Source organism: Furipterus horrens, unplaced genomic scaffold (assembly GCF_987537825.1).
Source record: "Furipterus horrens unplaced genomic scaffold, mFurHor1.1.pri manual_scaffold_5, whole genome shotgun sequence".
In the NCBI taxonomy this organism is placed as follows: domain Eukaryota; kingdom Metazoa; phylum Chordata; class Mammalia; order Chiroptera; family Furipteridae; genus Furipterus; species Furipterus horrens.
The window spans coordinates 108,786,643-108,857,976 of NW_028327175.1; the positions used below are offsets into that span (position 1 = coordinate 108,786,643).

The 71,334-nt window shown below is 46.2% G+C and overlaps 1 protein-coding gene across 3 annotated transcripts; it reads left to right on the forward strand.

Annotated features, from left to right (window-relative positions):
• The first annotated feature begins 10,002 nt into the window (after nt 1-10,002).
• On the forward strand, nt 10,003-49,370 carry LITAF (lipopolysaccharide induced TNF factor). Of its 3 annotated transcripts, none has more exons than XM_090277009.1 (4): nt 10,003-10,338; nt 37,912-38,136; nt 44,691-44,847; nt 46,438-49,370. In XM_090277009.1, the coding sequence occupies exons 2-4, from the start codon at nt 37,917-37,919 to the stop codon at nt 46,544-46,546; spliced, it is 486 nt and encodes a 161-aa protein (XP_090133135.1). In that variant the 5' UTR covers nt 10,003-10,338; nt 37,912-37,916; the 3' UTR covers nt 46,547-49,370. The 3 variants fall into 3 exon arrangements, with proteins under 3 accessions (XP_090133135.1, XP_090133133.1, XP_090133136.1); XM_090277007.1 differs by lacking the exon at nt 10,003-10,338 and adding an exon at nt 19,892-19,970; XM_090277010.1 differs by lacking the exon at nt 10,003-10,338 and adding an exon at nt 19,892-19,970 and having other exon boundaries at nt 37,912-38,079.
• The last annotated feature ends 21,964 nt before the right edge of the window (nt 49,371-71,334 follow it).

Below are 71,334 nucleotides of genomic sequence, written 5' to 3' on the forward strand. Positions count from 1 at the left end.
CCCACAGAGCAGTGATGTTCATCTCTATCACTGCTCCCGTCCTAGGGGTGAGGAAACTGAGGTTCAGTGAGTGAAGTGGCTTTGCCCGGAGTCATCCAGCATCAGGCAGCACGTGTCAAGGTGAGGCCTGCTCTCTGAGTCCAGATCTTGGTTTCCAGGATGCCCTTTCTGTTCAGGCTGTTGTTCTCTGCTCCCCCGTCCCCCACTCCCCCACGCCATGTTCTGAATTCCACCAGCCTGAACTGCCCAGGGGTTACCTGCCTGCTGAGTTGGCACATGCACTCCACCTTCTTCTATCTTACTGTCCCTCTGTGACAGTGCCCTTCCCGTTCCTCCCCCAACAAACCCTGGCTTCGATCAGAGCTGCTTCCTCCTGGAAGCCTTTCCTGACTGCCCTGTCTCTCTGGGGGCTTTCCTGGGAGCCCAGCCTAAATCAGCAAGGTCACTGCCTTCCAGGAGTTGGCAGTCAGAGGGGAGATGTGAATCACTTATGCTCGTAGTGGGGCAGGTTGTCTGAAGAGGCAGAACAGCAGGGTCTGAGAGCTGAAACCTGATTGTGACTGAATTACCCAGATAATTAGGAAGAAGCAGACCAGGGGCCTGACGTCTGGCTATGTTGTATTATTTCCCCAAGTGGTGCAGGAGTTCTGGTCTCTTTGTCCTTGGGGGTATCCTTCCCTCTCTCCATACCACAGGGATAAGAAGTAGAAACAAAAAACTAGAGTCATTGACTCAGCTGACTGGCCCTCTGATGAGAAGAAGGCACCTCAGGCCTCCAGTTATGTCCCACATGGGACAACTTTTGCAGGGACCAAGTGCCCCTGTCCCTCTCCAGGGAACAGGAATCTGTTTCTGTGATGGGGAGGGAACCCACAAGTCTTCAGGAGCCCAATGCCTCTGGTCTAGCAGAGTGGAATTGTGCCTAAAGGGCTAATTCCTTAAGTGAGTCATTTCAGCCCCTCCTCACCTGCCCACTGCCCTGCCCAGGGGCACAGACAAACAGAGAAGGGGAGGGCAGGAGTCGGGGAGTTGGTGGCCAGTTCTGAGCTGGGGACGGCGGCCAGGGGTGGGGGCTGGTGCTCAGGATCCAGGCCTGTCCTGCCTGGGTCTTGGGTAACTTTCTGTCCAGGTTCCCTGTGCAAAGGAGTGTCCTGCCAGCTGGGTTGGCTACACGCCCAGAGGCCATGTGCATTTTGCTCTGGCTGCAGGTGGCCACACAAAAGGTCAGCCAGCTGTTCCCATGGAAACCACCTGGGAGTTGCCTAAGGCCCTTCCTTCCTCCTTCTCTGCCTGCCTCCCAGAAAGCCCAGAACAGCCAGGAGGGGCCAGAACACCACCCTTCCAGGCTAAACTCCCCACCCCATCTCAGATGAAAGAGAGGACACTGGTGCCTGGACCACCAAGGTTGCCAGGAGTCACAGTGTCCCTGTCTTAGTAAACCGCCTGGCCTAACTTCCTGGAAAGGCCTGATCGTAAATCTGGGTTGAGCAAACAGGCATTGCGTAAGATTCCCCAGTTTCGGGAGTGGGCAGTGCTGTGAGATCCCCAGGCTCAATGGCTGTGTTTCCATTCTCCCCCAGGGGCACGTGGCTCTGCTGGGCTCCCACGTTCAGCTAACACTCTTAGGCCAGTGGTGGTTTCAGAGCCCCCAGGGGAGGAAGGAGGCCACTGTAATGACACGTGGGCGTTTGGAGGGGGTGCGCTCACACTTCCTATCCTGCCTACTGCTCGGCAGCCAAAAGACTTGGGGGGACTGCTCCCAATTAGATGCTAGTTTAATAGCTATTTCCAGGCAATAGTGGGTGGGAAGGAGTTTTTATAGGCATGTCCTCTGGGGGTTGGGTTGATAGATTTAGCAAATAAAAATAGAGACTCATCGTCGGCAGCCGTCCGTCTCGAGAGACGATGGTGTAGCTTCTTAAGAGTCTATCTGCACCGCCGAGAATGGCTGTGCAGTCCGACTCGGGAGTGACACGGTATCTGTCTCCTCCCGTGTTGAATCGACATCTTGCGATGACGCTGGAGTGTCCTCTCCAGTGAAGCTGAAGCTACAGAGCCTGGGCAGGGTGATATGGAGGGTCTGCTGTTGCCCATGCAGCAGACCCCCCCTCTCTTCGCAGCTGAAGGGTCCAAGGGAAAGACGGAGTCAATACAGCTTGGCTTCAGGTGCGCCGCAGGAGTTGCCGGTGTTGACTACAACGTCAAACCGCCTTAGGGACTCCGGCTCCGGATTTTCTGTCGGGGTTTACTCCCTTAGCCTTTCCCCTGAAGAGGTATGCTGCAAGGCAGCGGAGGTTTTTTGGAGTCAGAGTTTTCCTTCTCTGGAAAAAAAAAAAAAAAAAAAAAATAGAGACTACCTAGTTAAATTTAAATGTTAGCTAAACAAGAGATAATTTTTTAGTGTAAATGTGTCCCATGCAGTGCTCAGGGCATACTTATGCTAAAAAGTTATTCATTGTTTATCTGACATTCAAATGTAATCAGGAGTCCTCTATATTTTCTGGCGACCAAATCTGTGTGGTAGGACAGCTCACAGATTTTGAGGCTCCTGCCCCCTTGACTTTTCCTTCTTTTCCCTCCCTCTTAGATGTAGTGATTTGTGGGGGTGGTATCTAAATATTTCAATCAGAATTGACATGTGTAATAAGGTCTTGCAAACTGGCTACTCAATCACATCCCCCCAGCTCCAACCAAGAGTGAGTCACTGGCCTTGTGACCTAGCTGGTCCTCCTTTCGGTCCATTCCAGGCCACCTTGAGTGGTCGGGCAGGCTGCACACAGGGCGACTCCGTATGCAAGGAGAGCGCCGCGTGCTGTTGTGCGGTGCCCACTGCACAGCCTTCGGCAGTACCCTGTCCCCACGTCTGGATTTTGACACCTAGGACTTTTCTTTCTTTACTTTACTCCTCAGACTGGGCTGCCCACAGACATCGTCTCATCCCCCCAACTCCCTGGACCCAAGGAAAACTCGAGCAATTCGGAAGGCACCACAGCGCTGTTGAGAAAACAGTTGAGTGCCCTGGCTGTGCACAAAAGGGCTTTTGATTCATGGGGCCGAGTTGACATCTGCTGGAGGGGCATTCCCTTCCCACTGCCCAGTGTGCAGGTTGGGGTGCAAGGAGCAGGATGAAAGATTTCCTGCCCGCCTGCCCGCTACATCCTTTCCTGCTCCTCGCCCTGGGCACCCTTCCCCCACCCAGCACCACCCAAGCATAATTTTAGAAATGTAATAGTTGCTGCGCCGCACATTCTTGGCCTGGAGCCTGTGGGGGCAGGTCCTCACAGAATACAGACATTTCTTTCTTAGGCCATGTCAGTAGAGATCCTCTGTTTTCCCTGGGGATAGGTTTCTGAGGGGCCATTGTACACCGACTAGCTCCTCGTACACTCACTTCTTTGTGGGGTTCCCTCCACCCCAACCCACCCCGACTGCATGATTTTGCAGCGTCAGTGCCAGCTTCTCTTTGCCTTTTTGAGGTCCTCAAAGCCACCAGGAGTAGTAGGGTCTAAAGATCCGAGGGCCCTAGGTGGTTGTGGTGGCCACAAGGACCCCTTCGCAGGTCTCTGGGGTCATTTGGTGTCTAATTAAACTATAAATCATGGGCTGGCCCCTCTGGGCCTGGGGAAAGAAGACTGGCAGGACTTTAGGATCAGGAACTTGGACAATAGTCAAGGCTTTTGTTTCCTTCCCAGGCCAGGAAAGCCTGTGCAGTCTTTTCAGATTCTAAGGAATTGCCTGTTTCTGGAATGGGCATCCTCGAGGATTCTGGAGCCTGAGGGAGAAGCAGGTGGAAAGGAACCACATTCAGAGTGTAAGGTCCAGTGACTAACGCCCATGGAGCACTTGTGTGGCAGGCTCTGGACTCTGTGCTTCATCTCCTTGTCTTCAGCCCTAGCAGACAGGGGACCAGTGATGTTCCCACTTCCGGATAAGGAAACTGAGGTTCCGGGAGGTGACTTGCCCATGGACATGCAGGCAGCACTGAAGCCTGAATTCTCTGCCTTGGGAGTATCATCTCCCTCTTCCTTTTTTTTTTTAAACAACTTTATTGAATTATCATTTGTATACCATACAATTTGCCCATTTAAAGTGCACAGTTCAATTGGTGGGTTTTAGTATAGGGAGAGTTGTGCAAACATCACAGTTTTAGAACATTTTCATCATCTTGCAAAGAAACCCATGTACCCTTTAGCTATTAGCTCCCAATCCCCCTGTTTCCCCAGCCCTATGAAACCACTAATCTACTTTCTGTCTCTATGGATTTGCCCTTTCAGGGTATTTCGAAGAAATGGAACCCTACACTATGTGACCTTTCGCATCTGGCTTTTTTCACTTAGCCTCATGTTTTCAAGGCTCATCCATGTTGTAGTATGTGTCTTGTGTCAAACTTCACTCCTCTTATGACCAACTAATATTCCATTCTAGGATTACACCGCGTCTTGTTTTTCCATTCATCAGTTGATAGACATTTGAATTATTTCCATCTTTGATTATTGTGATTAATGCTATTATGAACATGTAGACATTGGTATTCTCTCAGGCGTCCCCTGGTCTTAAGCAAGCCATTCAAATGCTTCCCTATAGGCCTCTCCACTCTGGGCTTCCCTGCCTGGGACCCCCTGCCCAGTCAAATCCAACTTACTTCTCAGGTTTCAGCTTCATCCTTGACTTACAGTGACTGCTCTGTGTCCTCTTAGCCATGGCAAGAGGCAGGGAGCTCGCTCTGCACTTGCCTTCTTTGCCTTGTTGCCTTTGCTGTGTGATCTTGGGTCACTTGCTTAGCCTCTCTGGATCCAATACCTTTATTTGTGAAGTGAAGATTTAATTCTGACCCCATGGGGCTGCTGTGAGGATTGAAATGGCAAGAGCTCTGCAGTCTGGAAGCCTGGGGAAGGGTGATGTGATATTGGGCGGACATTTGTTCATCTTTCATCAGCTAGTCATTCTCACTTTGCCAAGTTCCACCCAAGTTAGTCCCTGGCTGCTGTCAATCCACTCTCATCCTGCCTTTAAGGAGCTCAAGCTAGGGCAGAGGTTCCTAACCACGGGAGAGTTTGCCCCATGGGGACATTTGTCAAAAGACATCTTTGGTTGTCACAATGGAAGTAGGTGTTATTGGTATCTGGTGGGCAGAGGCCAGGGATGCTGCTAAACACCCTACAGTGCACAGGGCAGTCTCCCACAACAAGGAATGATCCAGCTCCAAATATCAACAGTGCCAAAGTTGAGAAACCCTGATCTAATATTATTGTTATGCATTAATTTTTCATGTGTGTATATATTTATTTGTAACCTTGCCTCTTGCCAAAATGAATCAGAAGTAACTAAGATAGCGATGGGATTTTTTGAAAATGAGGAAACTGTGGTTAAAAAACAATTAGTGAGCGAGAAGGAAAATAAAACAACACCCATGTTAAAGCACCGTACTGCTTCCAGAGCTGGACTGTACCTTTGATTTGAGCTTCCTAGTGACCAGAGCAAAAATAGAAACAATCAGTTTCAAGATTCTCACCTATCTAAAGTTGAAAACAAATTAAAAGCTCTAGGGAAGTCTGGCTTTCCTGGGCCTGATGAACTCAAGGCTTTTTTCTTACAGGCCCTTATACAGGGACCACAGAGAAGTGCTGGAGACAACAGTACTGTCCTCAACAATAAGCCTACAAGGAACACAATAGTGAGAGTCACAGTCTCCAAGAGCAGCTTGACAAAGGCCGTCCTTCTTCCAGCTACTGCCCTGAGTGTGGTGGTTTACTTTCCCAATTTGATGGCAGAAAGCAGGACCCATGCAGTTCAAAAGAGAGACAGGAACACAGGCTATGGAGCCAGCCTGGATTTACTCCCAAGTAGCTGTGTGACTTTGGGCCATTCTCTAAACCTCTCTGAGCTCACTTTCCTCATCCATAAAATAGAGCAGAAACAGTACTTACCCCACAGGGCTGAGATAAGATGTACCCAAAGCTGACCCCAGGGATGGTAGAAATAAATCCTTAATCCATGTCAGCCATGAAGGGTGTGAGTAAATACTTTTGGAACACCTGCATTTCAGATTCAGCCTTTGGAGTAGGGAGCATGTGTTTGGGATCCAGTCCTGCTCTGGAAGTCAGTGAGGGGGTGAAGAATTTTTGCTGGGAGACATCCTGCAGCCAGAAATGGTCAGATTTGATTCTGCTGTGTTCCTGCTTAAAGCCTTCTCTGACTCCTAAGGGCAGCATTCAAATACTTTATCCCAGACCTTTGCAGCCCATCCCTGACTTACCACAAACCTTTCTTTTCTCCACCCACCTCCATTCTATGCCCCAGTAATTCCAAACCGCAGAAAATTGTCAACCTGCCAAGCCTTTGCCTATGCAGTGCCCTCCGCCAGGAATGCTCTCCCTTCCTATCTGCTTTTCTCATACATTGACTTGACTTGAGCATCAGCCCCTTTAAAAGGCCTTTATTGGATTTCCTACCCCCTAGGGAACGGGGGTTTCTTTGTATCCAGCTCCCTTTCCAGCTATTTCACTAAGACTGCTGTCAGAATGCATATTCATTACTCATCACTGATTCTTTCACTCGCTCATTCACTCAGTCACTCACTCACTTATTGATTCAATCACTCACTCATTAATGCACTCATTCATTCATTCACCAACTATTGTGGGCCTACGGTTTGTTAGCCAATGTTCTGGACACAGGGGATATAGCAATGAACAAAATGGACAAAAGTCTCCACCCTTGTACCTCTCTGTCTTTAGGCCTTATACCTACTAGGTGCTCAATAAATTGCCTGACACAAAGTTCTCTGACTTTATCTTTGGCTTCCCCAGCCCCATGCCCTATGTCCTAGGAACACTGCTATTTAGTCCCCTGAACATATACCAAGGCTCCCATGTCTTCACTCTTGCTGTTCCTTTTGCCTGGAGTGTCTCACAAGGTTGGCCCCGTTGTCATCCCCACTTTTCAGGGGGGTTTCAGAGACTGCCTCAGCCTGCACAGCCTGAGAGCCATTGTCAAACTCAGGTCCTTCCAGCTGCAGAGCCCATGCAGGCCAGCAGCTGGGCTCCAAGTGTTGTTTTTGCAGGGCCTGCGGCTCTAAAGGCTGGTTATATTCCTAACCCTTGTGTCAGACCTAGGGTGCAAAGCTAGAGAAGGGAGAGGATCTCGAATGATGCCATGAGGCCCCAGACTGGGATCCAGTGAGCAGTCCATCAGTGGCAGGTCCTCTTAACAGAAAGGGAAGGAGTTAAAATCCCAGCTTCACCATCTAGTGAGTTCTGTGACTGCTGAATTATTTCACCTTCCTGAGCCTCAGTTTCCTCACCTATAAAATGGGGTTTGCAATAGTCTTATTGGATTATTGTAAAGATTAAAGGATATGCCATATGTGAAAAAGCAAACCAAAACAACATAATCAAATAATTGCTAACCATTGTGATTATTGTTCATAATTATTATTTTAATAGTACTTTATTTTAATTAGAAATGTTCAAGATAAATAAGAGGACTCAACCACTAGCTTCAGGAGTTTACATTCCTCAGCCTTGACCTCACCTATTCCAGGAAGCCCTCCCTGACCACTGCACCCAGTTGTACCCAGATCCTCTATATCCTTCCCTTGTGCCCTTTTCCTATTGACTATTATAATGCATAGGATGATTTAAGGTCTGTCTCCTCACTGGACTCAAATTTGGTCTTGGCTATTACTTGTTCTCCATGGGCTGTCCCAGTAACTAACATCTAATAATAGTCCATAAATATTTGTTGTACAGCCTAACAAGGACAGGGAAGCCTGAGATGCATTTGCTCCTCCCTCTGGGACCCAGTGGAAGACATTCCTGTGGTCCTCTGGGAGGAGGGAAAGCAGGGCAGGGATTCCTCTCTAGGGCACCAATGAGGTGAGGCCCAGGGTATCCACGTGGGTGTTGGTAGAGAGGGGAGTAACCCCTGGAAACTGGAAACTGTGCCACATGCCTGCCTGTCCTCATGCTGCTGGAGTATGAGTGGGAGTGGGTGAGGCTGGCCCAGCATAGCCTGGTGGTGTGTGTGTCTGTTTCCTCACCTGCAGATTGAGGGCTGCTGTCAAGAGAAGTATAGCACCTGGCACCCCACACCCTCTTCACCTTTCCTTCAGGGGTTGCCTCCTTGCTGTATGGCCTTGGACAAGTCATTTCACCTCTCTGTGCCTCAACTGCATCCTCCTCAAAAAGGGACAATAAAAGATGTTACCTCTCGGCATGGCCATCAGGGTGAGATGAGAACGTCCACGTTGTCCAGTGTGAGAAGTACTGAAAATGTGAGTTTTTTAAAAAAAATCATTCTTTACCCTTATCAGTTCACCCAGCAAGTATTCACAGAGAACCTGCTATTTGCCTGAAGAGCTGATGGCCAGGTGCTGGAGATACAGTAAACAGGATCCTGTTTCGAACAAACCAGATTCTTTTTCAGATGTTTGTGAGACCATCAGGGAAATATAAACCCAAGCTGGATGACATGGATGAAATTCAGTAATTGTTCATTTTTTTCCTGGGACGTCATAGCTTTGTGGTTCTATTTTTTAAAGAAGAGTCCTCATCTTTTAGAGACTCAAACTGAAGTGTGTACAGATGAAATGATGTGATGGCAGGGATTTGCTCCAACATAATGCAATCCCCCAAAACAGTTTATTAAAAAATGAAAATCCAGTGGTGGAAGGCAGCATGGGCGCCATAGGTGATATCAGATGGACCACATGTAGATGATATTGAAAGTGTTTGTAATAGTCCATGATGAGTTTAACAAAAAAGCAATCCCTTAACTACACACTCTATAAGCTATGCTCTGAGGAGAAAATGAGGACCCAAAGGTGGAAGAGGAAGGCTCCGGGGGTCTGTGTCTTGATCCTAAGTAGATGCTCAGTCACAGGTTTTCAGCAGGGATGGTGGCACTGGTCTTGGGTGCAGCTGTGAAAATATGCAAGCAATGTGCATGAACCACTCAGAACACGCAAACTCACCATTAGGGCTCCCCCACCCCGCCAATTCTTCCCCTTTTTCTCACTCCTCATTTCATCGCAATTCCTTTTCCTTCTTCTCGCCCTCTCTTCCTTCTTTCTCTGTCACACGTACTCTTGCTCTCTCCCTCTGGTACTTTCCTCCTGCTCTGCTGTTTGCTGCAGAGACGTGGCTGGGAAGGGGACCACACACTGGGAGGTGGGCGGCCCCGGCAAAGTGCTTGCCAGACTGAAAAGAAATGGGGGTCTTGTCTGGAAGCAGGTAGCAGCAGCTTTTCAGATATGAGGAACCCTAGGTTTGTGGAGGGCCTTGGGGGCCCCCAAAGGCAGAGCTGACACTGAGCTTTGTCCCCACCCATCCATCTGCCCCATCTGGACAAATGATGGCCCCATCATCTCTGCACAACATATGCCCAGTGGTACGTTTACATCACCCTCTCCCCAAATTCATTTGTTGAAACCTAACCCTCAATATGATGGTATCAGGAGGTGGCGCCTTTGGGAGGTGATCAGGTCATAAGGATGGAGCCCCCATGAATGGGATTAGTGCTCTTATAAGAGACCCCACAGAAGTCCCGTACCCCTTCTGCCATATGAGGACACAGCGAGAAGACAGCTCTCTATGAAGCAGAAGGCAGGTCCTCACTAGACACCAAATCTGCCAGTGATCTTCTCAGTCTCCAGAACTGTGAGAAATAAATTTCTATTGTTTATGAACCACATAGTCTGTCATATTCTGTTAGAGCAGCCTGAATGGACTGAGACAAGCAGTTCTGGGCCACATTCTTCGTGATCACAGCCTGCTGATGAAGTCTATGGTGTATCATTCAGAAAAAATGCCATCTCCCCAGCCGCGGCTTCAAGGCCTGGCTTCCAGGTTTCCACGGTGGCAGGTGAGGAAGGACGTCCTCGCTGCCCAGCAGAGCCCTAGGCCTCTGTCACACTGTGGTGTCTCAGCTCCTCGCTGGTTCCCGGAGCAGCAGAGGAAGTCCCTTTCCTGCATTGCCCCTGCCTCCCGACATGGGTGGGGCTCTGGGGTCGCAGAAGGTTCGTGTCGCATGACTGAGATGGTGATGACTTAATCACCACAGCTGGAAGTTCCTTAAAAGGGCTTGGGTCCCTGTCCTTTCCAAAAGCAGTTTTCGCAGAGCGTTTCAGAGACCTAAAAGGTCTTTGCTTTCCTTTCCAGCAGTCACACTTCTGGGAATTTGCCCAAAGGAACTAATCCAAAAAAAAAAAAGGAAAAGAAAAGAAAAGAAAAAGGAAGAAGAAGAAGAAGAAGAAAAAGAAAAAGAAAAGGAAGACCTGGCACCCAGCATTATCTGCTGCAGCCGACGTTTATAACAGGAATTCACCGTCCGTGACAGGTATGTTGTAACTGCTTGGTGGGGCCTTAAGTAAGTTTTTATAAAAAGGAGTTATGAGAATTCTTTTTTAAATTATTTATTTATTTTTAGAGAGATGGGATGGGAGGAGAAAAAGAGAGAGAGAAACATTGATATGAGGGAGAAACATCTTGGTGCCTTTCGCACAAGTCCCACCAGGGGACCAAACCCACAACCGAGGCATGTGCCCTGACCAGGAATCAACTGGTGACTTCTGTTTGCTGATAATGCCCAACCCACTGAGCTACACCAGTCAGAGCACTTATAAGAATTCTTTATCTATATGGAAAATACGCTATAATGCTAAACTGAAAACACAACATCCATATGTGGACATACCTGGCTCAGCTGGGGGGGCCAACGACTTTCCTAAATGGTCTGTGATGTTGTTGTATTGCCTAAGTAATATGGAAAAGCTAGCTGCATGTGGCGAGGGGGGCGGTCCCCAGCCCCGGTTCCCAGCTGGCAGCTGCATCCTCAGGGCTCTGCCGCAGATCCAATGCTAAAATCCAGGGCGTCTGTTCCATTTTCAAAAATGAAGACTGACATCATAAGACATATTTCCTTTTTGGATGATCCTGTGGCTTTCTGGAGGGGATGGGAAGGACTCGGAAACAAACCAGGGAGGCCCTGGAAGCCCCCTGGGAGGCAGAGCCCTTCAGGGCAAGGATTTGGTCTTTTTCACATCAAAAACTTGTTGACAGCTCATACAGCACAGTCTCTCTCCTGGAGACTGAGGCAGAGGTGTTTATTTTTTCTAAAAGGTTTAAAAAGGTCTTTATTTTATTGCAAAAGCAATACATGCTCGTTGTTTAAAGGAACACCGCAAATAGTACCAGATTGTATAAAATAAAGCTCTTGCTCCCTTTCCTTCAGAGGGAGCCTCCCCAGATGGTTGGGGTCCTTTCTTTCTTTTAGATACTTTCCATATCAAGGGTTTTCAAACTTTATTTTTTAGCTCCAAGCCACAGTGAAAAAAATAGATTTTGCATTGTAACCCAGTACGCAGATACTGACTTATTACTAAAACGGAAGTTTTATGCAATAATCCTTATTATAAAGAACACCCTCTGGGGTTGTCTGTTCCATTCCATCCATTCCAGTCCGAAACAAAGGTGGCTGGTCTTAACCCAGTCAGATGGTTTCATATCCTGCTGCTTAGTGTGACCGTTGATGAAACAACTACTGTAGATGTTGACACATAACATTGATTGCTTGCTACTGCTTTTTAAAAAATTACTTTTCAATTACAGTTGACATACAATATTATATTACTGCATGTATAACATAGTGGTCAGACATTTATATAGCTTATGAAGTGATCACCCCGATAAGGCTCGTACCCACCTGGCACCATACGTAGTTACTACAGTATTACTGACTATATTCCCTGTGCTGTACTTTACATCCTCCGACTGTTTTTATAACTGGGAATTGGTACTTCATCTCTTTGCCCTTGAGGATTTCACAGCCTGCTTTCCATAAGTGGACATGCAGGGCTATTTCTTCCTCCTTAAGCACCAGAGGAACTTAATGAGTGGTTTTTTGCGATGTATTCATCAGCTTCCTAACAGCTATTTGTGTTGTCCCCATTTTGGACTGTCACCAGCAAGGTTCTGGGGGATCTCCCATCCATGCACAGGTACCAGGACATATGACCAGTGAAGCAAGCACCTCTTAAACATCTTGATTGCTGCTGGGAATGGCCAAGGGAGGGGAATCATTGAGGTACGCTTCTGGGGCTGTAGAAGTTCCCTTTGCTCCCCCTGCAGGGAACCCTACACCCATCCCATGATCACACAGGTCTTCATTTGTGTTTTGTTTCTCAACCTGCTTACGATGCTGGGAAATATCTATGTGTGTTTTAGAAATGAGTCAGTCCCCAGTTCACTTCTCCTTTCTCCCCATCTGCTTCCTCTTTGATCACTTGAGGGCATTGGAGGAGGGGACCCTCCTCACCCCTGATTCCAAAGCTTTTCCACACCGCTGGCCTTTCTGTTCAGAGGCCTCGGGCCAGTAAGTTCCCAGGTGGAAGGAGCTGGCTCCATGTGCGCATGCACACAAGGCAGAATGGGACCCAGAGCTGCAGTGAATTTGCTAGAATAGGCCCTTTAGTTGCAGTCCTTAGGTTCAAATCCTGCTGCAGACACTTACAGTGGCAAAACCTTGGGTCTCGGTCTTGTCATCATTCATAAAATGGGAATTATAATTCCTGGCAAAAATAATAGAATACTGGGTAAGCACACAGACTTTAGAAAAAGCCTGCTTGGATTCTGATCCTGGCTTCATCCAACTAGCTGTGTGAACTTGGGCAAGACACTTCTCTGTGTCTCTGTTTCTCTATCTGTAAGCTGGGGAGTATAGTAGTGTCTACCTCATAGGGTTCTTGTGAAGATTAAATGAGTTAATATACATGCTAGATTGATGCCTGACTAGGCACTTATTATTACTATTGCCATTATTAAGAATGATTAAGAATGATACCACTGCATTTGGAGTATAGTAAACAATTACAATGTGTTTTTTTTTTAATTATGATTTTAGGAAGAGAATATTCTTGGTTCAGAAGGTGTGAGGTCTAGCAATGAGCATTTAGTCCTAATTGTGTCTAGACAAGGAGAGAGAACTGGTCTTAGGGCCCCTTCCCCAGCAGGTTTCCCAAGTGTTTCTTCCGCAGTTCAGTGTCTCATTTCAGTGGCCCCAGGAAGGTGTGTGTGTGTTTGGGGGTGGGGAAGGTGGGCATGGAGGTGGGTAAGGGGAGACAACCTCATCTCAGAAAAGCAGGTAGGTAGAAGGAGAAGCAGCATAATTCACCTTTTTTTGTGGAAACTTGCGGGATAACAGGACCCTTGATGATGCTCCCAGGCAGGGGCCTCAGGTCAACCCTTGCTGGGAGCAGGATACAGAAAGGGGGAATTAAGTGTGTGGAGGGGGTCAGGGTTCTCCTCCGCCCCTCCACACTACCTTCTCTTTATTCATTTGTGGGCCTGTGCTGGGCATGTGGGAGAGTAGCACACAATGGTCCCTGTCCTGTGTCCTGGGGACACAGACGTGGCATAATAAACATAATGTTGTCAGTTAGAAGGTGGTAAGTGGTACAGAAGAGCAGGGGAGGTGTCAAGAGGGTGAGGGAGGGGCTGTAATTGCAGATAGGGTGATCAGTGTGGGCCTGGGTGAGAAGGTGATGTTGAAGCAAAGACTTAAAGGGGGGAGCGAGCCATGTAGATGCCCAAGGCGCCAGCGTCCAGGCAGGGGGAACAGCCAGTGCAAAGGCCTTGAGGCAGGACTGTCCTGAAACAGAGGGGAGCCTGCATGGCTAAAACAGAGTGAGCAAGGTCAAGGGTGTTTGGAGATGAAGGCAGAGAAGAAATGGGGCTTAGCTCATATAGGGCTCTGGAGGCCTTAGGTAGGGTTCTGACGCCTCTCTAGATAGTGAGGAAACTGAGTCAGGAGCTCCGGTTGGGGGTGGTTGGTGGTTTCTGTCATGAGTACATTTGCTTGGGTGGGACCATTTTCTTATCAGGGCACTGTGGCTGTTGTTAGCAGATCAAAACTGTGATTGCAGAAATACATGGGGTGTGACGTTCCTAGGCCTTGTAGATTTTTGGTTTTGGTGGAAGGGAAGCTTAAAAACAACAGCAGTACAACAACAATAACAGCTATGAATGACTGAAGGCTTACTGTGTGCCAGGCATGGTGCCATACTGCTTCCCTCCAGGAGTTCATCTCATGGCTACACTGAGAGATGGCAGGACAACTGAGAAAATGGGGGAGTCTGGCAGGAGGGCTTGGCCAAGATCCTGCCACCAGGAAGGAGCCAAGAAGGGGACTTTGTTCCAGGCCTCGGGCCAAACTCAAAGTCATCACCACTGCTCTGACCATTTCCTCAACCTGAAGGGGACTGACTGCCCACCCCCTACCCTAAGCCCTGGTCAGACCCTCTGGACATCGGGCAATTCCCACACGCTCAGCCCCTGGCCTGCACTTCTCCTGGCTGGAAGAGAAACCAGCCTTGAATCAAGTTTGGCAGCTGGTGCCAGGCAACCTAGAACTGATGGACAAACACTGGTGTTCAGGTTTGAATTCCAGGAAACACAGAAAGAGCCCAGGAATGGTGTGCCTGGGGGGGAACCCCAGACGAGGATGTCCCTTTGCAGGCTGAATGGGAAGGTGGCACCTGTGTCCGGGGCACCTGGAGAGACAGTGGTGCAAGGGTCATGTGGCCTCCATGGATGCCCTGAATGAGGGGAGGAAACTTCACAGAGACCTGGGCTGGACGGGGAAGTTGACAGACTGTTTACTTTCAGACTGGGGTTTGCTTCAATTCACACAGAACTGCTTATTTCTCTTTTGTGGGCTGGGGCTCTATAGAGACTGCATTGGAGGTTCAACAGCCTGAAAGAGGCCTGGGTGATCTAGAAGGCTCTAAGCTCCAAGAAGCTCTTCATGGCATGGTGACTAAACACAGACTTGGAGCCAGGCAACCTAGGTTCAAATGCTGCTGTACCATTACTAGCTGTGTGACCTTTGGCAACTTGCTTAACCTTTCTGGGCCTCAACTGCTACATCTGTGAAATGAAGCTATAATACTTATATCAAGAGTTTTTGGGAAACCAGTGCCTAGTGCACTATGGGATTGCTTGTAAACTAGATAGGATTCTGGGATGCATGCTCCACCCATACCACCTCCCCTGTCTCCCAGGGCTATGAAATGGACCTGAGAGAATGAAGCTCTTCTGTGCCATAAAGACATGTATTTCTTGGAGTCTACAAGAAGGAGCCAGCAATAATTGCAAAGTCATAGGCCACTCACTTATTATTGATTTATTTTCTATCTCTCATACTCCCAATCTGAACATAAACTCCAGGGAAGTCAGGACTTTGACCTTTACTTTAGTACCCTGGTCCTCACCCCTGGAATAGTCCTGGCACCCAGGACATATCAGCCAAAGGAATGAAGAGACTGTATGACAGCCTCAGGAGTAAGCCAGACCTGGTACAAATGCACCTTCCGTCGCCTTCTTGCTGTGTGACCTCAGTTTCCTCATGTATTAGACGGGAGGCTTTGGGAAGGATGAAAATGAGATAATGAATGTAAAAGTGCTTTATTCAGGGTCTGACACCCCGTTGGGGACCCAGCTAGTGTTTCCCATTGCCATCATCATTGTCATTGTTATCATCATCAGTCTATATTGGGTGGTAACTCTGTGCCCCTTGCTGACGGCTGTGGCTGGTGTAGGAATTGTTTGGTAGAAACTGAGGTGTGCAGCATGACATCTGGATGTTGTTATTCAGGAGGTCAGGCCTCTCATCCCGAGGTCACATCTTTCCTGTCGTTTATAGAACGCCCAAAGCAGGTAACCAGGTCCTCTCTCTGAGCAGGCTGGAAAAGGCCTCGCCTGGTCCTTAGTGGGCCTGGTGAAGACAGAGGAGTAGCCAGCTCCAGGTCAGCCTCCCAAACCTCCAGGGGAAAGGCTGACCAGGTAATTATGGGCTCCACTTGGGCACTGGCTGCCGGCGTTAGCCCACAGACAGACCAGGGACTGACTTGGGACTCCTGCCCTGGCTAGAAGCAGACTAGACAGGTGACATTCCTGGATAGAATAGAGGACACCGTTAAATATAAATTTTAGACGATGAGTGATTTTTTTTTTTTTTTTAAGTTTCAATATGTCCTATATAATATTGGGAATACATTACAGGTCTGCAATATTTGGGACATACTTATACTAAACAAATATTTGCTGTTTATCTAAAATTCAAATTTAGCTGGGCTCTTGTGTTTTTATTTGCTACATCTGGAACTCTACTGAGGCCTTTTTCTGCCCTTGAGCATCCAGACCCCAGCCCTGGCAAGGACAGTGAGCCAGGATCAGGGCACAGGGCAAGGGTGCAACCGTGGGCAAATCTCTCTTCCCCTGGCCTCGGTTTCCCCATCTGCAGAACTCTGCTGCACAGGGTTTTTGTGAGGATGAATTGTGTGATGTGTGGGAAATGTGTTTTGGAAATGGAAAAGGTGTTATGGAAACATGAGTTACCAGAATTCGTTATTATGAATAACACAAGCTATTTCTGGCAACTGAGTTTTTTCTTTCTTTTAATTAGTTTTTTGAAAGCAATTTGTGTTTGTTCTTGAAAATGGAGAGTAGCAAAAGGAGAAAAAAAATTTAATTTTCATTGCTCAGAGACAACCGTCTATAATGTTCTTTATCCTTTAAAAAGTATTAAGACTTTTTTCCAAGTGTGTTTTTCTTTTTAACAAAAATGTATCATATTCTAGTTTTCTTTTTTTCTTTCTTTCTTTTTTTTTTTTTTTTTTTTAAGGCAACCTGTTTTTCTCCCCTAGCTGCTGTCATTTTTTAAGTACACAGAATGAGGAAGTCTCACCCAGAGGAAATCTCTCCCTTTCTGTCTGGTCCCTGTTATTCCAGTGGTATTGGTGTATGTGTGTCTACTTCCCAGATCTTGTTCTGGGCCCTTTCAGGTTAGAACAGAGCTGCAAAGTCTTCAGTGGAAAGAGAAAACAGTCACAGATGTCATGTAAAACCGTGTGGCACCCCTTTGTTCTGTGTCTTAACAGGGCATACATGAGATGCCCGGTTTACTTTTTTAAAAAACTGAGATAAAATTCACATAATGCACAACTTAACATTTTAACCACTTTAAACTCTACCATCCAGTGGCATTTAGAACGTTCAAAATATTGTGCAACCACTGGCTGGTTTAGCTCAGTGGATTGAGCGTCGGCCTGCGAGCTAAGTGTCGCTGGTTCGATCTTCCAGTCAGGGCACATCAGAGAAGGAAAACTCTGACTCCAAAAAAACCTCCGCTGCCTTGCGGCATACCTCTTCAGGGGAAAGGCTAAGGGAGTAAACCCCGACAGAAAATCCGGAGCCGGAGTCCCTAAGGCGGTTTGACGTTGTAGTCAACACCGGCAACTCCTGCGGCGCACCTGAAGCCAAGCTGTATTGACTCCGTCTTTCCCTTGGACCCTTCAGCTGCGAAGAGAGGGGGGGTCTGCTGCATGGGCAACAGCAGACCCTCCATATTACCCTGCCCAGGCTCTGTAGCTTCAGCGTCATCACAAGATGTCGATTCAACACGGGAGGAGACAGATACCATGTCACTCCCGAGTTGGACTGCACAGCCATTCTCGGCGGTGCAGATAGACTCTTAAGAAGCTACACCATCGTCTCTCGAGACGGACGGCTGCCGAATAACTCCTGTTATCAGCTTCCAGAACATTTTTAGCACCTCCAAGAGACAAGGCCATACCCATTAGCAGCCACTCCTCACTCCTTCCAGCCCCTGGCAACCACTGATCAGCTTTCTGTCTCTGTGGAGTTGCCTATTCTCCCAACTTCACATATATGGAATCATATGACATGTGACCTTTTGTGTCTGGCTTCTTCCACTTACCATAATGTTTACAAGGTTTATCCAAGTTGTAACATGTATCAGTACTTACTTCCTTTTTATGACCAAATAATATTTCATCATATGAATGTACCACATTTTGTTTATCCATTAATCAGTTGATGGGCATTTGGGGTATTTCCACCTTTTGACTATTGTGAATAATGCTGATGAGTACATTCCTGTACAAATTTTTGTTTGAATACCTGTTTTCAATTCCTTTGTGTATATGCCTAAGGGTGAAACAGTAACTGCACCGTTTGGTATTTCCACCAGCAATGTATGAGGATTTCAGTTTCTTCACATCCTTCCCAATACTTGCTATATCCATTAAAAAATTTTTTATGATCACCATAGTGGGTATGAGGTGTTATCTCATTGTAGTTTTCATTTGCATTTTCCTGATGACTAATGATGTAGAGCATTTTTTTCATGTGCTTGTTGGCCATTTGTATAACTTCTTTGCAGAAATGTCTATTTAAGTCCTTGGCCCATTTTTAATTTAACTTAATTTTATTGTTTTGTGGTGAAATATACATAACATAAAATTTACCATTTTAACTAATTAGTGTACATTTCAGTGGTATTAAGTGCTTTCACAATGTTGGGAAACTATCACGACCATCTATCTCCAGGCCTTTTTTTTTTTTTTTTTTTTTTTAAAAAGACAATTAAAAAGAGAAAAACAGCCCTGGTTGGAGTGGCTCAGTGGATTGAGCGCCAGCCTGCGAACCAAAGGGTCTCTGGTTCAATTCCCAGTCAGGGCACATGCCAGGGTTGCCAGCCAGGCCCCCAGTTGTGGGACACGCGAGAGGCAACTGCACATTGGTATTTCTCTCCCTCACTTCCCCTCTCTCTAAAAATAAATAAATAAAATCTTTAAAAATACAAAAGTTTTAGGTTCACAGAAAACTTAAGAGGAAGGTATAGAAATTTCCCATATTCCCTACCCCACACTATAGTCTCCCGCATTATCAACATCCCCACCAGAGTGGTACATTTGTTACAACTGATGATGCTACATTGACATTGATACATCACTATCCCCCAAAGTCTCTAGTTCACCTTAGAGTTCACTCTTGGCATTATATATTCTATGGGTTTGGACTAATACAGTATATAATGACAGTACCCAACACTATTTTCACTGTCCTAAAATTCCTCTTGGTTCTGCCTATTCACCTGTCTCTGATCCCCCCACCCCCCTCCCTATACCGCCCCAATCCCCGACAACTTGATCTTTTTACTGTCTCCATAGTTTTGCATTTCACCAGAATATTTTCTTCATCCCAATGCCCATTTAAAAAACTGGGTTGATTGTGTTTTTGTTGTGTTGTAAGAGTTCTTTATAAAATCTGGATTGCAATCAAATGTATTATTTGCAAATCTTTTCTCCCTTTTTGTGGGTTGTCCTTACACACTCTTGACAGTGTCTTTAGATGCACAAAGGTTTTTAATTTTGATGAAGTTCAGTTCAAATATTTTTTTGTTGTTGCTTGTGCTTTTGGTGTTATATTTAAGAAAGAATTACCTAATCCAAGGTCATAAATATTTACACTTTTGTTTTCTTCTAAGAGTTTTATAGTTTTTCCTTTCGTTAAATTTTGTATAAGAGGTGAGACAGGGCCCCAGCTTCATTCTTGTGACCGTGGACATTCAGTTCCTCTAGCACCCTGGAAGGAATGCCAGAGATGGGGGACCTATGAGAGTACGGGGGTGGATGCTGCAAATCAGGAGGATCAGGGATGTCAGGGGCAGGAGGCAGGGACGGAGGTGCAGGAGCAGAATCCGAAAGGGGAGAAACGAGGATGGAGTAGTGGGCAGGGTGGTGCTCCGAGGTCAGTACGAGGGTCCTGGGCTGAAACTGAGGGTTCTAGGTAATGAGTAGCTCCGGGGTGTAATCCGGGCAGTGGGAAACCAGAGAGGTGGAGGGGAATGGCAGAGTCCGGAGGGTAGGTGGTCTCTCGCGGGGTCTAAGGCCTGGCCTGCCGGGCCGGGCGTGGCCCGGAGGCGGTGGCTCCGTGGGTGTCCAGGCGCGGGTCCCGGCAGCGCGCGGAGGCGGGGATAAGCCGGAAGCGCCGGCCGCACGCTCCGCCCCCGCGGGTCCGGCCCCGGCCCCAGCCCCCGCCCGCGCCGCTGGCCCGCCCGCTTGCGCTGCGGGCTCAGTCCTACCGGCTGGAGTGGCGACGCAAGCGGCGGTGAGTGGGGCGCCGAGGCAGCCGGCGCTAATGCGGGGCGCGGCGGCGGGGGCGGGACCCGAGGGGCGCCCCTGGCCCGGAGCGGGGTCCCTGTGGCGCAGCACCTGCTCGCGGCTCGGGAGCAGCTGAGGCCGGGAGACCCGGGGCATCGCGCCGGTCGTGGCGGCCGATGACCCTGGAGGGTCCCGGGGTTCGACTCGGGGTGGAGGGCGCAGGGGTCCGGCGAGAACTTTCTCGCAGGGCCGGCGCGGGCCCGTTTCCAGCCTTCCAGCGCTTGTCTCGGCTGTGGGACAGGCTGTGTTCCGATACTGCGCCCCTGGGCGAGCCGATCGCCTGGGGATCGCGCGCGGTGGGGTCGCCCGGCCCCAGCCTCAAAGCGCCCCCCTTCGGGTCCGCGGTGTCCCCTTCCCGGAAAGGACGTCCCGAGGCTTTTCAGGAACGTTGCGATTCGCTCGGTGGCTGCGATCTTAAAGTTGAGGTTTCTAGAATCATCACCAAGGAATTCAGAAACAAAACCAAAACAAACAACAAAACCCAACGAGTATCCGGACGCAGGTCCCAAAATATAGCTTATAGGGTCCATGGCATATACGTTGTTGCCCCTGCCCCAGGGGATCTACGCAGAATCCAGTACCACCCTCAGTGGGCGCCTATATGGACACCACAGGGTTTGGGGCGAAAATCGGGACACAACTGGAAGGGAGCCTTGGCCCGCCAGGCCCCCTCTCCCGGGGTCAGATTGGCACCCTGTGAGCGCAGGAATCTACCCAGACCCATGCCGGGTGCGTGCTGGTGGCACAGGCAAGGGAATATGTGGCAGAGGTGGACACTGCCCCTCCCGCCAAGCTGAAGGGTGCCTTTCCCTCAGCTTTGCAGATCAGTGTGGGCCTGGGTAGTGGGTTGGGTGTTATGCCTGGAGCTCCTCCTCATAAGGTCAGGGAGGGGAGGTGCTGGGGAAATGGTGAATCCTGGAAGGTCCATATCCAGGGATCAGGCCACTTGGACGTTCGCTAGTTTTCTGGTTGCTTCTGTGCTTTGGGATAGTGGGGCTGATGTCGTTCGTTCACTGTTGGGCTGTACTTTGGTAGTTGGGAAATCCAGTTCCTGGAAGCTACAGGGCCTTCCTGTTCAACTCATTAGGTTAGACTCTCCTATCAGACTTTCCATTCGGGATAAACCCCTCCCCTAGGCCTTGGTGCTGGTTCAGGGGCTGCCTAGGACGAAGGTTGGCCCTGCGGTTCTCCTGGGGCCCTTTTAAGGAAAACCATGGTTTGCATTAATGTGTGCCTCACTTTACTACCCCCACCTGGAGCCGTCTCAGGATGGCTCTTTTAAAATAGGACTAACCTGGATACCTGTAAAGAGAGCTTGTATCTAGGATTCTACCACTGTGTTTGGTTTTATCATAGTTGGATCAGAATCCAGTTCTACCTGGCGTAGAATAACACCCATGTTGCACTTGGTCTTCCTCTCAGACAGCCCTGCTTTGGGATCTAATGTGTAGCAGACTCTAAGAAACACGGTAGATCTAAGGGAGAGGCCCATCTTCCCTCTTTCCTATTACTTTAAGGCATTAATAATAGATGCTTTTATTCACATTTGAGAAAGTATCTTTGTTGTAATGTTTCTGTGGAATAAGTGACTTGGTGACTGATCTGAGATGGAGGATCAATTTGTAAAGTCTCCAAAATACTAGATGAAGTAATTCACTCTCTTTGGTGAGTATATTTCCCATCCTTCCTTCAGTCCTTTTTATAGACTGGCTGTGGGGAAATCAAGTGCTTTCCTTGCTCTGGAAAGGACACAGAAGAAATGGCTCCTGGTCCTGAGGGGTTTATGCTGTGGGTGGAAATTGGAAACACACAGGTGACAGAGCCATTGCTCACTAAGGCTAGGAAGGGGGTTGGGAGGAACAAAAGGGAGGTTGCTACGAGCATGGGGCCAGGTTAACCAGGGAAAGCTTAGTAGCAAACCTGAGGCCTGAGCACATTTGGCAGAGGGACATGTAGACATGGTGGGCAGCATTCCACCATTTGCAGAAGAGCCTCAGCAAAGCTTTGGAGGAGGCACAGACATTGCCAGGGTTGAGGACAGTAGAAGGGGAACCATTGAGAAAGGAGCCAGAGGTATTTCCAGCCTAAGTTAATTTTCAGGGACATAAACTGCATCCATTGTGGCCACTGACCATCCCCGCTGACGAGAGGTGTTTGTAATGCCATTCTGAGAAGAGGCTGGTGCCTATCAGGGACTTAAGATGAATCTCCCCAAAGCAGTAGTGACAGTGGAAGAAAAGAAGGTCCACGTGAGGAAGTCCTAGAGTCTTGGTACTGTGACTTGTCCTGTTTTTGCTTATGCTGAGGCAAAAAGAGCCCTATGGACGAGGTGATTCATCTCATCAGGCAAATAGACCTCCTTAACTCTGTCTTTCTTTAGTACAGATGTGTTTGTGATGTCTTTGTGGCCCATTTGGCCGCCCATGGCCTGTTCTGCACTTGAAATGTGTTTACTTACATAAAGTTGTTATTTGAGCTTAAAGTGGTACTTTCCTGAGTCCTCAAAATTTCATCTTGTTGTTTGAATCTGCATTGGCACTTTGGGCAGCTGTGATAACACTTTCATAACTAATGAAGTTGTCCCTTCAACTTATATTTCAGAAGAACGGTGTGTAATTTCATAGGGTTTAAGGCATGGACAGAATCGAGAGTATCTGTAGTGATTTCCTGCTCACCTCCTAGGAAGTAGAAGTTAATTCACCATGATCCAGAAAACCTGAGGCACTTTCTTCTTTGTCACTTTCTTCTTGAATGGTGGTGCTAACTTCAGAGAATATAGTGATGGAGAATTCAAGCTACATAGCTCATGGAGCTTTAGAATTGACAGAGTTCCTGGGATGAATTTAAGAATTTAGCATTGACTCACCTGAACCTTGAGTCCAGGGAGGTTATTCATAGATGATGCACTGATATTTTTTAATGTTATATAAAAAATAATATTACAGAAAGAGTGGGAGATAAAGAAGAAAAGGAGGCATAATTAATGAATAGCTAGCTTTTTTTTTTTTTTAATTTAAATTCAGTGGTTTGGTCTTTTGTCATGCTGCCTGTTTTTTTATGAAGTTGCAATCAGGATACACACAATTTTGTTTCTTGATACAGTCCCATTAATGTTCTCATTGCACCGTTTCTTCAAAACCCATCATTCCATGTGGAAACCAGGGATGTGGTTTCACCAGGAATCCAGAGGGAAATTGCCCTCTCTGATTCTGGGGGAGAGGCCCAACTCCCCGATGGAAGCATTTTCCATTCCACAATTCACTGTAATTTGTACTTGCGCCATGTTTGAACCTGGCTTTCAGATTGTGGTAACTTTATCTCTGACTTGTGGAATCTGTCGCCCTGCAGAAACAAACTGAATTCAGAAGATGGAATTTGAAAGCGTTTCTCTGAAATATTTCACTATGAGCTTCTGTATTTTTATGGAAGTGTACTAAATTTGAATTTGTTGTAGGGGAAAGAGGGGTCAAATAGCCTAACAACCATGGTATAATTTCTCACTTCCTTTCCCGAAGATAATAGGAGATTTCAATTCCCTCTTTTGTCTAAATTCTTCCTCCTTATTAACTTAGAGTTTAAGAAACGCCATTTATGTTGGACATTTTCTGGAGCCATATGCAGGTTAAATTCCATTACAACAAAAACAGCACTGCAGAGTTTTTGTGTGTTAAAGATGGCTAGCCAGTGGCCCTTGCTTTAAGAACTTTAAGCAATACTCAATTTAATAAATGTACAAGTCAAAGACTTCCTTAGGGCTTTTGTAATCAGGTTTCACATTATTGTAAAGAACATTTTTCTCCAGAGACCATAAAAGACCAGACATTTTGGGCCTTTCCAAGCTGGTCCTCTGCCTTGTGTACAAACTAGGCTATTTTTTTCCAGAGACCTGACAATTTGCGTGTGTGCCCTTTTGCTGAAGGAATCCCTCTTTTTCCTGGGGTCTCCTGGGGTCATTTCTGTTATGCACATATTCCAGGATGTCTCCCTGGTTTCTTTTCTGGGGCTGGAGGGTGGAGGCGGTGAGTGGAATTGAATAATCTTTCTTTTTTTCTTCCTGAAACAACTGATTTTAGAGGATTAAGTTGGTGGTGAAAACACTACTTTATATTCTCTCTGGAGACCTGGCCCTTCTTTATGTTGGTCTGATACCTAAATCTAGAAAACAGTTCTATACACAACATGAAGATGTATTTTTAGAAGAGTTTATTACTTAATATGTGGTTAAGACCACTTTGCTAGAGTTTTGAAGTATACATCTTAAGAAAAGGGGGTTCATATTTGTGGAATGTCAATGTGCCTTCAGCTAAGAGAAGTTTTGGAGATTCCTTAAAATTTAAGACCTGATCATTCACTTAAATTTGGGGATACCTTTTTCTTTTTAAACTTCCCCAATTAGAAATATTAGAAACTCCATCTTCACTTAATCTTTCATGTTTAACCAAAAGACACTTAAAAATACTTAAAAAACAAACAAACTTTTTTAATATGTGTATTTTAAAAATTGAACTTGAATGTCTTCGGGTGAGGCCTGCCTGCCCCAGTTCACCTTACAGTTTAATTTTAGATTTGCAGGAAAGTTGCAGTTAATACAGGAGTTTCCATATGCCCTTATCCAGCTCCCCTGTTGTCAACATCTTACATCGTCATCACAGTACATTTGTCAAACTAAGAAACTGACCTTGCTGCCTCACTATTCACCAAACTCCAGACCTTATTGGAGTTCAACAGGTTTTCCATTGCTGCCCATTTTCCTGCCAAGATCCCACTCAGGGCACCACATTGCATTTAATCCCCCATCTCCCAGCCTCCTCTGGTCTGTTACAGCTTCTCAGCCTCTCCTTGTTTTTGTGACTGTTTTTGAGAAGTATCAGGCAGGGATTTTGTAGAATTTTCCTCAAATTGGATTTGTCTGATTTTTTTTCATGATTACACAGGGGTGACGTGCCCTTCCTGTCACGTCATATCACATCACGTCATGTCACATCACACCACACCACACCACATCACATCAGGGGTCCATGATAGCCACATGACATTGCTAATAACATTACCCTTCATCTCTAGATGAAGGTTGGGTTTGCCAGGTTTCTCCACGGCAGAGTTACTCTCTTTCTCTTTTCATTTATTCTTTAAAAACAAGATACTAAATCCAGCTCACACCCGGGAGTGGGAGGGAAGAGATTAAGCTTTACCTCCTAGAAGGGAGAGTATCTACACATATTATTTGGAATTCTTCTGTACGGAAGGCTTGTTGTTTTTTCTTCATTTAAAAAATACACACTTCAAAAGAGCTGGCGCTGTAAATATGCCCGTTGTCGTCTGTGGTGTATATAGGTCAAACATATGCTTGCGAAGTCTCAGCTCTACAAGGAAGTAGGCTGTGTGTTTCTTTCCCAAAGTCCTGTGGGGAATCCAGAGAAACACAGCGCAGAGTCCTTGCTTGCCCTGGAGGAGTGTAATGTGGTCCAGTTTGGACAACAGAATCTGGCTTGCAGACAGGAAGTAAGTAGGATGCATGAGGAAGGCATGTGTCATCGTGGGCTGGATGGTGTGGACTAGGTCAGGGGAAGTGGGGCAGGCTGGGGCAGGCTTGCACGGAGCATGAAGGTTAACGTTTACTGCCCGTCTCACTACGTCGTGCTAAAGGTGAGACGATTGTTTTCTATAATTTTCAAGGACATGACAGTTATAGTACTTGCTGTAATCTGGAATAGTGCCAAAATTGAGCCAATATTCGCTTATTTAAGCAAATATAAGATTCCCAAGTAACACAGATGTTATTAAGGCAGGTGCCCAAGGTTGTTTACCGTACTCATAGGAGGCACCCAAGGAAACTAGTAGCTCTTACTTTACGTCAAGTCCTTTCACCCCGGGTCCTGGTTTCCCAGTCTTGAGAAGCTTTGCATCAGCAGATGGAGAGGTGGGCTTGGGGCCCAGGTTGGACTATGGGCAGCCTGGGATAGCATAGCCAACACAAGCATTTTCTTATTTACTTATGTTTGCACATTTTAAGATAGCAGAGAGAAATATGGGATCGATTTTAGAACATGGTTAGGATACATTCTGGGGAGGGATGTTGAAAGAGGCTGTCAGTCAGAGTGAAGCAACACCAGAAGTTATGAGCATGGCGTTTTCATTGTGTTTAGACATAATCTGGGAGGAGGACCCCGTTGGTTTGGGCTGTGGGCCGTGGGACCTTTGAAGTGAGTTTACAATGATGGGGGAGTTGTTGGGTGGCTTCTGCTGTGGTTGGTTTCTCCCAGTATTCTAGGTTTTGAGGCTTATTTTTAGAATCTGAACTCTCCTTGGCAGGAGTTGAATACTTCTGGGGCGGGAGGGGGGGGGCGGTTTGATATTGCTCTTAAGCTACTGGTTAATGAAACAGAATCCTTGTGTGCGGTCCTTCCCCGAAGGTCTAGCCTGGTGCCCACCTCATCCAGGCCAGGCTCTTGGTGGTGTAAATGTTCCCATAGCCCCCCCCCCCCCCCCGCCTCCTCACAGGACACAGGTGTGCCTGCGTCTGCATGCTCGGCCACACTGCCCCCCAGATCCTCACTTGCTTTAGAGCCTGGACTCAGTTTCCCCTTTGTGTTGCCCCATATCTCCTTTTGTTGGTTTACTTTGCCTCCCCAGATGGGTTCCTGAGGGCTGTTGGGGCAGGGTCCTTATCTCCCCAGTGCCTCACCTACTGTCAGCCCGCAGAGCCTGGCGTGTGGAAAATGGACAATAGCACAAAATGCCAAGAGAACTTTATTTTGGTAAATAGGATGTGGTCAGTACAAACATGGGAATTATATAGCAGGAATGCTAGAGTGCACATTTTTGCACCAAACAGAAGTGATCAGAAGCCTTAATCACTCCACAAACACTCAGGGAGGGGCTGAAGGGCTGGGTGCTGGGCAGGGACATTAGACATTGTGCCTGGGACTGAGGGCTGTGATGATTTCATCTCATCCAGAGGGAGGATATAGGAAGCGAGGCTGGGGAAGGCGGATAAGGATTTACAAAGGCGGCTTTTTTTTTCCCCCATTAAAAAAAATTAAATTCATTTTATTTAATTATAAACCTAATATAATTATACATATAAAGCTATAGCAATAAATATAAATTCATTGAGTTATACTTGGTAAATATATGTAATTTATTTAATTTTTCTTAATTTAATTTTGATTATATAATATTGCTCTGGTTCACTATGCAAAAGCTCAACAAGGGTATAAATGTGAAAAATGTTCATCCCACTGCATCTCCAGTTCACCTCCCCTGCTTACAGGCAGCCACTGTTGTCAGTTTCTTGTATATCCTTTTGGAGAGATTTCATGCATATTATATAAGGAAATATGTACGTCCTTATACACAAAGGGTGGCTTGCTATAAGCACTGTTCAGGCTTTTCATGCAATGGTATGTCTTGGGGATTACTGCATTTCTGCACGTAAAACGTCCTCATTCCCTTTTTGATGGTTGCATACCATTGCCTTGGGTGGATGGGCCATCAGTGACCTACCCAGCTTCCTGCTGATGGACGGTTAGGTGGTTTCTAGCAGCACTGCAGTGAATACCTCTGTGTGCTCATTGTTTTGTCACTGCACCCTTGCGTGGGGTTATGTCTAATGCATGTTCCTAGAGGGGGACTTGCTGGGTCAAAGGACTCGTACATGTTAAATTTTGGTAGATGCTTCCATGGTGTGTGCCTCAGTTTACCTTCCCATCAGTCCTGTGTGACATCTGCAACCAGGCCATCTCCATGACCAAGCCTTTTGCTCTTTTCCAGGGTGAAAATGACAGATCTAATGATGGGTGAAAAATATCCTGGTATCAGTTGTGAGTTTTTTTAGAAAACACAGATTTTTATTTTAGAATAGTTTTAGACATACAGAAAAGTTGCAAAGTTTGTAGAGTACTGGCCTGGCCCCCTATAAAAAGTTGTCCAGTCTGGGGTTTGTCTGATGCTTTCTCATGATGAGCCTGGGGTCAGAGGTGTGTGGGAGGAAGACTGCATTGCTGAAGTGCAGGGATGCGATGTCCGCATGACTTCTCACCGATGATGTTAAGCCTGACCATCTATCTCTGTGTTGTTTTAACTGCACCTTCCTGCTCTGGAGAGAGAGGAGCACCTTTTCATATGTGAAGATGAAGTTGTCTAGGGATGGTTTATGGTCAGCTTGATGGGTGTGGGGCTGAGGACTGAGGGGACCACAGGACCTGTTTGCAGACCCCTGAGTCCCTGAGGGACCGGTTGTAGAAGGGATGATGGGTCAGCAGCAGCCGCTGAGAGAGACTGAGGTTCAAGGCCAGGCCAAATGAGGAAGTCCTTCCAGAGGAGGTGCCTGGCAGCTTCAAGAGAGGACAGGAAACAGGGTGGGCTCGGACAGGTTGAGGCTAAGGGAGGAAGGAGGCTGATGGTGGGGGTTGAATCCATCGAGCTGAGGTAAGAGGGGCATTTTGCTTTTACGTTTTAACAAGGAGAGATTTGAACGCAGTGTGATGGGGTCTGTGCCTGGGTCTTCCCGCCTCCTGGCTGTGAAACCTCTGCCACTGTGGGCAAGTGACCCCTCCCTGGGCTTTACTCAGCTTCCCTGTAAGCACTTAGAACTAACGTGTTTATAGTACCCAAGCGCCCAGTGTTCTGGGCGCATCTGCTGGCTTCATTAGTACAGCAGTCCTCTGAGGGGTAGATACTTTCATCTGTCCATTTTCTAGATGATGAAACCGAGGCACATAGAAATGAAGCAACTCAGCCAAGTTCAACCTGCCTGGAAGTGACAGAGGTGGAATTTGAACCGAGGGATCTTGGTGCCAGAGCTTCTGCTCCTAAACATTCGACCTGCGTTAAAATTCAATTTTCTTAATATTGTTCTTGTTGTTGTTGTTTCTCAGCATTTTTCATTCCGCTTTCCATACCCTGCCTGCTCAATTCTTCTGTGTCCTTTCTTTTCTCAGAGTGATTGTTGAGTATTCAGCAGGCCAGGCCAAGGCCCATGCCATCCCAACTGTCCCTTGAGAGATGGGTGGTACCCGTCCAGTCTTGTGAATGACAGGGGGACACATGCAGGTGTTTCTGAAAATGCCACGGGTGGCGGTGTGTTGGGCACCGGGCACAGATGTCCCTCCTGTGACATCTCTGAGCTCAGTGGCGTGGCCTTGGTTTCCTCACCAGGTCATTTTCTGACTGGATTTTGCTATGAAGCCCTTGTGTCTTGCACAGTTGTCCAGGGAGAATTCTCCGTGTTGGACATTATCCGTGTCCTCTTCCTCCTTTGCTTTTGGGCTCTGACTGCCTGTTGGTTATTTCACAGGAAGGCATGGGGGTGAGAAGGAAAAATGACCCCAGATTCCATAAGTCCCTCATCTACCACTAGTATCCCTGCAGTCCCCGCCAGGTCTGAACAAGCACTGAGGATGGAGATACCTGCAGAGGTGTGAACTCTGTTCCTCCTTCCTGTCTACACAGGTCAACAGGAGTTGCCGATGTTATGGCATCTCAGGGTACAAGCGACTTAGAGCCTCCAGATTTTCTTTACAGATAGTTGTTTCTGGAGAATGGATGACACGTCATTCACGTCCAACAAGTGGCTCTAGAGCCACGCCCAGGACCAGGTAATGAACACGTAGCACCAGGTATTTCTGAGTTTAGGGTGGTGGCAGCGATCGCAAGTCCCGATCCAGATGGATGATAGTCTCAGGAAGCGCCACTTTGGTAACCCCAACCAGAACCGGGAGTGGATGCCATCAAAAACTAAGAGCCTCTGCAGAGCAAAGATACTAGCAATGTTACAACCTTGCATCCAGGAGTAAAAGTGAGGTTCAGAGACTTTTATTTCTCTCTGAGCTTATCTTGTTGGTGTTTGCACACCTCCACACTTCCCCTTTCAAGTTCTTTCCACCCACATATGGACTTTGTCCCCTTCTGCACGTCCCAGGATGCTCTGTTGAGAAACATCACTTCCCCAGGAATCCTGGAGAAAACAAGGACTCCAGACCCAATTAAGTGATTCCAGTTCTGGAGCATATTTGACCACGCTTCGGCCAAACCTTCCTGTTGCCGTGAGCTGAACTGTGAGACCATCCACGACTGAAGCTGTCACCAGATGAACATCTTCCCTTAAAAACTTTGCTTTCTCAGATTCTAAGTTGAGGCTCTTAAGGGTAAGACACTCGTTTATGTCAGCTTCCAGATCTTGATGCCATCCAAGACGGGGCTTGGTATCCTTTTTATATCCAGGGATTGTCTACAAACATTTGTTGAAGCATCAGGGTGACCAGCTTGTCCTGGTTTGCCTGGGACTTTCCCAGCTTTAGCACCGGAAGTCCCATATCTAGGAAACCCCTGGGCAAGCTGGAATGGTGGGCCACCCTATGAAGCACCCGTGATGTTTGGAACCCGGTTGTAGGTGCTAAGACGCAGATTTTAATAAATTTGAATCCTTGCTCTTATAGGGCCATAGACTGGTTGGTAAGACAGACAAGTAAAAATGCTCTGTGACAAGTATGGTGGAGGAACATTTACTATATAACAGTTAACACATACTGGGTGCTTGTGTGTCCCTCACTGTTCTGGGTGCTTTTCATAAGGACTCATTTCATCTTCCTAAGAACCTTAAGAAACTACCATTGTGCCCATTGTACAGATGGGAAAACTGAGGCACCAACGTCATGCCTGTGGGGTGTGGGGGAACCAGGATGTGACCACAGGTGGTCTGGTTCCAGACCCTGTACCCTTGATCTCTGCACTGTGTAGAGAAGTTTGGGGAGGATTTCTACCCTGGGAAGCCAGGGATTGTTTCTTGGAGGGAGTGACATTTATTCTGGGATATAATAGGTGAGGGGGATTGCAGACACATGGGGAAGGAAGGAAGGAAAAGGAGGACAGAGAGGAAAGAGCGTGTCTGGCATGGTGGAGACATCTAAGCAAAGCTGAAGCTTCATAAAAGATCTGCATTTGCAGTGGTGGTAGGAAGTGAAGTGAGAGGGCTGGGAAGAAGGGGTTCGGTGCGTCCTGGGAGCCCCCTCCACGGTGGGCAACTGGGCACCTTGATCACCGTGGTGGGGCATGTTGGGGGGTGTCAGAAAGACCCCAGTGGTCTTGATTTTAGGTAAAGGGAGTCACTGGATAGGCTGAACCGAGACCGGTGGTGAATTTAGAGGCTCAGATTGCATGCAGGCCTTGGCTTGTGACATGGAGACCAGAGGTTTCCAGCAATGCCTTTCTGTTTTTTCTTTCTGTTGAGGTAAAGTTCACATGACATAAAATACACCATTTTAAAGTGTACAATTTAGTGACATTTAGTACATTTACAGTGTTATGCAACCATCACCTCTGTCCAGTTCTAGAACATTTTTATTTCCCCCAAAGAAACTACCCATTAACATTCATTCCCCACTTCCTCCCAACACCCTCCCTCCAGCCCTGACTGCTACTGATGTGCTTTCTGTCTCAGTGGATTTACCTGTTCTGGACACTTCATACAAATGGGATCATGCAAGATGTGGGCTTTTGTGTCTGGCTTCTCTCACTTAGCATCATGTTTTCAAGGCTGATTCCAGTGATGTGTTTGAGCTGACTTATCCATGATAAAGCTGCTCGCCAGCCAGCCATCTGTAGACTTCCCAGAACTTGGATTCTTCCTTTAGAATTTAGGATTCCAGGCAGACTGCTGCCAGTCTTGGCTCCCGAAACACCGAATGAATGCGGGTGCAGGCACTGCATGTGCGAGACGACTCTCAAGCTCTTGGTGAGAGCCTGAAATAGCAGCTCTCCCTGGTATGTTTCAGGAAACTCGAAAGCTGTTTAGGCCAACTTTTTGAGGAACAGATAGTTTGCTAAAAGTGAGGTTCATTGTGGAGTTTATTCCCACGTTCCAGGGTTTTAGGATCAGTTCATCAATATCAGCTCAGGGCGTGAAGATCACTGGGCCCAAAGGCGTGGCTTCTCTCTAGGATTTCCATGGCTTTTCCCTTGTCTTTCAACACAGTGATATTAGAAAGCGGGGACTGAGCTGCTCTGAGACCCAGTTGGCTAGAGGCTTTTGGCCCCCCCCCCACCCCCCCCCCCCCCCGGTTTTGCAGCATGTGGCTAAGATATTCCAGCCTACACTATCACTTTAAATATGCAGCTTTGCACAAAATTTGCATCTTAGAAATTCTGAGATTCCCCCCTTTATTGTTTGTCTTCCCAGAATGAGAAGGAAGGCTTTGTGGACCTCTGCCTTTAGTTGATCATTAATATCCTGGCCCAATCCTTATTAAAGAAGCCGATGGATCAGATCTTTTTGAATTGCAGCGCCCACAGTGACAAAATTACTTGAATCCATTACAGACAGATCTGTTTTCTTTTGTCTTGTTTGTGTGCTGTGAAAGACTGCAGGAAATGCATCCTTTTATCTGGGCTGGGAAGAATTTATTTTCTGTTTGTTTTCCTTGGGGGCAGAATATGCAAAATGAGGCTGCTGATTGCGTCTGGATCTTTGAGCCTAGGAAGTGTTATGGTGAGGTCTAAAGTGCTCTGGATTCTGATGGGCATGGGTTCAAACCCCAGCCCTGCCACTCCATCTGTGTGACTTTGCACTAACAGCTTAACCTCTCTGGGCACCAGTTTTTTTGTTTGTAAATTAGGATGATGATAATAATTCCTGACTCAGTGGTGTGAGAACTACATGGGATGGTGCATGTAAAGGCACGAATTACAGGGCCCATTGCAACAAAGTAAGAGCCTGATATAGTTATGCTAATACAGTTGTGAATCTGGGGTGGGTGTGAAGAGCAGTAGATTCTGCTTAGGCCAGAACCTCTGGACTCAAAGATGCCAGAATAAGGTTTTAATAGCCTCCTTATCTGGTACCCCTTAGCACTCTTCAGTTTCTTACTTGGGCGAGGACTCAGCAGATTCAAGACTCAGACAGACGAGTGACTTGTGACAGGAGGAATTTGGTCAGCCCAGACAGCCCAGCCCTGCTTGGCCCCAGTGTAGCAGAGGGGCCTGTCCTCGGGCTGGTCACCCTACCCTGTCCACCTCCCGCAGTTGTGGCTTATGAGATTAAGGTGGGAGAGGGCCAGGCATACCTGCAAAAGAATGCGTAGATTTAAGGGGCACTGGGACTTGGTCAGTAAAAGGGGGAAATGTGGTTGGACAATTGCATTGATGACCGCAAGGAAAGAGGAGGCGTGTTTTAGAGATACTAGATGAATAAGTTGGTGATTTGGGAAACTCATTGGACCCACACAGGGGATTCTCATTGCAGACCCAGGGGAGTGAAAATTGGTTCTTGGGTGGGGAGGAGAGGTGAAAAAATATCTTAGATATTACAGTGGTGTGTGGCCCTCCAAAACTCAGCCCTACTCAGTGAAATCTTATTTCTTAGTATTTCAGGTCTCTTGTTAGGCAGAAATTAAATTATCTTTAAATTAATTAATTAAATTTAAAGATAATTTAATTTTTCTCCTTGGGGCAGAGGTGGGAGTGTAGTGGGGGAGGCAGCTGTAATGAAAACAAGATGGAGAAATCCTGTTCTCTACTGTTTCCATGAAGGAACTCATCCTGAGACTTGGAACAAGGCACATTTTCGGTGAGGGACCCCAAAATTTCCAATTGGCATATTTACTGATGAGAAATTGGGGGCCAGGATTATGCACCTGGTCACTAGCCAATTTTCGATGCCAAACCCAGTGCTTCTTGGGTGAGAAACGGAGCTCCCTGGGTTGGAAATGCCTCCTTTTCCTTTCCGATGAGAGGCAGCCACACTCGTAGACACACCGCTGGGCCCAGAGCAGCGCAGATACGGCGGGGCCGCCATCCTGAGGGGGCTGCGGGGCCGTGCGTGTCACCCGCTGCCAGTGGCCTGACCACATTTCCCATATCTAAAATATGGGTTTGGCATGCCTCTCTGGTTTGGAAGTAATTAATAAAACAGCCATTCTGAGGTGGTGAAAACAGAAATCTCCAACCTTGAGTGTTTTCTTGATTTCAAATGCGGGCCCATGGAAGGTGAATGGAGCCTGGCCATCAACGTGTTTTCTTGGACTGACACTCGAGAAAAACCACTCTCGGGGGCAGAAAAATGAAGTTAAACAACAAGGGGGAAGAAGGAGACCCCCTTGTTTTTTCTTTTATTTCCCCCCACAAAGCTCCCTGTAACCATGGCAACCAGGGCTCTGCAGAGCCACCCCAATCACTCAGGATTCTCAAGGCTGTGCTTTTATTACATGCAAAACTGGGGCTTTGCGTTGCATTTAGTTCAGCTCAGAGATGCTTTTCTAGGGTTTGCAGATTCTCCCAGAAAAAGGGACACAAGTATCAGATGTAATTGTTACCGAGCAAAAGGTGTTTTATTCACATGGCGCCTTGGTGTAAAGCCCAACAATTAGTGTTGAGGAAAACAGGTATTTGTTTACAATATTCTGACCTGCGGAGGGCTGTGAGCACTTTAGCCCAGAGCCCTGCTCTCCCATGGGACCCAGCACTTCCCTTGCTCCTCAAAAGGCTTTGTGGTAGCGCCTCAGCACACAGGCGTCCTGATTGGAGTGACAAAATGTTCTCTGGTGACAGAGTGTGTGTGTGTGTGTGTGTGTGTGTGTGTGTGTGTTTGGGGTGAGAGACTGCTGATCTTGAGTGTCACCTTGTGGGGGTTAGGAGGTGGGGACGAGGCGGTTTGAGCAAATCTTTTCTGGAAGGGTGAGTAGGTGGGTGGCTAGGTGGGCCCCCTGCCCCTGGGGGAAGCCAGATGAAAAGAAATGGGGAGGGGGTAGAAATGGGACTGAGTGAAGTGGCATTTCCTGGCCTCGGGCCTGTGGAAGGAATACTGTGAAATTTATTTAGAAAGCTTTCAAACCAGCTAGTTAAGGGTTGTTGCTTTTTTCTTTTTCTTTTTTTATTTTTTACTATTCTAGTTTGTTGCTCTTGTTCTTTTCAAAATTATAAACATGTTTATGTGGCTCTTTGATCAAAAGCAATGTTCCCAAGAGACATTGTCCTGACATTCCGGGAAACAAGATATGACTACAAGAAAGATGATGCCTGATCAATAAATGGGGGACCCTGGGCCTTAATTTCCAGAACAAGGAGTTCTTTACTGTCCATGGACAGAAGGCATCCACCCCCTGACACTTGTATGTTCTGTCTTTACAATTTCTGGCCACATTTTCTTACTTTTTGGAGAGCGAGGCAGTGGTTTTGAAGTAGAAGAATTCCACTTCTGAGTTGAGTCACTGACTTCCAGTGGTTTGACCCAAACTATTTGCACAATTTAGGGCACCCCAGACCTTATTTTTCTGTCTCAAAGCACTCCAATTGCAACCACAGCAAACATGGCTATTTTAGGCTTGCTGTATGCATGGTGTTTTTTGCTCTTGTGGGTTTTTTTAAAAAATATGACTCAGTTTTCATAATAAATCGTGTAGGCAGCTAGGGGTCTGCCTTTCCTGAGACAGGAAGGGACAGCGCGTCCTTGATGCAGAGTGTGGATATAAATTACTGCAGAGCACCCTGGCCCATTCCCCCAGCTGGAGACTCCTGGAGCCCAGACCCTGCCAGAAGCAGCTGGGGGAGTGCCTGGGGCCAGCCTGAGGGAGCATCAGCAGACTTCGGAGGTGAGCTTGATAGATTCGAGTTCTGGGGCTGATCTTTGTGGTCTTTGTCCTTCTTCTGCATTTTTGTGTCTGTATGTCAGAGGAACCTGGCAACAGTTTGAACCACTTTTCACAATGTTCTCATTTTTAACCCCTGAGCCTCGGCCTGTGATCTTGTTAAGCCCCCTCTGCCTTCCTGCTTAACCCTCCTCTGTAGACTAGGATGTCTGCCCTCCTGACCTTTCCATCCATATATAGGCACTTCCTGCAGTTTTCTTCTTGCTTCCCTTATAGGCCTTCTGTGTCATCTACCCTTTCTAGGGCTAGACCTTCCTCTCCTCTACAACCTTCCATAGCTTCCATTGCTCCATAGCATTGCTGTCCCGTAGAACTAGGAAAGAGCCACATGGGTAATTTTAACTTGTTTAGTAGCTACATTTAAAAAAAGAAACAGGTGAAATGAATTTTAACAACATATTTTACTCCATCTATCTGAAATAGTATCATTTCAACATACAGTTGATATTAAAAAATTATGAATGAGATATTTTACATTCACATTTTTAAGTTTTTGAAATCCAAGGTATATTTTACATTGGCATACCCCAAATTGATGCTAAAATTTTATCAAAAACATTTGATCTCCATTCAGAGTTTATTAAATTTGCTTTTGCAAAAGTAGATTCATATACCTGAGGTGTCCCAGACTTACAAAAAGTTTTCTGGTAACTGAATTCCATATTTGATTTTAAATTTAAATTGCTTAAATTTAAATACAATTTAAAAATTGAGTTCTTCAGTCACACTAGCTGCATTTCAAGCGTTCAGAGCCTTCTGTGGCTGGTGGTGACCATATAAACCCAAATAGAGACATTTCCATCCTTCCAGAAAGTTCCATCGGGCAGCACAGGCTTATAAAGTCGAAACACCTCAGAAGGACTTTCAAAAATTTCTAGAACCCCAGTTCCAACCTGTCTAGCTTTATTTATTGACTTTGTTTTGCACATGTTCACTTTCCCATGCCTCTCTTTCCAGTTTGAAATGCATGCCCTCTCTTCTCTTCCCCCAGAGAAATCTCTTTTTTCATGCTGACTTAATGGCAGAACTTCCTTGAAGGATTTGCCCCCTTATCCCTGCAGCAGCATTAATTGCTGCCTCTGCTTCCCACTGGTTCTAGAAGACGAAGCAGAATGTGTGGGAAGGGGCCGCAGGCTTGTCCGAGCCCCCAGACCGTGGCTTGCTGCCCTGGGAGCTCATATCCCCATTTCTCCTGAGACAGGTTTGAATGGATCTTCTAACACAGCAGCCTGGGCCCTGCCCCATTGGAAAACATAGCCACACAAAGGGAGGCACTGTGTCCTGCTCCTCGGCTGCCCTGGGGCTGTGAGTGTGGGCCTTCAGACAGGAACACACCCTGGGCGCAGGCCATGTAATTCTAGGCGGGCATCAGCTCTAGGAGAAAAAAAAAAATCCTTTCTTTGCCCTCACAAAAGGAAATATGCGCCTGGCTGCTCCAATGCTCATTTTTCAAAATGGGAACTGGTGTGTGTGTGTGTGCGCGCGCACGCGCGCGCACGTGTGTGTGTGTGTGTGTACGTACTTTTAAAAACTGTGACTGACATACAGAAAAATTGCACAACTCGAATATTCACAAAGTTAATGTCCTCATGTAACCAGCCCCCAGATGAAGAAAGAGAACATGACCAGCCCCCCAGGAGAGCCTCCCTCCCACCCCTTCCACACTCTTCTCCGCCTCCCCAGAGTGACCACTTTCTTCACTTCTAGTCTCATGATTCATTTTGCCCATTTCTGAACTTCATGTACATTTCTGTGTGCATTTTTTTGCGTCTGGCTTTTTTAGTTCAGCACTCTATCTGCGATAGCTTGTGGTTGGTTTTTGGATGCCTTTATATCTTCTGGCACCTGAAACATTATTTGTAAAAAACCACAGCGGTTAAAAAAGATGAAAAACCTAGATGTGAAAGACAGGTCATTGTTGAGTGGTGGTTTGCAGTGTGAAGAAACTTGTGCTCAAATTTGGTTGGTGTTTGCCCTTGGAATTTTATAGGTTTTTGGGATTTTTTATAGGTTTGGGCAGTTTTCAGTTGTCATTACTTACCTTTTATCTTTATTTAGGGAATCCTTGTTAAGGTGATGATTCTTGGTCTTGAAAGGACATGACCTCCTTTTCTGGCTTTTGGACAAGGCTGGACACAAGGCATTTTCTCAAATTTTCTTTTTGTCAGGTAGAAAATTAAAGATGAGAATGGAGAAGAGAGAGATGTCACTTGACTTTCTGACCTGGTATCTTCTGTTTTTCTTTAGGTAAAATGTCTGCTCCGGGATTGTACCAGGCAACTGCAGGGCCTTCGTCTGTGCCCACCGCACCACCATCCTATGAAGAGACGGTGGCCATTAACAGTTACTTCCCCACGCCTCCTGCCCCCACGCCTGGGCCAACTACGGGGCTCGTGACTGGCCCCGATGGGAAGGGTATGAACCCTCCTGCATACTACACCCAGCCAGTGCCCGTCCCCAACGCCAATGCAAGTACGTGTGGCCTCCCCGGTCCCTCTTACCGCCCTGGCCTTGGGGACCATATGAGAATCAAGAGAGCCACTCAAGTGATTCTGAGTCTAACCGAAGTGCCAGTCAGTCCAATTTTTATTTGTGTGAAATGTTACATATAGTCTTTTAGGTTCCGCATCGGTGAATGCCGCGGCTTTTCCATAATAAAGTACAGTTTATGAGCTTTCCCAACTCCGCCATAAATTGATCCTTTTTGGCCCTTACACAGAGGCACAACCAGCCATGCCAGAGAAATTTGGCAATGACAGTTTGCTTTTCAGGACCCCCGCCCTTCCTGCTGAGGTTTGAGAGGAGCCCTGAGCCGCAAGTTCAGGGCTGGAGTAGGAGAGGGGGGACCAAACAGCCATGAGTGAGGAGAGGGTGAGCTGAAACTAACTCCAGCCCAACATCTCCATTTACAAAGGTTGTTCCCTGCCCTCCAACAACTTTTTTTTTTTTTTAAATACCCAGTAAGGGTTTAATCTCTAAAATATATAGAGAACTCATACAACTTAACACCAAAAAGCAAACAGTCCAATTATGAAATGGGCAGAGACCCTAAAAAGACACTTCTTCAGAGAGGCATGCAGATGGCCAATAGATGTATGAAGAGATGATCAATGTCACTAATCAGAGAAATGCAAATTAAAACCACAATGAAATAATCACCTCACAACTGTCAGAATGGGAGGCCCTTTCTTTTAAAGCTTGTTCTCTAACCCATTCCTTCCCAAACTTCTTCAAAAGTAAGCATACATAAAAAAGTATATCATGTGTGGTGCATGTGGGGTGGGGGCGGTGGCAAACGGTTGAGGCTGTTCATTGCTACAGGCAACAAGCTTGGGCTCCCACCCCACAGCCATCTGCAGCACTAAATGCCGGGCTATTGGTGTCTTGGCACACTGGCATTCGTTTGTGTAGCACAGTGAAGACACCAGTGTGGACACGTGACATGTACTCTCCCTGACACTGAACACTGGACCCAGGGGGCTGCCACTAGAACCATGCCTCTGTGCCTCTGGAGACCGGGTGTCCTGTGGCCACCACTCCTGCCATCTCAGAAGGTACTATGCATGGCTTATTCCACAGAACAGGCGGAGGGATTGGTTCTGATGTTTCCAATGAGTAGACTCCAAGACTGGTTATCCAGTCCCTCAATGGAACTGCAGCATCTTTTTATGTAATGTTCTAAATTCATTCACATTGTTCCAAATTCAAAGCAATACAAATAGGTATGCACGAAGACATTTCACTCCCTTTCCCCATTGTACCCCACTGACCCTCACAACTTTTAGGTGATCACTTTTTTAAAAAAAGTATATTTTATTGATTATGCTGTTACAGTTGTCCTGATTTCTTTTCCCTTTGCTCCCCTCTGCCCAGAACCCCACTTCCCTCCAGCAATCCCACCCCCCTTAGTTCATGTCCATGGGTCATGCATATAAGTTCTTTGGCTTCACCCTTTCCTATATTCTTAACTTACCCCTGTCTACTTTGTACCAACCAATTATGCTTCTTAGTCCCTGCACCATTTCCCCATTTCTCCCCTTCCGCCTCCCAGCTGATAACCCTCCAGATGATCTCCATACCTATAATTCACTTCCTATTCTGGTTGTTTGCTTAGTTTGTTTTTGTTTTTACTTTTTTAGGTTCTGTTGTTGATAGTTGTGAGTTTGTTGTAATTTTAATGTTCATAGTTTTTATCTTCTTTTTCTTAAATAAGTCTCTTTAACATTTCATATAACAATGGCTTGGTGATGATGAACTCCTTTAGCTTTACCTTGTCTGGGAAGCCTGTTGTCTGCCCTTCCATTCTAAATGACAGCTTTGCTGGATAGAGTAATCCTGTTTATAGGTCCTTGCTTTTCATCACATTGAATACTTTTTGCCAGTCTCTTCTTGCCTGCAAAGTTTCTTTTGAGAAATCAGCTGATAGTCTTATGGGAGCCCCCTTGTAGGTAACTTTCTTCTCTTGCTGCTTTTAAGATTGTCTCTTTATCTTTAGTTATGGTGTGGTCCTCTTTGGGTCTAGCTTGTTTGGGATTCTCTGTGCTTCCTTGACTTGTATGTCTTTTTATTTCCTTCGCCAAATTAGGAAAGTCTTCCTTCATTATTTTTTCACATAAGCTTTCAATTTGTTGCTCTTCCTCTTCTCCTTCTGTCACCCCTATAATTTGGATGTTGGCAATTTAAAGTTGTTCCAGAGGTTCCTAAGCCTCTCCTCCTTCTTTTCAATTCTTGTTTCTTCTTTCTGTACTGGTTGACTGTTTATTTCTTTCTTAAGTTCCAAATTGTTGTTTTGAACCCTGGATTTCTTCCCTTCCCCATTGGTTTCATGTGGATTTTCCTTCCTTTCACTTAGCATAGCCTTCACTTCTTTTCTGCATTTGCCATATTCAAGGGTACCTGTCAAGTCTGTAAGTATCTTTATCACCAGTGTTTTGAGCTCTGTGTCCAGTTGGCTCTCTCCTTGTCACTTAGTTCTCCCACTGGAACCTTGATTCCTTCCCTCTTTTGGGCCATACTTCTCTGTCTCCTCAACTTGACAGGCTCCTGTGCTTGCCTCTGTGTCTTAGGTAGAGCTGTTGCACCTGTCTGGATGAGTATTTCTTCTTTATATCTTTGTTTGTTGGACTTTCATGCAGCTTGATTTTTTTGGAGCTTCTGGTTGTGTCCAGTTTCGAGGTAGTTGTGTTCCTTCTTCACTGTGGTGAGAGACACAGCATGTCTACCTACGCCTCAATCTTGGCCGGAAGTCCTAGGTAACCACTGTTAAGGTTTATCTATCCTTTCGGCATTTCTTTTTGCAGACATAATGAACACAAATAAATATTCTTATCCCTTCCTTTTCTTATAGAAATGGTAGCATGCTATACACATGCTATGTGTATATATGTGCATTCTTTTGCACTTTGTTTTTTTTTTTGTCACTTAACCAGATATCCATGTGGGTACATAGACAGCTTTTTCATTCTCTTTTCAATAGCATTGATATCCACTGTGTGGATGTACCACAGTTTATTTTAAACAGGATCTATTAATGTTTATTTGGCTTGTTCCCAATTTTTTGCTTGTGAACAGCACTGCGCATGTCATTTCTTAAATATGTAGGTATGCCTTTAGAAGAAATTCCCAGAAACAGGATTACTGGGTCAAAGGATAAGTGCATTTATAATTTTGATAAATATTGCCAAATTGCCCTCCATAGAGGGTTATCATTTTGCACCCTTCCCAGCAATGTCTGAGAGTGCCTGTTTCCCCAAAGCCTTTGCCAACAGAGTGTATTTTCCAACTTCTGAAATTTTGCCTATCTGATCAGTAAAAAAATTTATCTTAGTACAGTTTTAAATTTCATATTTCTTATAATGAGGGAGGTTTTTCATCTTTTCATTTGTTTAAGCCTGTTTGCATTTCCCAATAATAACTCCTCTTTCTGCTGGGATTAGCTAAAATCTGGTTCCTGTGGCTATATGCTGTTACACTGTTTTAAACCCCTTTCTCCTAGAAGCCAGAGTGTGTCTTCATGCATTTATTTTTGTATTGGTCCTTGAAGGACCAAAGTGGAAGAGCTTAATTTTACCCTTTTCTAGAGATAAAGGAAAAGGGGTCAAAGGTGATGGTAGGTGGTCTCTACCCCCAACATTGGCTCCAGCTTCCCAGACTTCATTGAATTTTGCTATTAAATGCTTGAGTTGAGAATAAGCAATATGGTGGCCTGTTGATCATGGTTCAGTAACTTCAAAACATCCACAGATGTGACATTCCTATATCTTCTTCCTTTTTGCTTTCTTCTCTTCCTGTCTTCCTTTTATTCTCTCTTCCTTCTTTTGTTATTCCATTCTATAGGTTAGAAGCCTGATAGGTCTCACTGGGCTAAAGCAGGGTCTCAGCAAGACTGCCTTCCTTTCTTTAGGCCCTAGAAGAGGGTCCATTTCCTTCCTTTTCTAGCTTTTTGGCTCATGGGCCCCTTCCTCTGTCTTTAAAGCCACAGCAGCCGTGCAGTCCCTGTCCTGTCTGACCTCTCTCCTCCAGCAGCTTCTTCATGGCCTTGCCCTTGAGCACTTTCTGCTGCTTCAGTACCATCTGCTGATTCAGTCACCAGCAGCTCAGGAGGAAATTGCCAGGTCAGAGAGTGGTGCTAAGAGTCTGTTTGCCTGGATTCGCCAAACTCCTGTGTGCCTCAGTTTTCCCATCTGTACTTAGGGCTCATCAAGTACCCACATCAGTGAGTTCTTAAAGGAAATCAAGTTTTATGAGTAGTCATTTCATAAAAGTGCTCAAGTAACTTTGACCCCTTGAGAAGGGAGATGACAGGATAACTTTTTGACTATTTTAGCTCACTCTCTGCTCAATACATAAAACATTGTTGTACACCCCCCCCCCAAAAAAAGTCAATAAAATTCACAAATGAGAACTAAAGTATGCTGCTTTAAAAAAAATTTATTTGCTTGTTTGTTGTTTTGTTTATTTATTTATTTTTAGAGAGGGGAGAAAGGAGAGAGGGAGAGAAACATCACTGTGTGGTTGCCTCTCACTTGCGCCCCCAACTGGGGACCTGACGTGCAACTGAATCATGTGCTCTGACTGGGAATTGAACCAGCAACACTTGGCTTGTAGGCCGACGCTAAATCCACTGAGCCACAGCAACCAGGGCTCTAAAGTATGCTTCTTCAATAGTGCTTTTCTGGGAGGAGCATCTTTCTAGGCATCTCTAGGAGTATTAGGCTCAGTTAGCGCTGGGAAATTGTTAATTTCCTCTAATACATAGGTGATAGCAATGGCATTCCAACAACCTAAAAAGGAACAGAAGGAAGTCACTTTGACAGAAATATGAGCTTAAACAACTTTGCCAAATACCAAAAAGAACATGTAAAACTCTAGGGCTTCAGGATTAACATGAATCTAGATTCTCTTCTGATGATCGTGAATGTCTGCATGTTTACCACATAGTTTTCTCGTTTGGCATGATTTTATGTGCTCATTTCGTGTGTCAACACAGTTCCCCGACTTGTGGAAGAAGAACAGGATCAGTGTTCCCTGGCTCGGTGAACTCCAGCTTTTGCACTGGGCATTGGAGTTTATGATAAAGGAGCCTCTTTGTGTGAAAAGAGGGAATTGTTTTATCGAAGGGCCACTCTGTACCAGGCATGGTGTGAGGTTCTTTTTTTACCAGCATTATCCTATTTAATCCTAAAAATAGCTCAGTTACATCCATTTTTAAATAACGGCTTCCTTGAAATATAATTCCCAGACCATAAAGTTCAGACTTTTTAACTGCAATTCAGTGGTTTTAGTCTGTTCACAGTGTTGTGCAACTGTTAGCACTAATTCCAGAACATTTCCATCACCCCAGAAAGAAATCCTGTACCTGTTAGCAGTCATTCCCCGTCCCCCTTACCCAGCCCCTGGCCACCACTAATCTATGGGTGAAGAAAACAGGGACAAAAGCCCACCACAGTGTGGTCCCTGAAATTACCATCTGCAGACCACCTTCAGAGCACCACTCAGGGAAGTTTCAGTACAGTGTGGGGACTGCGCCCAGACCTGCAGAATCAGACTTTTGGGGGCGGGGCCTGGGGACCTGCACGCTCAGTAAGCTCCCACATGATTCCACGGGCGGTTGCGTTTGGAAGCCTGGCTGAGCTGAGCCAAGTGCTTCCTCCAGGAACACAGTCCTTTTCTCCACCTTGTATGTGGGGACTCTGAGAGCCCCTTGACTATATTTCTGGAAATCTGCCAGTTTCCTGTTTTTCCGTTTTTGTCACCTCCCTATCTTTTTTTTTTTTAATATTAGATTTGGTTTTTATTGTAGAGCATCCACATCAGGACAAAGTGCTGCATACACAACTGCAAATAATCTTGGGGAAAAAGATGTGGGGGGGGAAAGAAGTGTGGCTGCTTTAGGGGTGCAGGCCTGTGACCTGAGGTATCCACACTGGCAAAGGCACCCTGGCCCCAAGGGGCTTCCTGCTGGGGGCTGCCCCAGATTTCTGCAGCCTCAGGCCTGCCCCACCCCATTTTTTAAAATATACAACAGAAGACATATCATCTTAAGCTTTTCCAAGTATAAGTTCAGTGGCATTAAGTACCTTTACACTGTCGTGCAATCACCACCACCACCTGTTTCCAGAACTTTCTTACAAAACTGAAACTGTCTCCATTAAACAAGCCTCCATTCCCCCTCCCAGCAACCTCTGGCAACCACCATCTACTTTCTGTCTATGAATTTTACTGGTGGATGAGGAATCATGCATTATTTGGCCTTTCGTGACTGGCTTATTTCACCTAGCATAACGTTCTCCGGGTTCATCTGTGCTGTCTGCATTCCTCTTGAAGGCTGACTAATACTCCATGGTATGGATGGACCACATTTTGCTTATACGTTCACTCACTGATGGACATTCGGCTTTTGTGAATAGTGCTGCTGTGAACATGAGTGTGCCAGTAACTGTCAAGACCCTGCTTCTACCTTTCTGTCGTCTGTCACATGTTTTCCTTGTTTACTGATTGGGCCCTGTCCTTTTCCGTTCCGTCAGTTGCAGTGCAGACGGTCTATGTGCAGCAGCCAGTCTCCTTCTTCGACCGCCCGGTCCAGATGTGTTGCCCTTCCTGCAACAAGATGATTGTGACCCAGCTGTCCTACAACGCCGGTGCCCTCACCTGGCTCTCCTGTGGAAGTCTGTGCCTGCTCGGGTAAGTCTGAGGTCCACTCAGACCCCCAGGCTCTCTCACATTCCGCTCTTGCAGGATTTCTCAACTGTAGCACATACTTCTGTCTTCTGGGTGCCATCCTGTGCATATAGGGTGTTGCGCGGCATCCCTGGCCCCTACCCACTCTATGCCAGTAGCACCTCTTCCCATCGTAATTAACTAGAAATCGTCTCCTCTTGAGAACCACTCTCTTAAGCATAGCGGTGCCTGGAAGCTGCCATCCCATCATTTCTTCTGGCTCATCTGCTCAAACCATTCCCTGCGTGTAGGGACGAACGCAGTGGCCACTTGCAGTTATGTAGGGTGATACCTTAGGGATTTCTTGTTCTTCTAGAATTTCATGACCTAAATAATGTTTGCCTGACTTTGCGAGAAGCTTGAAACAATCTGTACATTAAAATGCTTGATAGTCATTTTATGAGCCCAAGTATTTTTCCCATTCATCCACCAGCGGATTGTGTAAATATTTATGTCTGCACTAAGAGTATTACATTGAAAGAGATAATACTTTCTGTTCTGGGAGAAGTTTGAAGAAACACAGTTAAATTTTATCCCCCTGAACAGATAGAGGCAGCCACCTTATTCTTGGCCACGGGACTCTCCCAGAAAACTATGGGGCTCTGTTTTCTTCCTCAAAAGAAATGGTGTTTGTGCGTTTCTTTTCAGGAGCCCTTGCCTCTTGTACAACAGGGGCTATGTCTTATGCCACAGGCCTCATGAAGGTCCTTCCCTGTGTTTGCTGATTACATAGGTTAAGGGGCATTATTTTGGGGAACTTAATTTGGTTGTTGCAATAAGAAGAAGCCTCTCCATATGGAAAAGTGATCAGTCTGAGACAGAGGTCACTAAACTACAGCCCAAGGGCCAAACCTAGCCCACTGAAGTTTCTTTGGAACACATCACACCATTTGTATGTGGATTATCTGTGGCTGCTCTCACACTACAATGGCAGATAAACTATGTACTATCTGGCCCTTTACAAAAGAAGTTTGTTAACCTCAATCTAAGACTTTGAAAGGTGCCCAGATAACCCAAGATTTGAAAATGCTCTTGGTACAGTCCTTCTGTGGGAATAAGCTTGGCGTTAGTTGGCATATTAGTTTCCTATGACTGCCATAACAAATGACCACAAATCTCTTGGTTAAAAGCAATAGAAATTTATTTTCTCACAATTCTGGGGCCTAGAATTCCAAAATCAAGGTGCCATGCTCCCTCTGAAGGCTTTAAGGGGAGAATCCTTCCATGCCTCTTCTAGCATCTGGTTGTCCAGGTGTTCTTGGCTTGTGGCTGCATCACTGCCTCTGTCTTCATATGGCCTTCATCTCCCTGTATTTCTGTGTGTGCTCTCTTCTTATAAGGATACTGGTCATTGGATTTAGGGAGCCCACCTAGATAATCCAGCATGACCCCATCTTGAGATCCTTAATTATATCTGCAAAGACCCTTTCTCCAAATAAGATCTCATTTATAGGTTCTGGGAGGTTAGGGTACCTGACATATCTTTTGGGGGACACCGTCCAAAATACTCCAGTTACTAACATAGTCTTCATGTGGCTGTTTTTGTTCTCCCAGGTGCGTAGCAGGCTGCTGCTTCATCCCGTTCTGCGTGGATGCCCTGCAGGACGTAGACCATTACTGTCCTAACTGCAAAGCTCTCCTGGGCACCTACAAGCGTTTGTAGGACTCGGCCAGACCTGACGGGAGCCGTGTGTGTCAGGGAGTCCTTTCCGACTCTCACCCAGCTCCACCCCTGGTGGATGTTCCACCTTGGTGGTCTCATCTCTCCAGGGGCTCCACCTTCGTGTCTTCTTTTGGAGGGAAAATATTGCAAAAGTAACACACTTCCAAACCCCAGAAGTTGCTGCTTGGAGTCGTGCACAGGACATGCAGAGACATCCACCTCAAGCGCTGGGTCAAGGGTTCCCCACCCACCTGCCACCCCGTCATCCCATCTAACTGTGATTGTTGCCCTGTCTGAATATCTTCTGGTGATTTGCCTTGCCAGCTTCTTTTCTTGCCTCAGTGAGCCTTCCCGGTGGTGGGCTCAAACTGAGAAGCCACAGGTTGCCTTATTTTTGAGACTGTTCTGGCCTGAATATGGCCGAGCCAGCCTTTAGTGTCACCATCGTGTCCATCTGTCCATCAAGTCTGATGACAAAAGACTTGCCTTATGGCCTTGGCTCTCAGGTTCTGTAACTGCAGGCTTTTCACTAGCACAAAAATTCACTTTAATTTCTTAATTCGTTTTCAAGTACATGGAGGGACTGCTCACACCCCCCAGACACATATCCACGGGGTCATAACGCATGCTAGAAATACGGGACTGGATCTCATCACTGATCAGCCTTCCCTCAATTCTCTGTGCCAGATCCTCAGCCACTTTTCATGAAGGGCTTTTTCTTGTGGAGAAATTGTTTGTATTAACAGTTTTTATGGCCTTTTGGTCTTAAACATCTTTAAACATAATTTTGAAAGAAGGGATTTATAGAACCATTTTCTATAACCATATAGTTGGTATCGTTTTCCTGTTTGCCAGGGCACTCTCATATATATATATTTTTTTCCTTAACAGAAACAGTCATGGGTAATTGCATCCACTGCCTTCACTTGGTGGGTTAGTGTGGTTCTTGAAACCTACAATGGAACTCAGAAAGTGGGGTCCCTTTGGGGTTCCTGGTGGTGTGTTCGGAAAGACAAAGAAAAGCATGTGAGCACGTCTGGGTACCATGGTGCTGCAAAGCTTGGGGACCGGAACTGTTTCAAAGGAATCTAAAGTCTGATTTTATTTTTCAGAAATAGAATTTGTTGTATAACATTGGAAGACATGATTTCTAGTGCTCCAGCAGCAAGCCAGAGTTCTCGGGTTGCTGCTGCGTCATCATTGAAATCAAGACAAAGCTGGACTCACCTTCCAAGAGTCCTCATTTTGATAAATAGGCACAGGGAATGCATGTGAATAATATTATGTAGGAGCCAGGCCTAGACATTGAAAAAAAATCTGTATATTGGCTGAAAATTAGAGTCATAACCGTTGATTCAGCTTATGCATTTGATATTTTGAAAGTTTCAATAATTATTTTTTGCAATGAATATGGATACTACATCGTACTTTGGTGTTTATCTGCTTTTAAAAAATAAAGTCTTTGGTTCATTTAGTGAACTATTTATCAATTCTTACAGTGTGAAGAAAGGTCTCATGTGTTTCTAGCCATTACAAAGAACCTTTATTTGTTCCATAACAGTAGAAAATCCTTCCTGATAAAAACTTCAGACTTACTGACTATCCTGCGATGTCAAGATGGCCGATGTGGAGTTGGGTAGATTGCTAGTGAGTCAGATGTGAACATTAGTGCCATTGGAGCTCAGTAGGCGTCATCAATGGCAGCCAGCCACGGCTTTCAAGTTTTAATAAAACGCACAGAAGAAAGCTGTCCCCATTCATTCTCTAAACAAAACATGCTTTGTTAATTGATCAGGGTAGTTGTGAGATGCTAGAAGGAGAGCATTGTAACTCCCCGGGAATATGAATGTCATCCTCCCCTTTCCTACCTGGTGGTAGAACTTCATTTGGGAAGGTGCAGGAAAATAATGTCATCTTGGTGTGGCTTGTGTTGTCGTTTAAACCCTATTTTATGGTCTTGAAAACTTGCTCCTGTTCTGATCATGTGTTTTTCATCTGACAAAACTGAAGGCCATGCATATTTAGCAGCTTTGTTCACATGGTGGTATATAAGTGTTCTCAGGTTATTAATTACATATGCAAAGTCTTCAAAACAAGAGCCCTGTTTCAAGGACCATAAAACATAGTGTGGAAATTAGAATGTCAGTAGCCTGAACACCCTTCTTGAACCTGGGCTCACCTGAGCATTTATTGGACATTCCATTTTAGTGTTCAAAGTACAGGCTTCCTTATATATTTGTACGGATTAAAGGCTCTTTTGTTCTGCCACTGTTTCTTGCGGATTTTGGAGTAAGTTTGTTGCAAACACTGAATCACATTCAATTAATGAAAGTCCTTTATATCTACTTGGACCTCAAAGAAGATTTTTACCAATTTCAAATCACAAATGGCTGTATTTCTTATATGTTGTTCATCCATCTAGGCAAGGTAACCTTATACATAAGTGTTGGTTTGTATCTTGTTAATAAAAACTATTCCATTATTGCACCTATTAAGCCATCTCTAAGCACAGGACTGATTCCTGGCTGACCATAACACTACCTATGAAAATATTTTTTTTTTCTGGGACGACCGGCTTTCCAGTTGCTATCGAGAACAATTTTAATAGGCACTAAACTATAAATGTGGCTTCATACACACAGGCACAGTTTGGCCTTGGCTTTCTCCCCAGTGACAGCTTGTGTTTTGGATGTTAAAATCCTCCTCTGACTTTCTGGACTCAAAGATCTCCATTAGGAGTAAATGTAGATGTTGGAATTTTACTTACAAAATTCTGATTTGCATTCTTGAGCCTATTAAAGTTATCTCCTGCATTTATGACTCAGATGTTGACAGTGAGTTGTCTGTTTTTCATATGCGCATGAGTGAATTTAAACTAGACCCAGTAAGAGCAATGAAAGAGAAAGGAGATTTGTAGTCTAAGAATTTTAAAGAAACAAGATTCTGAGGCTCAGAAAAAAATTTAAAAACAAAACACTTCATGGCCAAGTATACAGTCTGGTGCTTTTACTGTACTTAACTGTTTTGTGACTTCTCTGTAGTATTAGGAAAATGTTCACACACTTAAGTACCCTTTTTTTCCCCTAAAAATAAATGTTTTTTTAGAGCAGTTTTAGGTTTACAGCAAAACTGAGAACAAAGTTCCCATGTACCCCACACATGCCTAGATCCTCTATGCTCTGGCACATCTGGTACAATGGATGAACCTTCATTGATACACCATCATCAACCAAAGTCTATAGTTGGCATTACGGCTTACTCTTGGTGGTGTATACTCAATGGGTTTGGACAAGTGTATAGTGACCTGTCCACCATAGTATCATGCAGAGAGTGGTTTCCCTGCCCTGAAAGTTGTCTGTGCTCCACCTGTTCATCCTCCCTCCCCCATACCCATGGCAATCACTGATCTTTTGACATCTCCACACTTTTGCCTTTTCCAGAATATCATGCAGTTGGAATCATGATATGTAGCCTTTTCAGACTGCTTTCACGTAGTCATATACATTTAAGTCTTTGCGTGGCTTGAAAGCTCATTTGTGTTTAGTGCTGAGTAGTACTCCATTGTCTGGATAAACACACATTTAAGTCATTTTAAAGCTCTTAGCACTGCAGTGTCTCAAGTGATCTTGTACCCAGTCTCCCAAATGGGCAAAATCAAGTAGCAGGTGTGTCCAGTACCACACAGTGTCATCACAGAGAGAGCACAGGAGAGTTCTGAAACCTGTGGTTTTACACTTGGGTATGTGTTGGGTTCATGGTGCAAAGGGAGTGCCGAGGGCAACATCTGGTAGACTCTGGTCTGGCACATCGTACAGCTGTGGTTTTCGTGTTTTCATTGACTGACTCCGGCTGTATTTGAGGTACTCTGCAGTCCGAGTACCAGACCTCACCCTGCCTGGGAAGAGTGAGCAGCAGGCTCGGCACTGCCCTGCCAACCTTTCTGATGGCTTTTTTTTTTTTTTAAGCTAAAATTTGCCTAACGTTCAAGTGTGTAATTCAGTAACATTTAGTGCACTCACAGTGTTGTGCACTGTCACCTGTATCGAGTTCCAAAATATTTTCACCAGCCCACCCAGAATTCCACACCCATTGTATGGTCACGCCCAATTCCTCCTCCCCTAGCATCTGGCAGCCACCAACTGGCCTCTGTTTCTTCGGATTTGCTTATTCTGGACATTTCATATAAATGGAATCATGTAATATGTGACCCGTTCCGACTTTTTTCACCGAGTATCGTGATTTTGAGGTTCATCCACGTAGCGGATGTCAGCGCTTTATTTCATTTAGTGGTGGAATAATCCATTGTGTGTTTGTACCTTCACTGATGAATATTTGGGTCACTTCCACCTTTTGGCTATTACAAATAATGCTGCTGTCAACATTGGCTGACAGGTTTTTTTGTGAACGTGTGTTTTCATTCTCTTCATTCTCTTGGGCGTGGAATTGCTGAGTCATATAGTAATTTAAGTTTAACTTCTTGAGGAGCCGCCTGGTGGCTTCTTAAATGTTTCCTATTGCAAAGCCATGTCCAGCAAGGGCTACCCATTTGGAATTGCCTTGGTATAGAGGACTTTGTCACCTTCTACCATGAGAGCCATTTGGAACAACCTGGTGGTAACAAAGCTGGATTCAAAGCAAGACCTGCAACTCAGATCAGCCTGCCTTGACTCCTCAACTCATCTGAACCCCATTCAGTCCTTCTGGGGCTCCCACTGAGCCTGAAAAATGAGAAGAGTGGTTGCTGCATCTCAGCCCCTCTGCTTGGGTCCTCTTTTGAGAAAGTGCTATGAGCTCGAATAATAGTCCTCAGGTGTCTGACTGTCGGTCCTATTTACTTGTACACCCAGCTTGGGATATAGCAGCAAACGGGATGCTGCCCCCTCCCTGTGGAATTGGTGGCAGGGGCGGGGGGAGGCATTAAATAAGAAAATATAACATTATAAACTGGTGCAAACCAGGGAGCAAACATACAGGAAAACAGCATATCGTACGAATTGTATGAGGATTGCATGAGGTGACCTCAACCTTTAAAATGATCGCCATTCTGCCCTTTTTCCCGGTGAGGAGGCAGCTCTTAGGATTTGATGCCAGACGCGTCTGAAAGATGTAGGAAAACAGTTCATTTCTGTTCTGTTCATTGTGTGAGGTAATTGGCAGTTTCTCCCTCTGTAGATGGAATCACCAGAGTCTTTCCGTTTTCTTGGGGAGAGTGGCAGCCCTCGAAACAATCCTTTTCTCTGCTTGAGGCCTACTGATTTCCTCTTACCAAGCAGGAAGGGCCAGGCTGGCTTCCAGTAAGAAGGGTGTTTCTGTGGGGTGTGACTGCACACCTGCCCCCTATCGGGAGAGAGCGTTCCATCTGCCCCAGGGGCCACAGGTTCGCCTGGGTGTCTGTCCCTGAGGGTGGGACCTCTCTTGAGCCTGGGCTCACCTGACCAGACCTTGCCATCCCCAGAAAGAAAACTGTGGGAAAGGGGAAAGTGGGAAACATTTTAAATATATGTATACATATATATGTATATATATATTTGTTTATTGACTTGAGAGAGACAGAAACATGGATGTGAAAGAGAAACATTGATCATGATCAGCTGCATCTTGCTAGCACCCCAACCGGGGATCGAACCTGCAACCATTTGGTGTATTGGATGACACTCCAACCAGCTGAGTCACCCGGCCAGGCTGAAAGTAGGAAACATCACTCTCAGCTCTCAGTGGGGCGGTTTCCACTGCTTTGTTCTCAGGAGTCCCAAGCTGTGAGAGCAGGAAGGGAGCCTATGGCAAGACTACAAACAGCCCTTTAGAAGAATTTTCTAAGATATAATTTGCATTTCTTGTTCGTGTCTGAAATTAAAGTGATAGAAAAACAATGCTTATCATAAGTTATGCTGGGGAGGTCGTGGGTTGGGGGCTCGTCCTTCTGCACGTGCTCAGACTTGAAACTCGGCACAGCAGCGAGCTCCCAGCAGCTGGGCGGACTCCGGTCACAGGTCCTCTGTTGGTGTTCCCCCAGCTGTCATCATCGCTGAGAGCTCTTCTGTGTGTCACATTGGTTCACTTGCCCTGCTTTGTTGCTTTTCTTTTTCTTTTTAAAGGTTTTACTTATTTATTTTCAGAGAGAGGGGAAGGGAGGGAGAAAGAGGGAGAGGACCATCCATGTGAGGGAGAAACATCAATCAGTTGCCTCTCGAACTTGCCCACCCTGGGGACCGAACGTGCAACCCAGGCTTGTGCCCTGACCAGGAACCTAACCGTCATCTTTGACCTCTGCTTTGCTGTCTTAGATCAGCTCAGGCCTTTCTCAGTGACTACCCTGCCTGTGTGCATGCACGTAAATGTGTGTGCCCCTCTGTGAGGGTGTGTGTGTCTGTGCTTGTGTGTGTGTGTCAGTGGGTGTTAGGGAAGGTCCTAGGTGTCCATGGTGTGTGGGGCTCTGGATGTCTCAGCTGCCATGAGCATCTGGCTCTGCACGTGTGTGTCTGGTGTTCGCAGGGCAAGAGGGATTGACAGCTGCTTGGAGCTGCCCTCCCCTGGAAGCCATTGCCTGTACATTCCCCCACAGCTTCCTAAACGTGCCTTCAGTCCTCCAGCCTGGGGCCCTCCAAGGACTCCGAGGCCAACTGCCCCCCGCAGGGGAATTGACTGTCACCTCACTGATCTAGGGACCTAAGAGGCACAAATGATTGCTCCTCCAGTCCCTACATTCAGGCTGTTTGGAATAGCATTTGGGCGTTTGGATGAAGACATGCCTGGCTTCACCGCTTTGTCAGTCACTACCCGTGTTAGGCTTCAGGCAGGTGATTTCAGCTGGGACATTCCCGTTCTAGTTGAACTCTCCAGGGTAGGACTGGGGCTGGCGATTGCTCTCAGCCTGGGATTCTGCTCTCAGAATCCCCTAGGGGAGCATTTGGGAACCTCGTGCTCAGCCACGCCTCAGACCAACTGAATCTGAATCGCCTAGGGAACCCTCTGGGCCTTGGGCCGACCTCTCCTCTGGGCAGCTGGCACAGTGCCTGGGGCCCATGATTCTTTCAGGGACCCAGGGAAATTTCATTTTTTGATCAGAAGGGAAAAGCCTGAGTAAAATAATAATGCATTTATAATAATAAATACAATCTGGAATATATGCCGCTTTCCTACCGGCGGCGGCGGCAGCCGTCCGTCTCGAGAGACGATGGTGTAGCTTCTTAAGAGTCCATCTGCACCGCCGAGAATGGCTGTGCAGTCGGACTCGGGAGTGACACGGTATCTGTCTCCTCCCGTGCTGAATCGACATCTTGCGATGACGCTGGAGTGTCCTCTCCAGTGAAGCTGAAGCTACAGAGCCTGGGCAGGGTGATATGGAGGGTCTGCTGTTGCCCATGCAGCAGACCCCCCCTCTCTTCGCAGCTGAAGGGTCCAAGGGAAAGACGGAGTCAATACAGCTTGGGTTCAGGTGTGCCGCAGGAGTTGCCGGTGTTGACTACAACGTCAAACCGCCTTAGGGACTCCGGCTCCGGATTTTCTGTCGGGGTTTACTCCCTTAGCCTTTCCCCTGAAGAGGTATGCCGCAAGGCAGCGGAGGTTTTTTGGAGTCAGAGTTTTCCTTCTCTGATGTACCCTGACTGGAAGATCGAACCAGCGACACTTAGCTCGCAGGCCGATGCTCAATCCACTGAGCTAAACCAGCCAGGGTAGCTTTCCTACCAATGCAGTCTTAAAATACACTTTTGGAAATATTTTTAGGGAGGGGCACCCAGGGACGTCAGTTTGTGGCTCCAGCTTGTCCCCAGGTTGCAGACTCTGGTGTTTGGTTTTATTTGCAAAGCTCTATTGATGTGATAGAATCAATCGTGCCTCTGTTCACTCAACAAGTGCTTTTCTGGATCTGCAATGTGTCCTGGGGACAGCAGCAGATACACAGGCCTCTTGCTCTTGGGGAATGTGAACAAGAACTTGATCACTTTAGGATTGCTTTCCATGTTATGACTAGGTTATCTTGTGAACAAACGCTTCCTTGAATGCAGTGTTCACCAATCCTGCCAAGAACTTTTCCAGATGGAGAAGAAAAACATCACCATTTTACAGTTGAAGTAACAGGGACACAGAGTACGCATGATTTACACTGGCCTGTTGAGCAATCCATAGCAGAGTGACTCCTTCTGGTTTTAAGATACACCTTGGGCTCATTAAAATACAGATTCGGGGCATCTCTCCCCCGGAGATTCATATTCAGAAGGCCTGGGAGGGAGCCCAGGAATATGCTTTCGTTTGTTGTTTGTTATTAAAGGCACCCAGGTGGTTCCTACAGGCAGGCAAGCTTAAGAAATTGTGCTCCATGTGGTCTGGGCCCGGAGCAGCCAGAGAGAAGGAAGGAGGGCCAGGCCACGCGGAGCCCTGACCTCGCACTGCTGGCTCCTGGTCCAGATCATTGCTGTGCGCAGGGCTGTCCCGTGTATTGCTGAGCAGCTTCCTTGGCCTCTGCTCACCACATGCCGCAAACACATGCCTCAGCCGTGACAATCAAAAATGTCTTCAGACATTGCTAAACATTCTCAGGGGCCAAGACCACCCTGTTTGAGAACCCCTGGGCTAAGTACATGGGTTGGAGCAAACATTTCTCGTGTAGTTAAAATGTAAAACACGCTAATTTCTATAAAAAGGGATGAAGCACTGGTACCACAGCATGGATGAACCTTGAAATCATGGTGCTAAGTGAAAGAAGCCAGACGCGAAGCTACGAGTTGTAAGATTCCATTCATTCAGAACAGATAAACCCACAGCGACAGAGCAGATTGGTGGTAGCCAGGCGCTGGGGGGAGGAGGGAACGGGGGTGACTGCTTACTCCCCACGGCGTCTCTTTGGGGAGACGAAAATGTTTTGGACCTAGACAAAGGGGGTTACACACCATCGTGAATGTACTAAATGCTGCTGGATAGTGTACTTTGAAATGGTTTATTTTATGATTGGTGAGTTTCACCTCAATAAAAACATGTGCCATTTGTATGGTTTACTGTGACAGTAAAGTGGGGGCAGAGTGAACTGTGAAAGCCATGCAAATCTGAGTGGGTATTTAATTGAGGCTGTAACCTAACCATTAACAAGTACAGTAAGAATGTAACGTCGAATTAGATAATATGTTAAAAGCAGGGGTGGAGTCTGTGGGCAGGACCTCAGTGCTGCCTTTCTGGAGCTAGTCCAGTACTGGGTTCAAGCAGGTGTGCGGCTGTGCTTGCTGGGTTTGAGAAGGAAAAAGACCTGAAAGCGGTTCCATCGAGAACAGTGACTGAGCCACCTGTGCCCTGCAGTTCAGCTCAGCTGAATCACTGAAACTTTCTGGGCAGAGTTCTTCTCCACTCTCGAAAGAGGCAGGTGGATCTTTCCAATTCTAAAAGTCTGTGCTGGGCCCTGGCGGGTGTGGCTCGGTTGGTTGGAGTGTTGTCCTGTGAACTGAAATGTTGCGGAGTCCATTCCCAGTCAGGGCACACGCCTGGGTTGCAGGTTTGGTCCCCAGTCAGGATGCATACGAGAGGCAACTGATCGATGTTTCTCTCTCTAAAATCAACAAGCATGTCCTCAGGGTGAGGACTTAAAAAAAGTCTGTGCTGGGAAATGTACAGACGCTGGGGAAGGCTCTGAAACATGCTAGAACAGGCTGAAACATTCAGGGGCTGGATCTCTTGAACTTTCAGGGGCAAGCTCCTATGTGAGCTGGGAAACGTCTCAAGAGGCAGGCTTGGCACCTAAGAGCAAGTCTCTCTTCAGGCCATTAGGAGGCCCCCACATTCATTTTCACCCCCACAGGGTGCCACCTGCCTCCCTGCCTGGCCTAGGAATGCCACTAACAGAGTGACTCTCACATTCGCTGACCCAGGCAGAGGTGTTTCCTCCCTGAATCATGATTAATGCTCCATTCCCTGAAAGCAGGAGCAAGTAAATGGTCTTAGTTATAGTCCTCACCTGAGCTCATTCCTTGTGCCATGAACGGAATGTCAGACAGGTGTATCTCTGTTTGGAGGAGGTGGGGCTAGAAGCAGGTGTTGGTTATAGAGCTGAGGGAGGTGAAGTGGCTGCTGGGTCTCTGAGTAGCTAAGAAATTGGGGAGAAGGTGCTGGAACAGGCAGGCCTCCGACTATGGGAGATGTATTCAGACTACTGCAGAATCTCCTCTGTAAACAGCCACTGACAAAGGGCTTTTAGGTAAGGATTGTTTTGTTTTATTTTGTAATAGCTTTATTTAGATATAATTCACATGCCAGACAACCCACTTGTTTAAAGTGTACAATTCAGTGTGTTTTAGTGGACTCACAGAACCTTGCAAGGATCGTCACAATCAAAATTGCAACAGTTTCAACACCCAGTCATGGTAACCTTCCCCAGCCCCAACTCCAGCCCCAGGGCACCGCTAAGCTATAATACTTGCTGTGTCTCTGGATTTGCCTGTTCTGGACCTTTCATAGAAATAGAATCATATGGTATGTGGTTTTTTGTGTCTGTTTCTTTTCGCTTAGCATAATGTTTTCAAGGTTCATCCTTTTTGTAGAGTGTTCATTCATTTTTATGGTCAGAAAGTCTCTCTCCATTGTGAGGAAAGACCACAATTTGTTTATCCATTCATCTATTGATGGAGACCATTTTCTAAGAGATCTATGGTTCTAAAATAGCTACTCATTGTATTGACTATTCAAAAAAGAACGAGCTGTGTGCCATTTGTCAGTAAAAGAATGAGCTATGTGCCATTGTTAGTTTTGTTCTGCATTCATCTGACGTCTTTTATTACTGTGGCCAATATAGGTAGGAACTTTAGAGAACGAAGGGGCTGCTACTTAGGATGATAGCAGACAACAGACCTGAAGTGCGGCTGTCCTGGGCAGGCCCGCAGTGCAGATGCTCCAGTCCTGGCCCCGGCAAGAGCCAGGTTCTGTCTGGTCCAGGCAGGCCCTGGGTAAGGGAGCTCAGGAGTCCCGCTCCCAGGCCTGACCCCTAGGCCTACAAAGGCAAGACGCTATTTAGCAGCCTCTTGGGGGAAAGCTGTTCTCCCCCGACAGGCTTGGTGACAGCCTGTGCGTTGCAGTCTCTGAGGGGACTCCTAGCCAAGGGCTCAGGCCCCCTGGCCGCTAAGCTCTGGCAGATCTGCATCCCCAGCTCTCTTTATCTGAGGCCTTAGACAGGGGGCTCCTTTGGGTGCATCTACCGAGACCTCCTTATGGGGGGTGGGGAGGTGGGCAAACCTGAAGACACTGCTTCCCACTCAGGACTCAGGACTTTTCCTGCCCCCAACCCCCTCCTGCTCACAATCCATGGAACTGCCAGAGTCTTTTTGTTTCGGGGCTGCCTCAGCAGCGAGAAGACCCCCCACTCCGTCCTTGTTGCCTTCCTCAGCTGCTCAGCTCCTGTCTCCCGGCCGGCGGGAGCTGAGCTACTGACAGCAGCTTTGGCTGTGAAGTGGTGTCTGTTCTGGGGGCCTGGGGCTGGGGGTTCAGCTTAGAAGGTGTTCTACGGATGGTGTCAGGTGGGTACTAGACTTAAGGGTGATCACTTTATAAGTTATACCTGTCTAATCGCTATGTTGTATAGCTGAGACTAGTATAATATATGTCAACTGTAATTCAAAAATAAAAAACTATTTTAAAAAGATTAAAAAAAGGATCTGCAGATTATGACCTGCTGAATGAGGAGGCACAGGCCACCCACACGGGATCTGCAGGTCGCTCCCTCAGCATCTGAGTGGGCAGGGCAAATCCCAGGCTATTTTTGTAAAAAAATTATAGTTGGTACACAATATTACATCTGTTTCATCGTTTTGCTTGAAAGTGCAGTTTCAATACACTCATAAAGTGGAAGCAAAGTCACAAAACTTATTACTTGCAGAAATGGGGGTGCAGTGCCAGGCACTGTCCCAGGTCCCCAGCGAGCAGAAGACAGCAGGGTAGCAATGATATATTGTATGATATGGCCTATAAGGTGGTTGGGGCGGAGCTTACTACCTTTTCTCAGGTTAACTCTCAGTGGTTATTGTCAAAGGTGCTTTGGGAAAAGCAAGGCTTGAATTGTAAACTCAGGTTCTTACCCAACTGCGCAGACTCTGGGAGAGAGCACGCTTGTCATACGGTAAAACGCCTGGGCACCAACTCAAAATAGCCCTTTTGTCATCACAGTCGACACTATGATGAGGGATCAAAAAGGGAGAGGTGGTCTTTGCCCTTGACGGTGTCATACTCTCTGTTTGCAAGAGTTTCATCCAGAGCCTTTATGGGCCTTCCAGTTTCCTCTGCACAATGCCCAACACCTGTTCTCACTTCTGTTCCCTGAGAGCACTGCGTCCTCACCCTTCTCTAGCTGCCACTGTTACATCCAGACTTCTTGACCCTGTCACTTATAAACACTTAATTTTTGAATAAGCATCACATGCCACAAATGCTGCTCTCTCAGAGGTGTGAAAATGGACTCTCCCTCACACCTCTGCTGCCCTCGCCACCCCAGACAAAACCGCTGTTACCACTTCCTGATAGATTTTTCCACAGGGTTCTTTATTAACAAGCAAATACATGTATTTTCTCTCTTGCTCCCATCTTTAAACACACAACATTGGTACAAAACACGCAACACTCTGCGTCTTTTTTCATTTAACAAAATATCACAGATCTGACATATGTTTTTCCACAGCTGCGTACTACTTCCCTGTTTGAACCTATGCGTCCTTTGTGTAACCCACCGGTCCTTGTAATGAAGGACATGATAGCGGTCTCCAGTCCTTGGCTGTGATAGGCAATGATGTGAATAATCCTGTGGGTTCAGTGCTTTGCACACAGACAAGTATAACTGTAGGAGGATGTGGTGGGCTGAATGACCCCCCAAAATGTCTATACTCTAGTCCCCAGAACATGTGACTGTGTTATGACACAAGGCCAAAGGGACTTGGCAGACGTGACTAAGTTTATGGACCTTAAAATAGGGAGATTATCCTGGATTTTCTGGGTAGTAAACCCAACATGATAACTGAATAATGCCCCCTCCACCAAACATTCACACTCTCATCCCCAGAACCTGTGAATGTTTCCTTACACGGTAAAAGGGACTAGCAGGTGTCATTAAGTAAGGACCCTAGGTGGGGAGAGTCTCTTGGGTTGTGCCAATGCCATCACAGAGGTCCTTACAAGGAGATAGGAGTCTGAATCAGAGGAGATGGTGATATGAGGATAGGAGCAGAGATCTGAGCGATTCACATTAAGGCAGAGGAAGGGATCACTAGCCAATGACAGCAGGAAGCCTCTAGAAACTGGAACAGCAAAGAAACAGACTCCAGAAGGAGTCAGCCCTACCAACATCTGGATTTTAGCCCAGACTTCTGACTTCAGAACTGAAAGAGAATAAATCTGTGTCATTTCAAGTCACAAAGTTCGTGGTAATTTATTAAAGCATCAGTAGGAAATGAATACTCCCAATCTATTATGTGAGCCATTTAAGCAGAGAACTTTCACTGGATGGAGGCAAAGAGATGAGACAGGAGGAAATATTTGAAGCATATGAGGGGCCACAAGGAAAGTCTAAGAAGAAATATGGGCAGCCTCTAGGAATAGGGCCAGGTACCCTGCTGGAAACAAGGACCTCATTTCTACACCCACTAGAAACTGAGTTCAGCCAACAACCTGAATGTGCTTGGAAGCAGATTCCCTCCAGGAGCCTCCAGAAAGGAGCGTGGCCCTTGTCAGTTTATATAAGTGACATATATAGCCACATAGTGGAGTAGTGCGCAGCTGTAGAAGAGAACAAGTCAGATGTGATATATTAGTAAGTGAAGAAAGCAAAGTGTAGAATGTTGTGTGACATGTTGACAGGAGGAAGAGAGAAAATACATGTATTTTCTTGTTAATAGGTAAAACTGTCTGGAAGGATCTACCAGGAACTAGTAACAGCCTGAGCTCAGCCCGTGAGGCTCCAAGCGGAGGACCCAGCTGAGCCCTGCTGCATCTGGTCTCCTGCCCTCCAGAAATTTGAGGTAATAAATGGGTGTTGTTTTAAGCAGCCCAACTCATGGTAATGGGTTATGACAGCCATACAAAACCACTATGGGCAAATTCTTAAAAGTAGCATCTCTTCTAGAAATGAGTCAAAAAGTTAAGTGCACATTAAATTTTATCGGCCGCTAAATTTCCTCCTCAAAGCTTGTGTGTGTGTTTGCCTCACCATGGTGTATGTATAGCTGAAGACTGTTTTCCCAAAAGGTTTTAGCTACATCATTTGGTAGATGAACAGAATATATCACATGGTAGGTTTAAAAAAGTAAACTTTTATTGGGGATAATTGACGTACAACAAACTGCATATATATATATTTAAAGAATATAATGTGAGTTATTCGACATATTTGTACCTGTGAAACCATCACTGCAATCAAGGTAAATAACACACTTATTATCCACAAGTTTCCTTATTCCCCTTTATAATATAAATTTTCTATTCCATACCTCCCTAATCAACTTTCTCAAGTTTTCAGTTTTTAGAATTTTACATAAATGGAGGCACACAGAATATACTCCCCGCCAGCGCCCCCCTCCCCCCGGCTTCTTTCAGAACAATCTTTCTGAGGTTCATCCATGTCACGGTGGGTACCGATAGTTTGTTTCTGTTTATGGCTGAGTAGTCTCCCATCGTATGGATGTACTACAATGTGTTTATCCATTCACCTATTGATGGGTATTTGTTTCCTCCTCCCAGTTTGAGCTTTACAAACAAAGCTGCTATGAATATCCATGTCCAAGTTTCTTCCTGGATATATGCTTTCTTTTCTCTTGGGTAAATATCTCAGAGTGGAGTGGCTGGGTCATGTGGCAGGTGTAAGTGTGACTTGTGAAGAAACACACTTGGTAGCTTTATTTTGTGTTTTCTGATGTCTGAGGGTGAGCTTCTTTAAGTCTGATGAAAATCTATTTATGTGCCATTTTCCGTGAACAGAGTGTTCATATGTTTTGTATTTATTGAATAATCTTATCTTTCTCCAACTATATGTGATGCAATTTTTATCATGTGATAATAATTCCTGTCTATACTTGATTCTTTTCTGGTCCCACTGTTCTGCACTTCAGTACAATATAGAGCCAGAAGACTTGACCAGTAATTCCCAACCCCTTTATTTTCCCAATAAGTAAATGAGTCCAGAGAGGTCAATGGACTTTCCTAAGCTCACACAGCTATTGAACAAATGAAGAGATGAGATAACCTTCCCCTGACCCTGGCTTCTCCAACCTCATTAATAATCAACAGGGAACAGGTTTTATTTCAGATATAAAAGATATGCCAAGAAATAGAAATCATAATATGTATGCTCTGAAATTATAATTGAATTAAGCTGGAAATCAATAATAGAAAGATCACAGGAAAGTCTAAAATACTTGGAGACTAAACAGCACACTTCTAAATAAGACAAGGGATAAAGAAGAAATTTTAGAGAAGTTAGAAAATATTTGAACTAAATGAAAATAAAGATACAGCTCACTAAAACTTGTGGGATTCAGCAAAAACTGCACATAACAGGAAATTTATAGCATTGAATGGATGTATTAGAAAAGAAGAAAGATCCAAAATCAATAATGTAAGCTACCACCCTAGGAAACTAGAAAATGAAAGAAAATCAAAGCAGAAGAAAAGAAAAATTAGAGCAGAAACCAAAGAAATTGAAAACAGGAAATAAGAATCAACAAAACCAAAAGCTGGTTTTGGGAAAGATAAATAAAATTGATAAGTCTCTAGCCACATTAAGAAAAAAAGAGAAAGAACACAAATTACTGATATCAGAAATGAAAGAGAAAATATCACTACACTTGCCATGGACATTAAAGGGATAGTAAAGGAATAGTAACAACTCTATGCCTACAGATTTGATAACCTACATGAAATGGACCAGTTCTTTGAAAGATATTGTACAATCTGTTCAAACTCACACAGAAGGAATAGAAAATATAAACAGCCTTGTGGCTGTTAAAGAAATAAAGTCTCCAAATCAGGCAGCATTGGACCCAAATTTGTTCCCAGTGAGTTCTACCAAACATTAAGAAGTTATCCTGACTTCAGGCCAAGATGGAGGCCTAGACAGACACACTGTGTCTTCTTCCACAACTAAGAAGGAATACAACTACCTCAAAACTAGACAACCAGAAGTTCCAGGAAATTGAACTGCATGGAAGTCCAACCAACAAAGATATAAAGAAGAAATACTCATCCAGACAGGTAGGAGGGGCAGAGCTGAACGGAAAGGAAGTGGTGTGGTGGTAGCAGCAGTGGCAGTGGCAGGCTGGTGGAAAGCACAGTCACATATTTTAAAAAGTATAGAGGGACACCTGAGGAGCGCTCCCAGCACCAGACCAGATTGTGCAGCTCACGGTTCCAGTGCCGGGGAAAATAAATCCTCATTGCTTCTGACTATGAAAACCAGTGGGGGTTGGGGTGGAGGCAGAAATTGCTGGTCTCTCAGCAGTGTCCACTTGTTTAAAGGGCCCCCATGGTACTAGAACATCTGCAGACCCACCCACTCCGGGAACAAGGGCCAGGGCAACAGCTGGAGAGGTGCCAGTCCGATATGGGAAGTGAGAGAAGGGCCTGGAAAAGGGGTGAGTGCTGAGCAAGTGGCATTGTTTCCTCTCAGACCCCTCCCCCACATACAACACCACAAAATGGTGAAATTGGTCACCCATACTGACAAATATCTAAGGCTCCACCCCTTATAACAGGTACAACACCTCTACCTAAGACACAGAGGCAACAAACACAGGAGCCTGTCAAGATGAGGAGACAGAGAACTATGGCCCAAAAGGGGGAACAGATCAAGGTTCCAGTGGGAGAACTAAGTGACAAGGAGATAGTCAACCTAACAGACGTAGAACTCAAAACACTGTTGATAAAACTGTTGACAGGCTTGACAGATATGCTTAACTATGGCAAACAAAGAAAGGAAGAAGTGAAGGCTATGCTAAATGAAGCACAGGAAAATCCACATAAAACCAATATTGAAGGGAAGAAAACTAGGGTTCAAATCAATGATTTGGAACATAAGGAAGAAAACAACAGTCAATCACTACAGAATGAGGAAAAAACAAATTGAAAACAATGAGGAGAGGCTTAGGAACCTCTGGGACAACTTTAAACATGCCAACATTCAAATCATAGGGGTGCCAGGAAGAGAAGAGGAAGAGCAAGAAATCGAAAGCTTATGTGAATAAATAATGAAGGAAAACTCCCCAAATTTGGCAAAGGAAATAGACATACAAGTCCAGGAAGCTCAGAGAGTCCCAAAGAAGCTAGGCCCAAAGAAGACAATACCAAGATACATCATAATTAAAATGCCAAAGTTTCAAGATAAAGAGAGAATCTTAAAAGCAGCAAGAGAAAAGCAGAGAGTTACCTACAAAAGGGGTGCCTATGAGACTATCAGCTGATTTCTCAAAAGAAACTTTGCAGGCAAGAAGGGACTGGCAAAAAGTATTCAAGGTGATGAAAAGCAAGGACCCACACCCAAGATTGCTCTATCAAGCAAAGCTATCTTTTAGAATGGAAGGGCAGATGAAGTGCTTCCCAGACATGGTAAAGCTAAAGGAGTTCATCATCACCAACCCATTATTATATGAAATGTTAAACAGACTTAAAGAAAAAGAAGATAAAAACTGTGAACATTAAAATGACAACAAACTCACAACTATTAACAACTGAATCTAAAAACTAAAAATAAAATCCAACTAAGCAAACCAGAATAGAAACAGAATCATAGGTATGGGGATCATTTGTAGGGTTATCAGCTGGGAGGTGGAAGGGGGAGAAATGGGGAAATGGTGCAGAGATTAAGAAGCATAATTGGTAACTTCTGGCTAAGATGGAGGCCTAGACTGACACACACCATCTCCCTCCACAACTAAGAAGAAATACAACTACTGCAAAACCAGAAATAACCAGAAGTTCCAGAAAATAAATGGAAGTCCAATGTATGAAGGTATAAAGAAGTGGTGCTCGTCTGGACAGGTAGGAGGGGCGAAGCTGGGGTGGAGAGGTCAAGCTGTGCTGGTAGTGGCAGCAGCAGTGACAGCGGCAGGATGGCGGTAAGCACATCCTATATTTAAGGGGAGGCGAGAAGCATCAGGGAGCACTCCTGGCTGCAGACCAGACCCGTTAGCTTGTGATTCCTATGCTGAGGAAGGCAAACCCCCATTGCGTTGGACTGTGAGGCCCAGAGTGGGTGGGGATGGAGGAGGCTCCCGGTCTCTCAGCAGAGAGTGAACAGCAGGAATCCATTTTGGACCCCCACCCCCACAGAAAACGCCACAGTGTGGTGAAAACTCTCTGTTGTGATGAGTGCACGGGCTCCGCCCCCTATAGTGTAGAAAGTGTGACAGCCCCGCCCAGAAAGCAAAGGTAAACACAAAACTGTCAGTATGGCACAGATCATGATAGAGATCCCGGTGACGCAGCTGACCAGACAGCAAATATCTAATCTCAGCCTCAATCCCTGCTGGGTTTTATAGCCAGAAGTTATGGGGACCTCTCTTCCTGGCACTGGAGCCCTGGGCTGGGGGACCTGGTGTGGGACTGGGACCCCTGCTTCTCAGGGGGATCCTCTGCACTCAAGATTTCCCTTCCAATTTTTATCCACCACACATGAGTGCAGGGCCAGCGTGTTCTGCGTCTCCACCCCTCCTGCCAGTCTGGATGTGGCTTCTTCTTTAAATCCCTCATTGTAGGACTTCTATTTAGCTAGGTTTCAGGTGGCTCTGAATGATATTTTAGTTGTAATTGTGATGTGGTTACGGGAGGATTTGTGTACTCTGTTTGCCTACACTGCCATCTTGATCAGAAGTCCCTACCCTGTGTTCTTGCAAGAGGAAGTGCCTGCCCATTCTTCTCTGTTCCCTTTCTGAGGACTCTCGTGTGTTTCCTGGACAAACCCTCCCACCCTGCATACACAGCCTCTTAGTTTCTGGTAAGGTCTGATGTCATACTTGGGAAGCATTTCTGAATTGGCTGAGTGCTTGTTGATAAGTTTCTCAAAACTGTTTTGCTATGTTTGCATGTAGACCACAGGATAGGGACTTTCATGGGGTGACTCTCAGCTGCCTCTAAATTCTTAAACTATTCAAAATGTCTGTTTGGGTCAGAGCTGCCACTTTACTAGAGTCTCTTCTGTCCTTTCATGTTCATCAAAACACTTGCAATTGTTTTTCTGCAGGACCAGTTTTCACAAAGCAAACGGTGTACCACTGCAGTTCTGGTTGTCAGCTTTGTTCTTAGTTTTTAAAAAATTTGGTAATATTGGATGTCGCCAAGGATAGAAAGAACTGGCTTCTTTTGGAGATTTTCAGTGTAAATGGAAATTTTATAGCCAAACAATTAAATAATTTTTGTGTGAAAATAAGTATTCAGAGCAATGACTTCATATGCTGAATGTGCGACCAGATCAAGAAATCAAACTTCATCCCCACGACTTCCTTCCTTCTCCCTTATGGTTACTTCTCCCATAGGCCCTCCTGATTTCTAGCACCTGTCAACCAATGTCGCTTGGCAGCAATTCAATGCCAAAAGGACTCCCCAATATGGGGTGGAGTGAAGAAGGGCACTATTCAGTGCAGAACAGCTTAACTGTGATAGAACACAACCATGAAAACAGGGCTGTGAGGTGCCCTGGGGCCAGGCCCCTCTTAGCTAGACAGCTCTGCTCTGCTTTTCGCCAGCCTGCTTTGCACTGCCCTAGTCTGCTCTGCCGTGTTTTAGCCCGCTTTGTTCTGTGCTAGTCTGCTATGGCCTGCCCGTGGTCTGCTCTGGTGAGACAGCCTCGCTGTGTCAGCTCAGCCAGGGAGAGCAGCCTTCAGCAGGGATTGTGCTCTCTGGTACTCCGTGGAAAGGGAACGAAGCTGAGCTCCCAGAGCCAGAGAGGAGCTGGCTTATATAGACAGAAATTCCCGCCCCGATCTTTGATTAGTCTATCCTCATGCAAATAAGGACTCCAAATCCTTGCAGTTTGATTGCTCCAAAAGGCACTGTCCTTATTGGTCAGAATTGAGCTGCTCTGGTTGGTTGGAGCTGCACAGCTCTGACTGAATGAGGAAAGCCTGAGTCGTATTGGTTGAAATAGGATTCCAGAATCTCCATTATAAGGGCTGGCTCAGGTGGCAGAAACACAGTGGAGACTGGTAGTTCAGTGCAGAGGCAGGTGGTTCAGTGCTGGCTTCTTCCTGAAGTGCAAGTTTGTATGAGAAGCCTCTGTGTAGAAATAGCAGCTAGGCTCTCTCTCTCTCTCTCTCTCTCTCTCTCTCTCTCTCTCTCTCTCTCTCTCCTTTCTCTCCCCTCTCTCCCCTCTCTCTCACCCCCCCTCTAAATTTGAGCCCAGTTACCCACCAAGAGCCCTTATTAGTAAATATCTTCTTTCTCAAGGTTCACACACCGTAGATCACTTTTCCTCATCTTTGAACTTCTCTCTAATGGAATTATACAGGATGTTCTCTTTGAGTCTGGCTTCTTTTTCTTTTTTATTGTGGTAAAATATACGTCATATAAAAGTTACCATTTTTGTGTATGGTTCAGTGACATTGAGTAAATTCTAATGTTGTGTAACCTTCACCACTATCCATTTCCAGAACTTTTTTGTCATCCTAAATAGAAGCATTGTACCTCTTAAATAATAATTCCCCACTCTACCTTCCCCCCAGACCCTAGCAATCACAGTTCTCCTTTCTGTCTCTATGAATTTGCCTATTCTAGGTACCTCATATAAGTGTAATCACTTATAGTCAATATGTAACCTTTTGTGTCTGGCTTCTTCCACCCAGTGTAATGTTTTCCAGCTTCATCCACGTTGTAACATGTATTGGAACTTCATTCCTTTTTTTTTTTTTTTAACTTTTTAAGTTGTGGTAGAAAGCATATAACATTTACCTTTTTAATAATTTTAAAGTGTATTGTTCAGTAGGTTTCCATGTCTCTACTTAACTTTTTGGAATATGTAGTACAGTTATAATAAATAGTGTTGAAGCATGTGGTCAGACAATAAGTAATATCAGTAATGTGGCTGAGATATTCATTGCTCGGGACAACATCTCACTGCCAAGTGGAACTGTATTTCATCCCAAGATTTCAAGCCTGAGTGATGGGGAGATGACAGACCCTCAGATAGGGGGAGAGGACTGGTTTTGAAAAGACAGAGAAATTGGGTTTTAGACAAGATGAATAAGGATTAGTTACTTTGAAAAAATGAACTCACAGAGCAGTGAAATTAGTCTGTATCATGCAATAATGGTGGATACATGTCAGTATGCATTTGTCCAAACCCATAGAACATACAACACCAAGTATGAGCCCTCATGTCAACTGGAGACTTAGGTGTTGGTGATGAGTCAGTGTAGGTTCATCACTTGTAACAAATGTACCACTGTGGTAGGGGCTGTTGATAATGTGCATGTGTGGGAGCAGGGGGATATGGGAAATCTCTGTACCTCAGTCCCCTCGATATTGCTATGAACCTAAAACTGCTCTAAAAACAGCCTATTTAAAAAAAACTGAAATCAGTCTTGTAGAATGGATGATATGACGGTTTTAGCAATGATTTTACTTTTCACCTTTAGAAAGTCCATCTCCTTTTGCAATAACTGTACGTGCACATGCCATGTGTGTGTGTTTGTTGGGGGATAACCTCGGTGATATCTGTGCATCTGAGTCTTTTATCCATGACTGCAATCCCAGCACGTTTTTATTTATATTGTATAGCTGTATGAATCTCTCACACAAACTTCCAGGGCCTTTTTGCAAAATGAGAAGCTAATGAGAACTTTGTGAACGTTTAGGAGAGAGCAGTAGTACTTAGCTGTTTATTTAACCCTGGAGATCTTCAGTATCTGCAGTCTGGATGCTAGAACCTTCTGCTCAAGGGAGAGATTCCTGCCTAGCCCCCAATATGTATCAGGCTGGGCCCCAGAACCACTTGGAAGGTTGGGGTTCTGGTTTGGTCCTGGAATATCCCAGGAGAGGTCACCCACTCACAGTGCTTTCTGCTTCCGCTCCAAGACTTCCAGGTGACATCTATCTAGGGGCCAGGGTGGCAGTTCTGAAGGAGTCACAGAGTCTGAGGTAACATGTTGGGTCTTGTTCTGATGAGGCTGGAAATATGGGCCCTGTACCCTTTTCTGATGGCTGCTGGGTGCCAGGTGCACCTAGTTAGATTAGAAGAACCCAGTTAAGGTAACACTCCCCCCCACCCCGCCCTGCCCCCTATAGCAGAAAGATGCCATCTTGGACTGAAGTTCAATGAGAATTTCATCTTTGTTTTGATTTTGTTAAGCACCCAGGCCCGACCATTGATGATGACGATTGGGAGTTGTCATAAGGTAGGAGCCCGTGTGGCCTTTCCTTACATGATGGAGGGAACTTGCCCCGTATCTCCCTGCCTGCCCCCACAGCTCCCTAGCACATCTGGATTTGATGTCTGCCAAATACCCTCTGGGCACTGTCACTGAAAATATTCTGGAAGGCACTGTGCACCACTGAGGCCTGCCCCTCTTCCCTCTCCCTCTCTGCCGAGATGGGGGTTTTCCTGGAGACCCATGGCTTCCCCCTTTTCAAGCTGAGCCCCCCTTTGTGACCCAGCCAAGCTTGGAATTCAACCTCTGGCATGTTTCCCAGGACTCCCTGACAGCGGCCTTAGTGGCCTCAAAGCCTAGTCCAGTCACCAGCTGAAGACAAGCCCATCTCCACAGATTCCTCTTCCTTTTTTATCGCAAATTCATTTGTTAAAAAATAAAGCCTTTGTGCAGGGCTGTGGGGATGGAGAGTGCACCAAGGGGCAGATGGATTCCTGTTAAAAGGCTGCCAGGGGGAGGGGCATCGAGGGCCATTGTCCCAGGGCTCATCAGAAATGCTAAGTCAGTGGGCGGGGTTGTCAGACCCTTCAGACCAGACTGATACTTGCTATTCTGGAAGGGGCGGGTGCCATTAGCATTTCTCTGGCACCAGGTCTGAGACCCAGGGGGCTGTTCCAGAAGGCCCCCAGATGCCAGCTGGAGCAGGAGAGGGGACAGTGACCTCCCAGGGAGGTACGAGTGGGGACATTTGTGGCCCTCAGGGTTCTGTCTTGCTGCCTAGCTGGTGGTGTTTGGGCCCCTGGCAGTTTCCCTTTCATTGTGGGCACCACTCTCTTCTACCCCGTGTGGGGTCTTCACCACCCCTCACCTCCCACCCTCCCCATCCTGTCACCCAGAAGATATCAGACACTGGCTTCTCTCTGCCAGGTTAGGGTTGGGCAGAAGAACATTGAGCTGAATTCTGGTTCCAGCTCTTCTCAGACTTACTGTGTGAATCCCTCCAGTAACTCAAACTCTCTGAGCCACACAATAACGAGGTGTCAAGTCATATCTCAAGTCACTTCCAGCTCAGGGTTTCTGACACCTGTGGCGCTGAAGCTAGCCTCTCTGGGTCTGAATCCCAACTGCAGCCCCAAGCAAGTCACTTGACTGCTCTGTGCCTCAGTTTCCTCATCTGTAATGTGGGTGGGGGACACTTTAAGTACGTCCCTGGTGGGCTGGCAAAACGAGAAGCTTTGGCATGCGGAAGCCCTTGGAATTCAGCTGCTTATGAGTTCACAGTGGACTCACACACACACTTTTGGTTCAAGTGGTGACAAGTCTGGGGCAGCTTTGAGCAAAGAGGTAGCTGGAGAGCCCAACTAAGGCGGGAAGCAAGGCCATTGGGGGCCCGTGGTGGTGCTCTGAGTGCTTCCTATGGGGGCTGACCTGCAGGGGGCGCTGTGCAGGAGGGCAGGGATATTGTGGCCCTGACAGAGAAGAGGTGGCCTGGGGTGTTGGAGGGGCCCTGCCTGATGCCCTCCTGCCCATAGCGCCGCCCTGGGCTGTGTCCACTCCATTAAGCATGCATGGTCCTGTGCCACACTGAGCCACGCTGGGCCTGGTGCAGTGCCACCAGGGAGCCCATGGCCTCCAGACTCTTGAGAAGGTGAGGCTAGAAGCCTGGAGGGGTTGTGGCACAGGAGGTCTGACTAGGCTGCTCACCCAGGTGGACATCCTGGGCAGGTGTCCCAGTGCCACATACTGGTCTCAACAGGCTGCATAAGACCAAGGACCAAGCCCTGGCTGCTATGGCTCAGTAGACCTATGAGCCAAAGGGCTATGGGTTTGATTCCCAGTCAGGGCACATGCCTGGGTTGCAGGCCAGGTCCCCAGTTGGGGGTTCACAAGAGGTCACTAGACATTGATGTTTCTCTCCCTCCCCTTCTCCCTCCCAACTCCCCTCTCTCTAAAAATAAATTAATTAAATCTAAAAAACAAAAAAGACCAAGGATCAGGGTCCCTGGGCTCCCAGGCCCTGTCTGGACCTCCCTGTCTTCTCTCCTCAGAGCCACCCCCCCCCTTTCTTTCCTCCCCTTTTTCCCTCCACTTTCTCTCCCCACCCCCTCCTTTCCCCTGTCCCCTTCCTCTCCTTCCCTTCCCTCCTACCCCTTCTCCTCTTCTTCTTCAGTTCCCCTCCCCATTCCCCCATTGCCCCTCCCCACTGCTGTCCACAGTTCCCTGTCAGTGGAAGCGCCTTGTAGATGGTACGTGTGTGTATGATGATAAGAGACGATCACCATTGACATTAGCTACTATGATACAGAGTCCTGACACCTGAGGCTCACGCAGGACTGTGTTGACTGGTGTTTTCATTTCCAAACTGAGGTTTTACTGTTATGCCCCTTGGGGTTATGGTTTGCTGGGCTTTCTTGGTTCCCTGTTTTTCCACCTCCATCAACCTTTGCTTGGGCTGTTTTGTCTCTGTGGTCCAGGTAG

Coding starts and splice junctions, on each gene's coding strand:
- LITAF (XM_090277009.1), top strand. CDS start 37,917: ATGTCTGCTCCGGGATTGTACCAGGCAACTGCAGGGCCTTCGTCTGTG. Junction 38,137..44,690: donor CGTCCCCAACGCCAATGCAA/GTACGTGTGGCC, acceptor CCGTTCCGTCAG/TTGCAGTGCAGACGGTCTAT. Junction 44,848..46,437: donor GGAAGTCTGTGCCTGCTCGG/GTAAGTCTGAGG, acceptor TTGTTCTCCCAG/GTGCGTAGCAGGCTGCTGCT.